Genomic DNA, 71,461 nt, shown 5'->3' with positions numbered 1-71,461 from the left:
GGTTCAAATCCCGGCAATGAAACCTTTTTTTATTCCTTTTTTTTCGTTGTCCTTGGTCTGATACAATGTTCTTTTGTTCACGGCCTTACTTCTGGGCCTAAAGAGCCCACGGCCCAAACTTGCTCCTTGGTCTCATAGTGTTCTTTTGTTAGCGGAGGCACTTGTGCGGTTGTGCCTACCATTCTTCCTAAAAAAAACTTGTGCTTACCATTTTTTGAGATGTTTTCTAGTCCATCCATTCCAAATTATAAGTCGTTTTAGTTTCTTTTCATATAGCAGAAAGTCTAAATTACTTCTCACAAGTTTAATCTATATTCAGATAACCAGGGACGAAGCTAGGAAAAAATTTAGGAGGGGCTAAACAACGGTAATTAGCAAGAAAAAAGGTTCAGCAAATCTTAGCCCCTCCTACCTATACATCTACAGCTGAAATTTCAGACGATGGCTCTACGAGGCTTCGCTTGCTCGCGAGCGGTAGGGGGACTGGAGCCCCCCTAGCCCCACCGCTGGCTACGTGCCTGCAGATAACCCCTAAACTAGGGAAAGAAATTTTAGGCGATGCCGTCGCACACCACCTCCCGTGTGACACGACTCAGCGCATGTTTGCAGGTCCCACCGAGCAGGTTGCACCCAGCATGCCGGGCCCGTGTTTCTACACCACTTGTCGGCTAGCCACAGGCTATCGCACGCCAGTGCTGTGCGACGGCGTCACATAAGATTTTTTTTTTCATAAACTAGCATTCGGTTCAATGTACTCTCTTCAACTATTTTCAGTTGGTCAAATTTATACCTTAAAAGATTTTTTTTTTGGAGGAAGTAAATTGAACCAATTGCTAGTTTAGGGGATTATTTGGATATAGGCTAAATTTAGATGGAGCAATTTGTATTTTTTAGATATACAGCTTTTACTATTTATAGAGTATAGATATAGCTTATATCTAAGTACGCAACAAAAGTTATATACATAGAAAAGTTAAAAACGACTTATGATTTAGAACAGAAAGAGTATCGACGTACAATTGCCCCCAAACTTGTTCTAGTGTAGCTCATGAGCTTACTTCTATTGGTTGTAAGTGCCTCCACATACCGTGCCTTGTGTGGATGGTACGCCCCAGCATGTAAAGGACCTAGTCATCGATGAGGTGATGACACCATTAGATGCTTCAGTTAATAGAACTCAGTATTCCGTTAAAGAAAACAGGTGTGGCGCTGCTAATATCGCGATGCGTTTGTGTGCTTGACGGTTCTAAATTTTAAAATGTTTCTACCACAAAAAAAGAGAATTACTCCCTCCATTCCAAATTATAAGATATTTTGGCTTTTCTATATACGTAGCGATGACATCATTGGATGCTTCGGTTAATAGATTCAGTAAAACAAGTGTGGGGCTGCTAGCATGGCGATGTGTTTGTGTGCTTAGCTATTCTAAATTTAAAAATATTTCTACCACAAAAAAGTGAATTACTCCCTCCATTCCAAGTTTATAAGATGTTTTGATTTTTCTAGATACGTAGTTTTTGCTATGCACTTAGATATATATTATGTCTAATTATATAGTAAAAATAATGTATCTAGAAAAACAAAACATCTTGTAATTTGGAACGGACCTTGAATGTTGTGCAGCGTTGTGGCCTATGGATGCATCACCGTGACATCGTAACGTCGTTGTGCATGTTTACTTTTCTTGTTTCTCTAGGATTGGGATTGTTAGATCCTTAGTTGCTTAAAAACAGAATCCCCAACAATCATTCTAAGAGATATTGTCAATGAAATATAAAAAGTTTTCGCAGCACTCATGATCTTCGAATTATCTACCAAATATATCCTTAGCCCATTGTTTGCACTGGAGGTAATAAATAGCGGATTAGTGTTTTGCATATTGGATTGTAAAAACCAGATGCTACTAGAGGGGGTAAACGCCTAAGTTTCAACAAGAAAATTAAAAATCCTAGAGAAACAAGAAAAGTAAACATGCACAACGATGTTACGATGTCACGGTGATGCATCCATAGGCCACAACGCTGCACAACATTCAATGTCCGTTCCAAATAGTCACTTTTAGTCATTAAAATGTGAAACACTATGGCAGAACCACCGAAATAACACACCTTCGGAGGCGCTCGTCTTCCACCAGACACTAAGCACCCCGAAAACAAGCTACATCAGGCGGATTCCGTCAAGCACACCCCAAGGGAGAACTCGAATAATCCACATTTTCCCTCCAGGATCCAATAATGAGAAAAAGTTTACAATACTTAGTCCATTTCGAACAACCAAAGTTCTTGGAAATACCTTATTATAGTACCAAGTTCAGAGTGCGGAATTTAAATAGCAGAGCTACAATAAATATCTAACGGTAGAATACAAGGATCCATCTGTGCCCACCAGAAGAATCCTCCACACAACAGCTACTCCTCAAACTGCACCTGCAACAGGGGTAAATAAACCCTGAGTACACGATGTACTCGTAAGATTTACCCAGCTAGTGGGAATAATTTCCTGACTCCAAATGATATGATAAGCTTTATGGGTTGCTGGGTTTACTTTTCGCAAAAAGCATTACTAGTAGTGGATCTTTATGTATGTTTCTTATTAGCAGTCATGATTAGTTCATTATCTAGCCATTCTATGTAAGCGCATGTTCTTCTTTCAAGCAAGAGTTGAGCAAATAGATCTATTTCACCATCTTTTATCTTCCAGTTCTTACTACGGTGCTAGACTATAGACAAGCCGTACCGGATTACCCGACGATTCACGAATCAATGTGCCTAGCTGGGTACCCCAAAACACACACCCCGCTTGTACCCTAGGCACAAGCAGGACCAACCCATCACTCTCATATCAAGGGGTCTAGGTCCCCGTTCAAACTTGGACTCCAAAACCCCTCACATGAGTCCCAGACTCAGTGCGATGCTTAGACCTCAACCATCCCCGCCTCTAATCAATCAGTCTGGAAAGAGCTAGGACCCATGACAAGAGAGCAACGAGCCTTTCCTGCTCCAATAAACAAGTATGTGCTCATGATAATAAGTCTTCGACTTGCCTAGAACCCAATGCAATGGTGGATACTTAACCGACACGGATAGAGAAAACAGTGTAACCAAGCTATGCCCTGTTGGTCGTGGGACACAATCTCTTACACCCACCAATACCTGTACCATATCCCTGTTCGGTCACTATTTTTCCTTTCACCATTTTATCATGAGAGTGATAATAATAATCACCTATTATGGGTAACGGCAGGTTACTCACGCTACCAAAAAACCTAAGCATAGCAGCTACTCGACCTAAGCTAGTAGGACTCATAGGTAGATATATCTATGCATGTAGTTTCAATATAACTCCTATAACTTAAATGCACATCATATATATATTTCCAGTGATTATTCAAAATAAGGGTTATGCACCGCGGCTTACCTTGGGCAGGCGCGGTGTCAGCTCGGTCAGTCAGTGGTGGCTCCGGGACGTCCTCCTACACATGGATCTCCTCCTTGTACTCTTCAATCACCTCCTCGTACTCCTGCTCGCCCACGGTCATGAACTCCACTAACTCGTTCTCTACATGGATGCAATGATGATGCAACACTCAATATTAAGGCAACAGTAGTTCTTAAAGTAAGAATGCATCTACTAAGTCACTAAGCTAGCTCTAATGACTAAGATACCGAGCTAATCATCATTTATATCTAACCAACAGGGTTTCACTTACAAGTGCTACTTAGCTACCATATTTCTCAACATATTCTAAGTCTACAAAAATGACAGTGAGTTCATAATAATACAATGAACCTACTATAAAAATTTCATGGTCAAAGCTATTACCAATTTGCCACAAAAATTCCTACAAATATTAATCTAAATAATGCTAAGCTTTCCTAAATGAATTAATGAGCCTAACATTCTCATATATAAATGTAAACTAACTATACCAACAGATAGATCACTTTTTTATGAACCTACCAAATTTTGTTTCACTATTTTTGGACACCTATAGAATTTACTATAATTTTTCCAAAGATCAGCTTAAAACTAAATTAGAAAAACATTTGCTAATTTGCTGGAAAAAGGAAAAACAATTCTCGCGCGGCCCATACACGAGCGCACGCACGGCCCGTAGGCGCGGCCCATGCGCGCAAACGGCCCGCGACAGGGGAGCCCGTGCACACCGACCAACCTGCAAAACGCCCTTGCGGTCTCCAATAATACTACTAACACTATGTGCGCTGTTTCAACAGGCTACGACTTTGCAATAACACCCTCGAAAACTCCCTCCTTTACACCAGCATGATCCTTGTCCACCCACGCGCGTGGCGGCAATGGCATTGGACGGCCACGTCTGCCAGCCGAGACCCACTCTGGCTCCACTAACGGGCCGACCCCCGTCTACAACCCTAGCGCCTACACTAGCCTAGGTTATAGGAGCGGCGGAGCTCATGGGAGTGGTGACCACGGCGCATGGCCATGCGCAACAGTGGCACGACCATGCCAGCCACCCTAAGCCACCGCGGGGTGAACTAGCTAGCGCTATAGCATCACTATCTTACCCTGGTTGTGGCTACGATGATGGTTAGGTCAGAGGTGGCCCGAGCGGTGCTGATCGCATGCAACCAAGCAATACGGTGGCGCCCCGACCATGGCACCTCGGCGTCAGCACGTTACCGGTAGTGCCTCTGGTGAACCTGGTGTGAGCATGGAAACAAGGGGGTCAAGGAAGGCCCAAAGGAGCAACTAATTGAATCTCTACTGAAAGATACCGGTTTACCCCTAGCGAAGTCAGGGGCGACAGCAGAGACGACCGGCGGTGAGTAAAACACCAAATTGGCGGTCGACAGTGCTCGACTGAGGCTTGGTAAGGGTGACACAGCAAGATAGTTTTATGGAGTTGCTATAGGTGCTATGAATCAGACCCTAGTGAACCGAGGCACGCGAATTGCGAAGCCGTGCGTGTGAGGGGACGTCGTCCTATTGTCCCTAACGGCAGTAATGGCGCACGAGGGGGGTGGGAGGAAGGACGGCTCATTGTGTCGCATAGCCATTCAATAGAGAGAGACAGGGCAAGATGGTGGATGGCTACATGTGCGGGCAGAGCAAGGCAGCAGTGGTAGCGGCATGGTGCAGAGAGGCGTTGTGCCGTCTTAGCAAGACACGGCTGAAGGCGGAGCAGGTGCACGTGGGGGGATCGTGACCCTATGCGTGCAGTACCAAGGCAGCCAGCGATGTAGCGTGGTGATGTGACGACAGCGGCAGCGGCGCCCGTGGCTCGCGGAGCAGTGCAGCGTAGCAGAGCGAATGTGGGCGTCCCTAGTGGCACCGGTAGTGGCGCTAGCGGTAGCGCGCAGCACACGACAGGACTACGACGGTAGCAGCGCGGTAGTGAGGTGGGGCAGCTACGTGCTAGGGTTGTCGGCCATAGTGGCCAGCCGAGCGTGGCCAGGCGTGCGAGCGTGCGGCTGGTGTGCCGACGTCGGCTCAGGGGTGCGGTGACCGCGTCTACACGAGGAAATCGACCAAGGACGTGCCATGCACGCTTTTTAAAGCATCTAAATCAACTAATCGATTGGCCAAACGCCCAAACCATCTTCACCTTACATTAGAGGGTACATAAGGCTACTAAAACAATCCGTAACACTACCCTACTTCTTAACCAGATTGTCGTACAAAAATTACCAAACATCGCAAGGTCTAGCTCACCAAAAGTTCATGAAATCTTCTAAATGTTGAATGACTTTCTATTTCTAGTTGCATTTCCAAACCGTTAGAAATATAAGCTAGCAACATTATTTATCAACATCAAGTATTTCATTGTCATCTACAAAGTTTGTACTTTATATATTCTATATTATTTTTGTTCGATAAAAATTGGTTTTAAACCCTTAGTGATATAACATAACTATCAAATCAACTTTTGTTTCCCATTTCTACCAATCATTTTGAGTTACAGGAATTGATTTACACACTTTATTACAAACATTAAAGCATAACATGATGCTCATGACATGTTTTAGTAAATAATTTACAGTGTAACACCGAAGGTGTTACAAATCTACCCCCCCTAAAATAAAATCTCATCCCGAGATTTTCTGTGCCTAGTGTGGGAAAAGAGAGAAGAAATACATTTCAATGTAAACAACTACCTCAGTGAACTAGAGACAAGGTGGGGATAATGCTTCAAGATATAACTTTCTTGCTCCCACGTCGCCTCGTCCTCCGAGTGGTTTTGCCACTGAACTTTATAGAAATTCACCATATTGTTTCTAGTCACTCTTTCTTTCTCATCTAAGATCTTGACAGGATGCTCAATATAAGACAAGTCGGGCTGGAGGGGAAGTCCTTCAATTTCCATAGCTTCATCAGGGACCCACAAACATGTCTTTAACTGGGAAACATGGAAGACATTATGCACTGCTGACAAAATATCCGAGAGTTGGAGACGATAAGCAACAGAACCACATCGCTCCAAAACCTTATAAGGCCCAACATAATGGGAGCTAACTTTCCACGGACACCAAATCGATGCACACCTCTCATAGGAGACACTTTGAGATACACATGGTCACCCACTTCAAATTGCAAGGACCTTCTTCTCTTGTCCACATAAGTTTTCTATCGGCTCTAAGCTGCCTTCAAATAACTCTGAATAATACTGACTTGCTCTTGAGCTTCTTTGATAAAATTAGGCCTAGAACATCCACGATGTCCCACTTCAACCCAGTTAAGTGGTGTCCTACATTTCTTTCCATACAGAGTTTCAAAGGGTGTCATATGAATGCTTTCTTGATAGCTATTGTTGTAAGAAAACTCAGCTAAGTTCAAGCATTCATCCCACTTCTCAGGAAAAGAAATGGCACAAGCTCTCAATATATCCTCAACTACCTAATTTACCCTTTCTGTTTGCCCATCAGTTTGTGGATGATAAGCTAAACTTCTGAGGAGACTAGTACTAAGACATTACTGAAGTTGGTCCCAAAAATGAGAGACAAAGACTGACCCTCTATCGGACACTAAGCACCCCAAAAGCAAGCTACATCGGGTAGATTCCATCGAGCACACCCCAAGGGAGAACTCGAATAATCCATGTTTTTCTCCAGGATCCAATAATGAGAACGAGTTTATAATGCTTAGTCCATTTCATACAACCAGAGTTCTTAGAAATACCTTATTATAGTACCAAGTTCAGAGTGCGGAATTTAAACAATAGAATTACAATAAACATCTAACGGTAGAATACAAGGATCCGTCTGTGCCCACTAGAAGAATCCTCTACACAACAGCTACTCCTCAAACTGCACCTGCAACAGGGGTAAATAAACCTTGAGTACATGATGTACTAGCAAGACTTACCCGACTAGTGGGAATAATTTCCTGACTCCAAAGGATATGATAAGCTTAATGGGTTGTTGGGTTTACTTTTCACAAAAAGCATTACTAGTAGTGGATCCTTATGTATGTTTCTTATTAGCAGTCATGATTAGTTCATTATCTATCCATTCTATGTAAGCGTCTGTTCTACTTTCAAGTAGGAGTTGAGCAAACAGATCCATTTCACCATCTTTCATCTTCCAGTCCTTACAATGGTGCTAGACTGTAGACAAGCCATACCTGATTACCCGGTGATTCATGAATCAATGTCCCCAGCTGGGTACCCTGAAACACACATCCTGCTTATACCTTAGGCATAAGCAGGACCAACCCACCACTCTCCTATCAAGGGTCTAGGTCTCCATCCAAACTTAGACTCCAAGCCCCCACACATGAGTCCCAGACTCAGTGCGGTGCTTAGACCTCCACCATCCCCGCCTCCAATCAGTCGGTCCAGAAAGAGCCAAAACCCATGACAAGAGAGCAACGAGCCTTCCCTGCTCCCATAGACAAGCATGTGCTCAGGATAATAAGTATGTGACTTGCCTAGAACCCAATGCAATGGCCGGTCCTTAACCGACACGGACAGGGAAAATAGTATAACCAAGTGAAAGGTCCTTATTTGGTTTTGGTAATTGAGTGACAACCTTAGGTGGACTAATTGTGTTTATGTGAGATACATAGGTGATTAGTCCATAGGTACATGTGTGTGAGCAACATATGCCATGAAGGTGGAAATGGCTCAAAGATGTTGCAAAGCTCACACATGTGATGATGAAGGAGCTTATTGCACATGAGACATGACATGGAGTCATGTGATCAAGATGGACAAGATCAAGACATGACTTGGCTTGATGGACCGGTTGTAAGAGTGAAGGGCAAGTCGGAGGCTTTAGAGCAATGAATAGCATGGCGGTGAAGCTTGAGCAAGACTTGGCGCCGCTGGACGAAGGCAACGGTGAAAAGCAAGTGAAGTCAAGATCGATGAACCAATATGATCACATGATGATATGAAGTGGATCATATCATTTGGTCATTGGTTGGTGCATGTGTTGCATCAACAATTGAGGAGATGGAATGGAATGCGCAAGGCAAAGGTATAACCTTGGGCATTTCATTTCACCGGTCATAGATGTGTAGAGAGGTTTATGACCGGGTTTAGGATAGATGACCGTACTATCAAGAGGGGCAAACTTATTTGCATATTAGTCATCTAGTGCCACTCGAGTGATCTAACTTTGCATCGTCGCTAGGATCGAGTGGTGTGGCAAGTTGAGTGGCTAATCCTTTGGAAAATGTTTGTGAAAAGCTAACACACATACACATGGTGGTGTTGGCACATTTGCAAAGGAGAAGAAATTGGAGTTGATGAGGATCAACTCGGTGAAGAAAAGGAGCCAAAAGGAGGTCACTGTGAGTGACCGAATGCTGGCCTCGGTAGGACCAGCGCATCTGGTCAGTGACAGTAGTTGGGTGCAGTCTCGGTCAAGTGATTGGACGCTGCACAGTAAAGGTGATCAGACGCATAGGTCCTACGTCCGGTCGCATGTGACGTATGGTGACGTAGATGATGCTAGAGTTGGCACGTGGGCGCAAGGCTGATCGGACATTGGTCGGTGTCTGGTTGTGCAGCACTGAACGCATCCAGTCGCAAAAAGAGGCTCGAGGAGCTCTCTGGAAATGATCGGACTCAGGCGTAGCAGCGTTCGGTCATCCCCGCGATGTGTCCAGTCTCAACTTAACCATTGAGATTGGGCACTTAGCATTTGAAGCCATGGATAATGTGGCAGCCATCCGTTGACTGGACACTGGCAAGGTGTGTCCGGTCGATCTGACCAGCGTGTCCGGTCGCCCCGAGCAGGGCCTAGTGAAGGGGTACAATGGCTCTATTTTTGTGGGGGCTATAAATAGAAGTGTGGGTCAGCTTTTGGCTGACATCTTAATAGAGCTGAGCACACTAGAGCCTTGGTGGCTTATGTGGTGGTGCTTGGGAGACCTCTAACTCACTCTAGCTTGATAGTGTTCATCCGATTGAGTGAGTAAGCGATTCTAGTGTGATTGCATCATGAGGTTGCATCGAGTGGTACTAGGTGGTCTTCTTGCATGCCGGTGGTGCTTTTTACTTTTGGAGGTTGCCACCTCCAAGATGGCTTGGTGGTGGTCTCCATCTAAGCCCACAAAAAGCTTGTGCGGTGCTCTGGAGAAGAGCTTTGTGAGGGGCATTGTGCTCGCCCCACAGGAGCCACAAAGAGCAACTCTAGTAGAGCGAGACACGAAGGGCGACAAGTGGTCCAAGCGGGTCAAGTGCTAGAGCTTGTGGTAACCACTCCACGTGGGAGAGTGTGACTTGTGGGTCACCACTAGCAAGAGGACCGACGGCAACCTTGGAGCTTGTCTCAACGGGGACGTAGCGTGTTGGCAAGCACATGAAGCTTAGAAGAAAAATCACCATGTCAACATTGTTCTTCCTGTTGGTTTGCAATCCCCTTACACAAGCTTATAATTACTTTCATATACATTGTGCTTGTGTAGTTGCTCTTGTAATTAGTTAGCTTGTGTAGCTCACTAGTTACCTTCTTGCTTGTGTAGCATAGAAGTAGCTCCCTTATGTGGCTAATTTGGTTTGTGTAACCTTGTTGTTCACATTGCTTAGTTTGTGTAACTAAGTATTTGCGGTCTCTAATTTGGCATTGGTCGCCTTGTCATCGAGCATTGCTAGTGAGTTTAGGTGGCTTTGTGCTTTTGCTTACTAGCATGTGTAGGAGCTCCCTCGTTGCTTGAAGTACTAGTGGCATAGGTTTATGTGACCTTGCTCCTAGAATTGGATAGGTGAGCTCTAGCTTGCTTGGCACCTTAGTTGCTTAATTAGGATCTTTGCAAGGTGCTAGAGAACATAGATAGAGGGGTATAGTCTTGACTAGACCGATTGTTTTAATTTCGCATTTATTTTGGTTAGCCGGCGCGGTTCAATTTAGAAAGGACTATTACCCCTCTCTAGTCCACCATCTCGACCTTTTAATTGGTATCGGAGCTAGGTCTCTCATATTTTGTCTTCACCGACCCGAGAGGATGGCGTCTAGTGGGCTAGATGTTTGTGAGACACATATTTTTGATGGCACAAACTTTGCACTTTGGAAAAATCATATGCTTGATCATTTTCATGCAAAAGGACCTAAGTTTTGGTGGATTATCACTAGTGGTCTCACTCATGTCTTGGACCATATAAATCTCACCAAAGCTCAAAGTGTTCTCTATGAACTTGATGCACACGCTTGTTGTTTTCTAATGGATGCATTGAGTTTTGATTTGATGAAACAAGTAAACTACATGGGAACCGCTCGTGAGATATGGGAGTCCATCAAGCGCACCTTCGGTGATTCCTCCATATGGGATGATGGCAAGTTCAAGGAGGATGAGCCCAAGAAAGTGGCGCATGAGGATGTTGAGCATCGCCACAATTTGGTATTTGTGGAAGATTGCTCCACCTCATGGTCAAGTGATGATGATTATCATACCATAAGATCACTTAACAAGATTGATGATGATGTCACAAGTGATGCAAATGATGATGCTACTCTATGCACACTTGATGGTGATAATGATGGATCATGCTCAGGCTATGAGAGTGATGTTTCTTCAAGCTCTCCAGCTACATCACATTGATTCATGTCATAAGGTGACACTAAGGTATCTAATGCAAATGTGATTGATCTTGATTCATATGAGGAGCTTCTAGATAGATATGGTTGCATGATCAAAGCTTTAGAAAAAGAGATGGCTAAAATCAAGAAATTAAAAAATGAAACTCTTTTCTAAAGAACATATGTGAACAACAAAAGCATCTACTTTATGTTACTACTTGTTCACATGAGGAGCTAAAATTGGCTCATGAGGAACTTAGTGTTGCTCATGATAACTCGGTGCAAGACCATGTTTTTCTCACTAAGGAGCTTTCCAATGGAAAAACTAAAACTAGTGAAAGCTCATCACATGGGTCAATTGATCAATCACATATTATTGCTAACCCTTGTGATATAGGGAAGAAGCATGTATCCACCTCTTGTGATAATTTATTAGAAATGCCATGTTCTTTACATATAGATGCTTGTTCTACTTCTACGTCTTATGAGACTAACCTTTTCAAGGAGAACAATGAGGTCAAAAATGAAGTGAAGAATTTGAGAAATAAGTTAGAGAGGTGCTACAACTCATAAGTCACCTTTGAGCATATGTTAAAGACTCAAAGAAACTATGGTGACAAGTGTGGCCTTAGCTTCAAGAAGAAGATGACAAAGGGCGAAAGAAAGAGAGAAAGAAAGATAAAAAAGCTACAATAAAGAAAGCTCTCTCATACTATGTGCTACCAGTGTCATGAAGTGGGACACCTTGCAAATGGTTGCCCTAACATTGAGAAGCTCAAGAAGATAAAAGAAGAAGAGAGGCTAAAGCATGTCAAGTGCTTCAAGTGCCGCACTTAGGGTCATCTTACCTCAATGTGCCCAACCAAGCAATTGGTGAAGCAACTAGAAAAGCCTCAACCAAAGCCTCAAGTTGAGCAAGAGAAGACACCCCAAACTCAAATCAAGATCAACCATGAAGATGGTGGTGATTTGATGATAAAGAAGAAGAAAACTAGAAGGGGTAGAAAAGCAAGAGAAAGAGCAATGCGTCCAATGATGAATCAAGATGCAAAGCAAGTGAGCAAGAACAAAGAAGATAAAATGAAGAAGATTGCTCACGTGAGGTGTTATAGTTGTGACATATTAGGTCACCTAGCTTCGGATTGCCTAAACAAGCTTGAGAAAAAGGCTCAAGCAAACAAGGAGAAGAAATGCAATGAGAAGCACAACATGAGCAAGGAAGAGAAGGCTCAATTAAAGAGAAAGTGCTACTCATACTGGGAAATGGGGCATATGGCACATTCATGTCCCCTAGGTAACACTTCTAAGCCTATTTCAACTGATGATGATTCTATGCTTAGGAAGGATGGTAATGGTACCTCTATGATTGCTATTGCAAAACATCCCGCTATTCATACTAAGGCTTTGCCTTAGTATATTGCTCCTAACTTGAGAGGACCCAAACTTGTTTGGGTACCATCAAAAGTGGATGATTGATTGTAGGTACCATCGGCATTGGAGGCTTGATTCAATGGGTTTCTCTTTGTTCATTATGTGTTGAATCAAGTTATGAAGCCTAGTGCACATCTAAACCCAATGCCATGATAATTGAGTGAAGTCCAAATGTGCTACATCATACAAGTGCTATAATTCAAGTTGTTTGTGATTTATTAGATATATATATTTGATGGCTTGCAAGAATTTGAGTTAAAGCTTGCAAATTGATTGATCATGAGCTAACCAAAGTATATCTCTTATTGATCATTTTATTTGTGTGCATATGAGTCGATTGAATTGGATAAATATGCAATGTTGCTTGATATAAGATGATTGAATGAATAATTGCTTAGTAATCAAGTTTGGATTGATTTGTGTTGGATAAATTCATGAGATGACTTTTAGTAAGTGGATTAAATGGATACATATCTTGTGAAAGTTTTCAAACAAGTTAATTTCAAGTTTGATTCAATTTGAAGAAGTATAGCTCATATGAAGAAATCTGTCCAATAATTGAAAATCTGAGCTAGCTGTGATCTTAGCCATGTATGAGTGATCAAAACATATTGTATTGGCATAAAAATTGGTGTACATGCTCTAGACTTATGGTATAAGATTTTGTATAAATTTCATGAGAATTGGATAAGAGATGCTTCAGTTTTGGAGTGGATTTTGTTAGCTATAGTGCAGCAGTTTTCAGCATGTAACAGTGGTGTAAGAATTGAAATCTGGTAGCAATCCAGAAGTCAAATAAAGCTCAAATTTTTACATCTACTAGATAACTTAGTAAAGCACATCTTCACAAAATTTCATGGTATTTGGATCTATACTTTGGAAGATATGCATTTTTCTTTGAAGAGTACAAAATCTGCCAGAAAAGTGACAATTATTCGATTTATTTGGAGTCACTTTGATTGAAAGGTCCTTAAGTTAGAAACATGTTTATAAGTGGTTGAGGTACCTAAGTTTGGTTTTGGAATGATCTAGAAGCATGACAAGCAAAGAGTATAAGGCAATTTGATTGTGGAGTGTACTTTGCACATATTTGGTACTCAAATTAGAAGATCAAGATCAAATTCAAGATGAAGATGAAGTTTAAGTTCTAGTAACTATTGAAAATCATTTGGTAGAAAGAAAATGACTTAAAAAAGGGATCAAGGTTACTCATCAAGTTAAGTCCATCACTTGGATCAATCAATCAAGTTATTTTAAGTGAGTGTCAAACATGGTTTTTTGAAGAGATGTCACTTCTCCCTAGTGTAGGGGCTTGCCGCCTATATGTAGGTAAACCAAGTGTGATACTTGAAAGGCTAATATGGAAGTGATGATCTGAGGGACATTTGAGATGCTTAGTTGAAGCAATCAAAAGGGTTGATCAAGAAAAACAAGCAACACCCAAAAGAGAGCTAGTCATGGCAATTCAAGTGGTATTCCAAATAGTTCTCTCATGCAAGCATTGATCAAAAGATGAAGCAAGCTAACCACAAACATAAAGTGCACTTGATCATATTAATGGTTCTCAAATCATATGGGTGAAGAATAGAATTTAAAATAGTATCTATTGGTCTTCACTAAGCTTATAATTGGACTTCACATTGTTATTGGAGTAATGAATTGGAATCTATGTGACTATCATCTACTCCAAGATAGCAAAGGTACCATTGTAATGTGCATGATCATTTCATCCCTTACTAAGTATGTGATTAGTGCATATAGTACATACTTCATATGATTATGCATAACAAGTGAAATGTTTAAATTCATTGCCTACCACTATTGCTTGAATGCTTAATTGATCTAGTGGTAGTATGTGAGTTTATTCATGAGTTAGTGAACCCAAGTACTTGATTTAATTTGGATTGCTAGCAAGTGACAAGTACAACATTGGCAAGATAACCCTTGTAAGAGGTGTGAAGAAGCTTGTCATTGGTTCAAACCGGAGTTGGAAGCTTAGGCAAATCAATTTAGTTCAAGTCAACCATAGAAGCTCATGATAGTGATAAGAGTACAAGCACAAGACAACAATGCAAATGGATATCTAGTTTGTTTGTTTCAAGTGGTATCTAGACTCAAATATTTCATCAAGAATTCACAAGTGATGTCTAGATCAACTCACAAGTGATATCCTATAAGTAGTACTCATGAAGATAGCAAAGGTTCAAGAAATGATTTTTATTGATAAATCCAACAACTGGTTACATACTACAAAATTCTTTTAAGTGGTATCACATCTATAGTGGTATCAATCATGCAAGACGATGGTTCCACAAGTGACCCTCAACTTTAAGTGATCATCAAATAAAGAATGCATCCCTCATCTACAACAGCTCAAGTTTAGCAAATGGATGACCCATGCAATAACTTAGGGGGAGGTGTCCCACCGATTTGTATCAAGGTCAAAGATCCTATGTGTGGTATCTTAAGAGCTATACAAGTGATGTCATTCCAATATTTGGTAGTGTCCATAAAAAATACAAACATTCAAGCCTTAATCATCTACCCCAATACAAGTCTTTGCATCAATGAAAAGCACACCTTTTATGAAAATCGATGACAAAGGGAGAGAGATTGTACAAAGATATGAAAGCTTTGGGAAATTGAGACAAAGAAGTAGAGGTTGGACATGGACATAGATAAAGAGGGAGCAACATTAAAGAAAAGAGATAGATCAAAATTCTTAGACAAGAGAAGCACATAAGTAGGGGGAGCAAGCTCATGAACTTTGATTGATTGCATTTGATATGTGCATATTCATGTGCTTGCTTGCATTGCATAAGCTTTTAAATTCAATATGCATGATTGTGTGGTGTATGCTAGTTGTAGAATTTGAATGATGATTTGATAACTAGCATATATAGGATGGTAGCTAGACTCATATTTTTACACGTGGTACTAGAACATTGCTTATAATGTTGATCTCACAGGGTTTCTAGTGTTTTTGTTGTCTAGCTACTCATGATGCTAAGGATGGTGTTAAAAGTGCAACTCTGATTGGTATCACGCTTAAAAGGTTATTCTATACACCTTAGCATCACTTAGTAGTGATAACACTCCCACAAATTTCGTATTTATGCATGTGTGAAAACTTAAAACCAAATCATTTGAGCACACATATAGGGGGAGCTATCACTACCAAGTTGCATTTTATGATGCTTGTCTAAATCTTAACATAGAGCTTAAATGTTGGATAAGTGGCATAAAATCCAAATCAAGTTGGCAATTTACACTTATGTGAAGTGCTAGCTTGAGCTTAATTTACATATCTTTGTAGAGTTATCATCAATTACCAAAAAGGGGGAGATTGAAAGGTCCTTGTTTGGTTTTGGTAATTGAGTGACAATCTTAGGTGGACTAATTATGTTTATGTGAGATACGTAGATGATTAGTCCATAGGTACATGTGTGTGAGCAAGATATTCCATGAAGGTGGAAATGGCTCAAAGATGTTGCAAAGCTCACACATGTGATGATGAAGGAGCTTATTGCACATGAGACATGACATGGAGTCATGTGATCAAGATGGAGAAGATCAAGACATAACTTGGCTTGATGGACCGGTTGCAAGAGTGAAGGGCAAGTCAGAGGCTTTGGAGCGATGGACCACGTGGTGGTGAAGTTTGAGCAAGACTTGGCGCCGATGGACGAAGGCAACTGTAAAAAGCAAGTGAAGTCAAGATCGATGAACCAATACGATCACATGATGATATGAAGTGGATCATATCATTTGATGATTGGTTGGTGCATGTGTTGCATCAACAATTAAGGAGATGGAATGGAATACTCAAGGCAAAGATATAACCTAGGGATTTCATTTCATTGGTCATAGGTGTGTAGAGAAGTTTATGACCGGGTTTAGGATAGATGATCGTACTATGAAGATAGGCAAACTTGTTTGTATATCGGTCATCTAGTGCCACTCAAGTGATCTAACTTTGCATCGTCGCTAGGATCGAGTGGCATGGCAAGTTGAGTGGCTAATCCTTTGGAAAATGTTTGTGAAAAGCTAACATACATACACATGGTGGTGTTGGCACATTTGCAAAGGAGAAGAAGTTAGAGTTGATGAGGATTAACTCGGTGAAGAAAAGGAAGCGAAAGGAGGTCGTTGTGAGTGATCGAACGCTGGCCTTGGTAGGACCAGCGTGTCTGATTAGTGACAGCAGTTGGGTGCGGTCTCGGTCAAGTGACCGGACATTGCACAGTAAAGGTGATCGGACATGCAGGGCCTGTGTCCGGTCACGTGTGATGTATGGTGACGTAGACGATGTTGGAGTTGGCACACGGGCGCAAGGCTGATCGGACGCTGGTCTGTGTCCGATTGTGCAGCACCGAACGCGTCTGGTCACAAAAAGAGGCTCGAGGAGCTCTCTAGAAACGACCGAACTCAGGCATAGCAGCGTTCGGTCATCCCCGTGGTGTGTCCAGTCTCAACTTAATTGTTGAGATTGGGCGCTTAGCATTTGAAGCCAAGGATGATGTGGTAGCAATCCATTGACTAGATGCTGGCAAGGTGTGTCCGGTCGATCTAACCAGCACGTCTGGTTGCCCCGAGCAGGGCCTAGTAAAGGGGTACAACGGATCTATTTTTGTGGAGGCTATAAATAGAAGTGTGGGTCAGCTTTTGGCCGACATCTTAGTAGAGCTGAGCACACTAGAGCCTTGGTGGCTTATGTGGTGGTGCTTGGGAGACCTCTAACTCACTCTAGCTTGATAGTGTTCATCCGATTGAGTGAGTGAATGATTCTAGTGTGATTGCATCATGAGGTTGCATCGAGTGGTACTAGGTGGTTTTCTTGCAAGCCGGTGGTGTTTTTTACTCTTGGAGGTTGCCACCTCCTTGATGGCTTGGTGGTGGTCTCTGTCGAAGCCCACAAGAAGCTTGTGCGGTGCTCTAGAGAAGAGCTTTGTGAGGGGCATTGTGCTTGCCCCGCGAGAACCGCAAAGAGCAACTCTAGTAGAGCGAGACACAAAGGGCGACAAGTGGTCCAGCCGGGTCAAGTGCTAGAGCTTGTGGTAAGCACTCCACGTGGGAGAGTGTGACTTGTGGGTCACCACTAGCAAGAGGACCGGCGGCAACCTTGGAGCTTGTCTCAACAGGGACATAGCATGTTGGCAAGCACGTGAACCTCGGAAGAAAAATCACCGTGTCAACATTGTTTTTTCTGTTGGTTTGCAATCCCCTTACACAAGCTTGTAATTACTTTCATATACATTGTGCTTGTGTAGTTGCTCTTATAATTAGTTAGCTTGTGTAGCCCACTAGTTACCTTCTTGCTTGTGTAGCATAGAAGTAGCTCCCTTGCGTGGCTAATTTGGTTTGTGTAACCTTGTTAGTCACATGGCTTAGTTTGTGTAGCTAAGTATTTGCGCTCTCTAATTTGGCATTGGTTGCCTTGTTATCAAGCATTGCTAGTGAGCTTAGGTGGCTTTGTGCTTTTGCTTACTGGCATGTGTAGGAGCTCCCTCGTTGCTTGAACTACTAGTGGCATAGGTTTATGTGATATTGCTCCTAGAATAAGATAGGTGAGCTCTAACTTGCTTGGCACCTTAGTTGCTTAATTAGGATCTTTGCAAGGTGCTAGAGAACATAGATAGTGGGGTGTAGTCTTGGCTAGACCGATTGTTTTAATTCCGTATTTGTTTTGGTTAGCCGGCGTGATTAAATTTAGAAAGGACTATTCACCCTCCCTCTAGTCCGTCATCTCGACCTTTCACCAAGCTATGCCCCGTTGGTCGTGGGACACAACCTCTTACACCCACCAATACGGCAGGTTACTCACACTACCGAAAAACCTAAGCACAGCAGCTACTTGATCTAAGCTAGTAGGACTCATAGGTAGATATATCTATGCATGTAGTTTCAATATAACTCCTATAACGTAAATGCACATCATATATATATTTCCAATTATTATTTAAAATAAGGGTTATGCACCGGGGCTTGCCTTGGGCAGGCGCGGTGTCAGCTCAGTCAGTCAGTGGCGGCTCCAGGGCCTCTTCCTGCATGTGGATCTTCTCCTCATGCTCTTCAATCACCTCCTCGTACTCCTGCTCACCCATGGTCATGAACTCCACCAACTCATTCTCTACATGGATGCAAAGATGATGCAACACTCAATATTAAGGCAATAATAGTTTTTAAAGTAAGAATACATCTACTAAGCCACTAAGCTAGCTCTAATGACTAAGATACCGAGCTAATCATCATTCCCATCAAACCAGTAGGGTTTCGCCTACAAGTGCTACTTAGCTACCATATTTCTCAACATATTCTAAGGCTACAAAAATTACAGTGAGTTCATAATAATACAATGAACGTACTATAAAAATTTTATGGTCAAAGCTATTACTAATTTTCCATAAAAATTCCTACAAATATTAATCTAAATAATGCTAAGCTTTCCTAAATGAATTAATGAACCCAACATCCTCATAGATAAATGTAAACTAACTACACCAACAGATAGATCATATTTTTATGAACCTAACAAATTTTGTTTCACTATTTTTGGACATATACAGAATTTACTATAATTTTTTCAAAGATCAGCTCAAAACTAAATTAGAAAAACATTTTTCTAATTTGCTAGAAAAAGAAAAACCAATTCTCGCGCGGTGCACGCACGGCCCACAGGCGCAGCCCCCGCGCGTAAACGGCCCGCGACGGGGGAGCCCCCGCGCGCGTCGACCAACTTGCAAAAATGCCCTCATGTTCTTCGATAATACTACTAACACTATGTGCACTATTTTAACAGACTATGACTTTGCAATAACACCCTCACAAACTCCCTCTTTTACAACAGCATGGTCCTCGGCCACCCGCGCGCGCGCTGGTGCGGCGGCAATGGCATTGGACGGACACGCCGACCAGCCGGGAACCACGCTGGCTCCACTAACGGGCCGACCCCCATCTACAACCCTAGCACCTACACTAGCCTAGGTTACAGGAACGACGGAGCTCGCGGGAGTGGTGACCATGGCGCGCTACCATGCGCAATAGTGGCACGACCATGCCAGCCACCCTAAGCCACCACGGGGTGAACTAGCTAGCGCTATAGCATCACTATCTTACCCTGGTTGTAACTACGGTGATGGTTAGGTCAGAGGTGGCCCGAGCGGTGCTGACCTCGTGCGACTGAGCGATGTGGCGGCGCCCCGAGCGTGCCACCTCAACGTCAGCACGTCACCGGCAGTGCCTCTAGTGAACCTGGCGTGAGCATGGAAACGAGGGGGTCAAGGAAGGCTCGAAGGAATAACTAATTGAATCTCTATCGAAGGATACCGGTTTACCCCCAGTGAAGTCAGGCACGGTGGCGAAGACGACCGGCGGTGAGTAAAATGCCAAAATGGTGGTCGGCGGTGCTTGGCTGAGGCTCGGTAAGGGTGACACAGCTAGATAGCTTTATGGAGTCGTTGTAGGTGCTATGAATCAGACCCTAGTGAACCAAGGTGCGTGAATTGCGAAGCCTTACACATGAGGAGACGTCGGCCCTGACGGTAGTAATGGCGCGTGAGGAGGGTGGAAGGAAGGACGGCTCGTTGCGTCGCGTAGCCATTCAATAGAGAGAGACAGGACGAGATGGTGGATGGCTACACATGCGGGTAGAGCAAGGCAACAGTGGCAGCGGCACGGTGTAGAGAGGCGTTGTGCCGCCTCAGTGGGACACGACTGAAGGCAGAGCCGGTGCACATGGGGGGTCATGACCCTATGCGTGCAGTACCAAGGTGGCCAGCGACGCAACGCGGTGATGTGATGACAGCGGCAGCGGCGCCCGTGGCTCACAGAACAGTGCAGCGTAGCAGAGCTAACACGGGCGGCCCCAGTGGCACTGGCAGTGGTAGCACGCAGCGCGCGATGGGACTACGGCGGTAGCAGCACGACAGTGAGGTGGGGCCGCTGCGCGCCAGGGTTGTCGGCCATAGCGGCCAGCTGAGCGTGGCCGGCGCGTCGACGTCGGCTCAGGGGCATGGTGACTGCGCCTACACGAGGAAACCGACCAAGGACGTGCCATGCATGCTTTTTAAAGTGTCTAAATCAACTAATCGGTTGGCCAAACAACCAAACCATCTTCACCATAAATTAGAGGGTACATAAGGCTACTAAAACAATCCATAACACTACCCTACTTCTTAACCAGATTGCCGTACAAAAATTACCAAACATTGCAAGGTCTAGCTCACCAAAAGTTCATGAAATCTTCTAAATGTTGAATGACTTTCTATTTCTAGTTGCATTTCCAAACCCTTAGAAATATAAGCTAGCAACATTATTTATCAACACCAAGTATTTCATTGTCATCTACAAAGTTTGTACTTTCAACTTTATTTAAGTGTTGCATATATGTTCTATATTATTTTTGTTCGATAAAAATGATTTTAAACCCTAAGTGATATAACATAACTATCAAATCAACTTTCATTTCCCATTTCTGCCGATCATTTTGAGTTACGGGAATTGATTTACACACTTTATTATAAGCATTAACACATAACATGATGCTCATGACATGTTTTAGTAAATGATTTACAGTATAACACCGAAGGTGTTACAAACACCCCCACTAAAGTTTAGGAGCCATTAAAGTTTAGTGACTTTTAGTTACCAAGGGGTAGCTAAAAGTGACTAAAGTGTACATAGGACAGCTGCTTTAATGATCTTTAGTCACTATAACCAAACAGGGGTCACAGGTCACTAAACTTTAGAGGGATCACTAAACTTTAGGAGACACTAAACTTTAGGGGGTGGAACCAAACAAGCCCTTAGTGCCACATAGAGAATACTCACTATTTAGTTACTCTATCTATCCTGTAATACAGTGCATTCTATTAATTTTAAGGGAAATTAAGAGAGAACATAAAAGAAGCATGTACCCTCTTTTTATTTTCTGTACCCTCATTTTATTTCCTAATCAGACACTATCATCAATATGATTGATGGTGATTGGTTGATAAATAGAAAGTATTTAATACAAAACTAATTTTTGTCCTTAGAATGCATTATGTTTGAGGACATTTTCTAAATGCTAGAATATACTATATTACAGGACGAAGGAAGTACTCTTTAAAATATATAATTATGGAGCATGTAATCAAGTTCCCTAAAAAAAGTTTTAGTTCATCATTAAGTGGAGATAGATAAGGTATAAAGAAGTCTCACAATAACAAATTAACATTAAATTCTTATTAATACCATTCATCATTCTATTATTGTACATGATCGCCTAAATCACCACTCTCAATATTTCTATTGCCATTTTTGTAGAAAATAGTGGTCGTTATACGGTAGTTTCTGCATTGTGAATGTCCTAAAACCCTCGCTTATTACCAACCGTTGTTGCTAGAGCTAATGATGTTTTTTTACAATGTTGCACCTGCCGATGTCTTTCAAGGGCTAAGGTTCTCTTTGAAATACAAGATTTTTACGCAGCTGTGCCGTGGGCACACAGCGAACTATTCTAAAATATGAGATTTTTTATATTTTCAATGTTTTTATAAAAGTGAATAGACTTCCCTATGCGATTACTAAGAATTGAGGCTCATAACAAAGGTTCGTGGCATGCAGTGGCGGACCCAAGATTTTTACATAGGGTATGCGCCGTAAAAAAAATTCTTATACAATTCGGTAAACCATTTACAATTCGATAAAACCATATTATAATTCGGTAAAACGACGTCAAATCTTAATATAAATTGTTCAAATGAAATACAAATACTTCGAAATATAACAATAGGAGACTTACAATATTACTTGTTTATCCGCCGCCTTCTCAATGACATGAATGTCTCCATTATATCATCTTCATTAACTTGGAAGAAAATATCCCGTTCAATAAATGTGACTAGACAATCATCCAAAACAGTATCACCTATCTTATTCATTGATTTTGTTTTCACTATAACCAATGCAGAAAATACCCTTTCAACACTCGCAGTTGCCACTGGTAAAAGCAATATCAATTTGAGAAGCAAGTACACCATATCATACACTTTGTGCCTCTTTGTTTCAACAAGCTTAACTGAGAGATCAACAATGTTGTCTAGACCTTGAAAGCTAGCATCTTGTCGCATGTCATCAATATAATTATCAAGTTGCAATTCAAGTTTTAACAAATCATTGTTGGAGAAGTCCTTAGGATAAAATTCAGTCAATCTACGTACCTTCCATGCATCAAAAGAAGCAAAGGAGTTGGAAGGACTGAAGGCTGACATACAAGAAAGTAGCTCCATATTGATCTCATCAAACCGATTATCAAGCTCTTGACTAATTTGATCAATGATACCAATGTATACTTCTCTTCGGAAATGGTCATCATTTGTTTGGTTTCGGGCACGAGCATATCGTGCTGATTTTCTATAAGGCACATAAGCACCATCCATAGCAGGAACTTCAACACCATGTTTAATACAAAAAGAAGTGACCTTCTGAAGAAAATTATCCCAACCATTAGACATCAACTCTTGCATTCTGCTCTTTGCCACATTAACAAGTGAGATTGCATTAAGAATATCTTGATCCCTTCTCTGCAAGCACTCGGATAACTCATTTGTATATCCAAGAATAACATACATTAAGTGCACAAAGAAAACAAACTCAAATGTTTCAAATGCTCCAAGCACAAAATGTATCTTTGTCCAATCTTCCTTATATGCATTATCAGCACAAGTTCAATGAGCACATCATGAATTGAAGAATATATAGTGATGATGCTACATATAGTTTTGTAATGAGAGCCCCACTGAATGTCACCAGGCCTAGGCAAACCCATCTCTTGATTTAATCCACTCCCTGATTCAAGTTCACCACACTCTAGTGCTTTCTTGACATTCTCAAGCCTAGCATTTCGAAGCATATCATGACGCTTGCAAGAAACCCCAACAATGTTCAACAAGATAGATACTTGATCAAAAAAAGTCTTACAGTCAGTATTTCCTTTGGCAACAGCAACAAGAACTAGTTGGAGTTGATGTGCAAAGCAATTAATATAATAAGTGGAAGGTGATTCTCGCATGATTAAAGTTTTGAGCCCTTTAATATCTCCTTTCATATTGCTAGCCCCATCATAACCTTGACCTCTAATCTGCTGCATACTCAATCCATTACTAACAAGTAAAACTTCAATTGCTTTCTTAAGTGACAAAGAGGTAGTATCATCTACATGAACAACTCCAATAAAGTGCTCACATGGCCTTCCAAGTTTATCAACATAACGCAAGCAAAGAGCTAGTTGTTCTTTATGTGATATATCACTAGACTCATCAGCTAAAATTGCATAGGGCTCATCACCAAGTTCCTCAATTATTTTCTTTCTAGTTTCTATGGCACAACAGTGAATAATTTGCTTTTGTATCTTTGGGCTAGCCAAAGTGCAATTACCTGGTGCATTGTTCAAGACATACTTGTTCACTTCTTCACTATTTCCTGCAAGAAACTTTAAAAGTTCAATGAAGTTGCCTCTTTTGCTAGACTCTTCACTTTCATCATGTCCACGGAATGCCAATCCTTGATGCAAAAGAAACTTGATACATCTAAGTGAATATGTCAATCTTTTCTTGTAAAGACGAAGCTCCTCCTCACTCCACTTGTCAATGTTATAATCAATTGCTACCTTGGGATTCATAAAACCAATGTACCTCTCTTGAGCTGCTTTATGTGCCCTAGAACCATAATGTTTGAGAAGTGTTGTGTTTCCTATATTCCAATTATTCCATCCATCAACAATAAAAGTTTTTGACCCACTGCCCTTCTTGAACAAGTAGCATATGAAGCAAAATGCAGAATCCTTCTTGACACTATATTCAAGCCACTCATAATTATACAAGCATTGTATACTGAATCGACGAGGTACGCCTCCAATGTTTCGGTATGGAAAATCATGTATATAAGGTTTGCAAGCACCTTTAGTAATATATGCTCTACGGATTGTATCTTGATCATTAATAGGATAATCTTCAATGGGCAGCCTTTCACCTGGATCATATGGTAGGCGATTGATGTCATATGCCGGCGGCTTTGATGCGGGCGGTGGCGGTGATGCTAGCGGGGGCGAGGGCAAATGATCTACAATTTCTTCAACTTGTACTCTATCTTCTTCTTGATTATGTTGTTCCACAATATTTTTATCCGGAGGTGGGTCAATAGCAGCCGCCTTCTTTGCTGCTTTCTGAAAAAGGGATCGAATGTCTCCGTTTCTTTTCATAATTCAAGACACAAGAGTTCTGGAAAAAAAAACACTCGCCAATTAGCAAAACTAACGATCGGAAGAAACCTGGAACTGAGGAAGGACGGGGATGGACGGGGAGTATCACCTGAGGAACTGAGGAAGGACTGGCGATCATTCCTGCAGGCGATGGCGGCAGTCCAGGGCTCTAGGCTAGGCGAAGCGACGGGCGATGCCGATTCGCCGATGGCGGCAGTCCAGACTCGATGGGGCGACGGGATCGGCGGTAGTCCAGGCGACGCGCTATCCATCCTGCCTTCGATCGATTTGGAGCTGGGCCGGCCCAGCTGCACCCGCACGGGAGGGAATCTGCTCCGCGTGACCACGTCAGTTGCGAATATGAAGGGCACCGGACGCCGGACGGCTTGTTTTTTTTTAATTTTTTATTTGTATTATGTATGGTTGACGGGTGGCCCATAGGGTGGTCGGTGGACCACCCTGACCACCCACTAGGTCCGCCAATGGTGGCATGTTTGATTCTGCTCCTTCTGTAGTGCTTCTTCAGAAGAGCGCTTGAGGGGAGTGTTTACACCTCCGGCTCCTCAACTAAAACGGCTCTTGCTTCTCTACTATTCATTACAAAAATAACTTCTCCTAGATCCGGTTCCTCCATAGAAAACTCCTACCCGAGACGAAGTCAGAGCCATACCACATAGGCTCTTAGGCAGAGCATCTAAAAGATACCAATGATCTACCATGAATTTGGATTAAATAAAACCCAAAATGTAATAGATTTCCCTAGTACTCCCTTTGTTTTTTTATTACATGTCGCATTAGATGGGTCCTAAGCCAAATATTTTATATCTTTGACAATTGATTTTAATATATAGGTTCATGTTATCAGATTATGTTTTTAGATTCATTACAAGAAATACTTTCATAATATATAATATATATTTATATGTTGTGAAACTATAAAAATGCTTTAAAATGGTTGGTCGGTAATAATGTTTAACTTAGAACAAAGCTAATGGCACGTGTCCTTGGAAACGAGAAGTTAAGATCCCATGCTAATCTCGACCCTTGGCTTCTGGTCCGACGGCAGAGACCCGCCCTGTGCTGCCACCTGCAGAGCGCAGCGTCAGCGTTAGCTTATGGGACTTTCCTTGTGTGCCACACTACGTGTCTCTGAAAAAATTCAGTAGTTTTCAGTGTTACTATTTTAATTTTTTTTGTGGTCTTCATGTCACTTCCGTCAGTTTAGACTCTAACGCCGTTAAACTACAGGTTTGAAAAGACGAAAATGCCCTTAAGTTCAAATATGTTATTAATTTTTTTTTAGCATCTTAACGACTTCAAATGAAAAAACTCAAAACTAGAAAGTTGTAGATCTCGTCGAGATCTATAATTTTCATATAAATTTTATTTTTATTTAATTCCGCAAAAAATATGATTTTTCTAAAATATATTAATCATATCAAATCATATTTTTTGCGGAATTAAATGAAAGTAATTTTTATATAAAAATTATAGATCTCGACGAGATTTACAACTTTCTAGTTTTTAGTTTTTTCATTTAAAGTCGTTAAGATGCTCTAAAAAATTAATAACATATTTGAATTTAAGGATATTTTCGTCTTTTTACACCTGTAATTTGACGATGTTAGAACCTAAACTGATGGAAGTGACATACAGGACATGAAAACCGCTAAATTTTTTCGAAGACACACGGATTACGATCTTTATAATGGCACACACCAAAAGTCTCTTAGCTTATCCCCTTCGCCACGACGCTCCCTATCCACAGCGCCCGCTCGCCCATCAGCGCACGCCGAAGCATGGCGCTCTCCGTCTCCTCCCTCGCCGCCGCCCTCTCCCACCTCTCCCTCCCATCGACCTCCACCTACAAGCTCCACCCGGCCCCGCTCCTGCGACTGCGCTCCACCTCCCGCCGCGCCGCCAGCCTCGCGCTCCGCGCCTCCGCGGCCGAGGCCGCGGAGCTGTCCGAGGCGGACCTGCCCGCGGAGGAGGTGGTGGCCATCGAGGAGGAGGCGGAGGAGGATGCGCTGTCGGGAATCGCGCTGCGGAAGTATGTGAAGCAGCGGCTGCCGGGCGGGTTCGCGGCGCAGCGGATCACCGCCACGGGCCGCCGCAAGACGGCCATCGCCCGCGTCGTGCTCCAGGAGGGCACCGGCAAGGTCTTCATCAACTTCCGCGACGCTAAGGTGCCTGTCAATCCGACAAATGCACGCACTGATTACACCAATGTCGCTCCATTGTGTCGTTTGGACCGCGTTGCAATCTGTAGTACTATCCCTGCAAATCTGCAATTGGAACACCTTAGAATTTCAGGAGACGAACTAAACCGTTGTGGTCAAAATCGTGCAGCACAAATCATTGTTACTGATATCTGCCAATGTGCTTATTACGTACATCTTATAGTAGAACAAAGACACTGAAGCTTCGATGCCTGGCGGTAAAGACGTCTGAAAGAAATGTGGAAGAAGTAAAATGGCGATAACATCAAATGGAAAGCTTCAAGTTAAAAATGAAGTAACTGGCAAGCTGAAGTAATAAACTTTTACAAACCAAAATTTTCGCGAGAATGACAAAGTGGTTAGCGTATATGTAGTTTTACTTCAAATTTTGGATCATTTTACAAGGTTAGTGTCAAAGTTTAGATATAAAATCTATCTTGGCAGCAGCTATGTGGCTCTTTGCATTATCTTTGTTGGTTTTGTCAACTTCAAAAGCAGGAGGCACTGAGGCAGCTGTCATTGGCCTGCTGGTCTGTGTGGTTGTTATTTCTAGTTTGCCTGCGAGGTGCAGGCATTGGTCTTTGCTGAAAGTGTTTGAATTCCATTTGTCAGTTGCTTGAGGAAGAAAATATTCGAGTCCATCGTGGTCTGAACTGTGGACACAAAATTTGTACAAATTCAGTGCTGTCTATCTGATCTGTGATCCTTTCCATGAAGGACCCATCACAGATCTTTTTCTGTTTCAGAAAGCAGTTGCATTGCAGTCATGATATTATCTGCAATTTGGATAGATAATGCAAACTATGGTGTCAGTTTATAAACTTCGTAAATGCCTGAAGGATTGCATACCACCGAGGCACCAACCTAGAGGTTCATTTCTAGCCACTTTCTCATCAGGCTTGTTTGCACAAGTATTAGTATACAACACAACACACCTATTAATTAATGTGAACTGAAAACACAACTTCAATCAAGACAACTGATCTAGTTGAAGGTGTTTATTTGATCAACTGTGCTTGCTGATTTTTTTCGAAACATGCAGGAGTATCTGCAGGGAAATCCAATGTGGATGGAGTACTGCAAGGTACCCTTGATGACTCTAGGGTTTGAGAACAACTATGATGTCTTTGTGAAAGTACATGGGGGTGGTCTCTCAGGCCAGGCCCAGGCAATTTGCCTTGGCGTTGCCCGTGCGTTGTTGAAGATCAGCAATGCTAACAGAGTTCCTCTGAAGTCAGAAGGTTTGCTGACAAGGGACACCCGTATTGTTGAAAGGAAGAAGGCTGGTCTCAAGAAGGCACGCAAGCGGCCCCAGTTCTCAAAGCGTTGAGGATGTTCACTCGTTGCAGTTTTTGTATTGCCACTTCCACAGAGGTCTTTCTTTTTTTTTTCTGTCAACTGCTGTGCAAATTCTTTAATGGATATATCTATAGTATTCTTTTCCTGAAGCAAATTTCTTGAGGTTGCTCACCAACTCTGTTGGTCAAGTATATTCTGCATTGGGCGAACTTGTAATCAGCAGACTAGTAAGAATAAAGTGCTCCTTAAAAAAAGGATGTTAACTCGATTTGCCCAAAACACCAGGTTAACATTCTTTACTTCTTTAGTATGAAAAAATAGTGTCCCAATACCTGTATAAACTTTCTCCCGTGAAAATGGCAGATTTTTTTAGATGAAGAATGGAAGCCGGTGAATCATGATCTGCTCGTTTTTAGCACTCCTGGTTTCACACAAGTAAAACACAGGGAAAAAAACTGCTCATGATGGGCATAAGAGTGCCAACACAGAAAAACACTGCGTGGGCCAAGGCATACCATCCGGAACGGCGCAGCCCAACCCAACTCAACCCAAAAGCATGCCATCCGGAATGCCGCAGCCCAACCCAACCCAAAGCACCTTGGAGACCAGTGAAGGCAACCGGCCCTCCCCCTCCATGCCCACTCCCCACAGCTCCGGGCTCCGGTCATGCCGTCGTCGTCGTCGCTGATCCAAGGCATCTCCATCTCCGTCTCCGACGACGACGAGGCCACCGGTAAGGTGCGCGTCCGCGTCCGCCGAAAGCGCTCCCGCGGCCCCGTCTCCGCTTCGGCGCGCCGCCGCCGCATCCTCTTCCGCGCCGCGCAGCTGGGCGTGCCGCTCCTCCTCGCCGCCCTCGCCGTATCCCTCCTCCTCTACGAGTCCTACCGCCTCACGCCTTCCCGCTCCTCCACACTGCCTCCGCCGTCCTTCGCGGACATCAGTCGCCTCTCCCGCAACGCCCTCGCCGCTGATGGCGCCAGGAAGTGTAAGCCCACACTCGATTCTTAAACCCTTATAATTCCTGTCGATAGGACCGCGTCTTAATATAATTATTGGTTTGGTACTTTTAATTCGGGAATGCGTAGTGTGACTATTATTTTTTTTAGAAGAAATAGTGTGACTGTATTATAATGCTGTGCTCAGTTCGTTCAGTTGTCTGTTTACAGTAAAGTGTTTTTTTATTAGAATAAGAATACAAATGTAGACCTGCTTAGTTCCATTGTTAGTTTTATATATGTTGAGGTATTCTCTTTATTCTTGGTGGTGTGCTTGATACTATCTGATTTATTGTTACTTCTAGTCGTTATCGCGTAATATGCACCTGTGATCTGTAAATGTAATATTGCTACATTGAAGGGTTGGGCACAAACAATCTCAGATTTGTTTCCTCTTCGGGTTATGTATAAAACCTAGAACAGCTGTGAATAATGCCGATTGGCTAAAGTAGTCTGGAGAGGGATTTACAATACTGTACTATTTCGACCTAGACTAGCAAAAACTGAAGCTAAACTGTTCTACTCATTCTGGTTTCTTATGGTTATAGCAAAGTTTCCTTTACTTTTCTCTTGTTTTCCTTCTTTGCACTTGTAGAATCTCACGATACAACAACTAAGACATGTATTGTACTCTGCTTATAATTAAAACATTGTTGCATTTACAGCATGCCTGAAGTTTCTTGATCCTGAGAAGCTTCAAAATCTGGAGCTTCCAGAAATTCCTGAAACAAATTTGTCAATCAAGGAAGTTGTGTACAGATCAAGTCTGCCTCATATCGACAATGATACACCATCACATACAGAGAATTCACGGTTGAACTCGTTCACAGGATACCAGACACTCACTGAACGAGAAGAAAGCTTCAAGGTTAACTTTTTTAGCATTTAAATTTCAGTGAGTTTTTGGATATCGCCTCAGATGTTCTAGTTACTCAGAAACTTCAAGCTGTTTTAGTTGCAATTAAACCCTGATATGCAATTGGTTCCATTTTACAACCTTTAGATATCAGGTGGTACATCTTCCTCCGTCCCAAATTTATAAGACGTTTTGGCATTTCTAGATTCATAGCTTTTACTATGTGTCTAGACATAACATGTATCTAGATACGTAGCAAAAGCTATGAATCTAGAAATGCCAAAACGTCTTATAATTTGGAAAGGATGGAGTATCTCCCTATTCCCATTTGGCAACTACTCACCAAGTAGATATCGCATTTTCTACCACTCACACCAAGTAGATATCGCATTGTCTACAATGGGCTCTGGTGTTCTGCAGGGGCTTCAAAGCTCCAGGAGCTCATGCCCAGGTTGCTGGCCATTGGTTTTTAGGCCTGTAGTCGCTGTCGTTTTTTTTCTAGTAGCCTGTGGTGCGCCTGTAGCATATTTTCTGGGGTGTTGGTGTGAGTAGTGTTCTTGTACTCGAGTTTGGGTCCTTCTGGACTCGTGTACATATTTTTCTACCTTAATGAAATGACGCACAACTCTCCTGCGTGGTTCGAGAAAAAAATATCTTAATTATAATGGTTTAATACATGCCACTCCTATGGTATTGTGACTGAATGTTACAGATGAAGAAAAGTGTGACAGTGCACTGTGGCTTCTATAATGAAAATGGAGGGTTCAGAGTTTCTGATGTTGACAAAGAATACATGAGATCCTGTGAAGTAGTTGTTGCAACTTGTGCATTTGGTGGAGGTGACGACCTTCACCAGCCTATAGGGATGACCGAAAACTCCATCAGAAAGGTCTCTTGTCAATCTTGTGTTGGAGGTTATTATCTTCAGCTTTTTTCCTGTTTGTTGACAGATGCTTGTGATTTTTTTCTAGGTTTGCTATGTAGCTTTCTGGGATGAAGTCACTCGTGCAGCTCAAGAGGAGGAAGGACACAAGATCGGTGAAGACCTCATGATTGGCCTATGGCGGATCATTCTTGTTAGCGATCTTCCTTTCTCAGATCAACGATTGAATGGGAAAATTCCCAAGGTATGGAAATTTTCATTGGCTTTTGGTGTAGAGAAAAATAATGCAGTGTACTAATGTTCTGTTTTTGGTCTTTGCCCTCTGGTATTCCTGAACAAGAGAATATCAGCACACATATTAGTATCAGTGTTTCTATACTGCTGCATACTATCGCAGTGTAGATTATCAATTTTTAATTACTGACTCTGTTTTTGGTGAATGTTCCTCTTCAGCTGATAAGCCATCGCCTTTTCCCCATGGCGCGGTACTCAATTTGGGTGGATTCAAAATGTCAGTTCCGGAGAGACCCATTGGGAGTCCTTGAAGCCCTTCTGTGGCGTTCAAACTCTTCTTTAGCGTTATCTGAACATGGAGCTCGGAGTAGCCTGTACGACGAGGCAAAAGCAATTGTTAAGAAACACAAAGCAACTTCAGAAGAAGTTGAAGCGCAGTTGGATCAGTACCGACAAGATGGCATCCCTGATGAGAAAAGATTCAATGGAAAGAAAGGTTCATTTCTAATCTCAACATGCATACCGTTGTTTGCATCTGAAACTTTTTTTTATGTCTCAACATGCATATTTTGGTTTACATGTCGACATTACTTCTTGTCTGTTTTTTTGTGAAGCATTACTCAGAACCTGATTTCATCATTTTTTCGCTTTATATAAGTAGCCCCTGTAAGAACCATGGTAGCATTAACAGTTTACACCTGTGGACAGGAACTTGGGATGCTGAATCTCAAAAGCACTTTAGTAATAAATAGAATAACATCCAATACTGTGGGCGACCATGCTTGGTGTTCATGAAACAAACGTGTAGTACAAGTGTACAACTGCTTAGCTGTAGTTGTGCAAAAGGCACAAGTAATAAAGTTGGGCCAGTTGCATGCGTTTAGCATAAAAGCAAAGGTCCTTTTCTGCCCCTGAACCAGTGATACAGAGCAAAGGGCCTCACACGCATTCCAGCCCCATCGCCCATTCGCCCGCCCTAGCCCCACTTGTGGGCTTGGTAGAACGGGAACCACTGCAAAAGTGAAACCAACATAATGTTTCGCTTCAGAATTGAGGATTTCAGTTCATGCATATGCATATCCTTTCCCAGTGGTGGTCCTCGACGACCTGTTCATAGCAATGACCAATCCAATTTATTTTTGCCTTTTATTACAGCTCTGGCAGAAGCTTCAGTGATCGTGAGGGATCACGCCCCGCTGACCAACCTCTTCATGTGCACCTGGTTCAACGAGGTGGTCAGGTTCACGTCCCGGGATCAGCTGAGCTTTCCCTACGTGCTGAGGCGCCTGAGGCCGCCCGGCGTGCACCTGTTCCCCGTCTGCGCGCGCAAGGACCTGGTGAACAGCTTCGGGCACAGGCGCAAGGTGAAGCCGCTCGTCAAGGAGGCAACGTGAGCCCCTTCTGGAGTTGGGCCCTTTTGGGTGTCGTCTGGTCTTTAGATCAGCCTGCCTGATTACTAGTAGCCTCTCTTCTTTCTTCCATCCAGTTCATAATAAGAAGGATCCTGACGTAGTGAAATTACAGTCAGACAGTAGTCACCGAAGGAGTGCAGCGTACTAGAGGGTAGGGTTAGCCTGGTAGGGAAGATGTACTAGCTGACGACGAGGTGTTGTCGACGTTGCTGCAGCCGAAGATGGCCTGTGCAGCTGTGGTGTACCGTTCCTCCTCGTGAAAATGGAAGAATTCGTTTCCCAGGTTAAGGCCGTTAATCCTGAATGCTTGCTCCCAGGTTAAGGCCGTTAATTAACCCAGATGCTTGCAGAGCATGGGAGCGTACTGTAATCATAAAGACCAGATAACTGAGCTGCCGGGGAATGTGATTGAGATTGATCGATTCTCTCGTTCTCAGGGCTCACTTAAATGTGCATTTGGGCCCTGTTTAATTCAGCTAAGCCCTTGTTTAGTTCTACCCCAACTTCCAAAAAGTTGCTACCGTACCTGTCACATCGAATGTCTGCGGCCCGTGCATGGAGGATTAAATGTAGACGAAAAGAAAAATTAATTGCACAGTTTGATGGGAAATTGCGAGACGAACGTTTTGAGCCTAATTAGTCCATGTTTGAACACTATTTGCCAAATAAAAACAAACGTGCTACGGTAGCCCTAAAATCCAAATTCCTGGAACTAAGGGTGTGTTTAGATCCAAAAATTTTTGGGTTTTGGGCACTGTAGCACTTTTCGTTTTTATTTGGTAATTAGTGTCTAATTATGGACTAATTAGGTTCAAAAGTTTCGTCTCGCGATTTCTCATCCAACTGTGCAATTAGTTTTTTTTCGTCTACATTTAGTACTCCATGCATGTGCCGCAAGATTTGATGTGACGGGTACTATGCAAAATTTTTTGGGAACTAAACGGGGCCTAAACAAGGGCTAAAATCCAAATTTCGGCACTATGCAAAAAGAAGATTTCCTGTCACATCAAACTTGCGGTACATGCATGGAGTACTAAATGTTGACCAAATCAAAAACTAATTGCACAGTTTGGTTGTACTTTACGAGACGAACGTTTTGAGCCTAATTAGTCAATGTTTAGACAATTATTATCAAATAAAAACGAAAATCTACTGTAGCCGACGCCGATCATCCTATGCCGACGCCGACGCCGTCAGCCCGTGAAATCAAACTTTCGTGTGCGTGTATTCCTGTCCTGTTCTCCCATTACTCCTATCATCCTATGCCGACGCCGACGCCGTCAGCCCGTGAAACCGAGGTCTGCCTCGCCTCGCCGTGCATTCACTCCGACTCCCGCTGGCATTAACCCGCGCTCGGCCTGGAGGGAGGCGCCGAGGACGACGGTTGGTAGCCATGAATGCCTGTGTGGCAAGGCTGAAACCACTGCAGGGATAGAGAGAGCTTCTTGCGGTGCCGACATTTTTGTTGTGTTGCGGAGCGGGGGCAACGAACGACACTTCTCGTCAGCTGCCGGCGCGCAGAAAGTGCCGGGAAATGTTGCTCGTCGTCATGCACAGGGAGGAAACTCGGGGAAAAGGATGGGGACGTGAGGTGTAGTCAGGGGGGGATCGCTATCGTCGCGAGCTCGGGGGACCAGGACGCACGTGAATGAATACACACTCCTCCATTCCATCACAAAACTGATTGCACGACAGTCGACAGCAGGAGCAGCAACAGTGGTTAGTGCGTTTGACATCATGACGATCTACTTTCTACTAGTAGCATGCACTAGTATCGCAAGGCAGCCGGCTCAAGGGAGGAGCTGCGCAGGCACACGCTCGTAGACGTAGCCCTTGTTTAGTTCCATGAATTTGGATGTTGGGGCTACCGTAGCATGTTCGTTTTTATTTGGTAAATAGTGTTTAAACATAGACTAATTAGGTTCAAAACGTTCGTCTCGTAATTTCCCACCAAACTGTGCAATTAGTTTTTCTTTTCGTCTACATTTAATGCTCCATACACGGGCCGCAAACATTCGATGTGACAGATACTGTAGCAACTTTTTGGAAGTTTAGGTGAAACTAAATAAGGGCGTAGTCGTGGTTGTACCCGTAACTGCAGCCGCCGAATCCAATGCCAAGAAAGTTCTCTCGAACCGTGCCGAGTGGCGAGTGTGGCAATGCCGCGAATCCAAGGCTTGTTTTTGAGGATCCGAAGTCCACGCGCACGCGTGCGAACACGTAGCAGCACCCAGCGCGCACGTACGTAGGAATCGAGCTAGATTTTGTCCACGGAACGCCCCGTCTCTCCGGCGCAAAGGCGGCTGGAACCCGGGGCCGTCGTACGTATCCCTCTTTCTTTTTTTTGAAACTACACGTATCCGCCTTTGGCTTTGCCCTCACTCATCTGCTAGCTTTAGACGCACTGCAGCAGTACGTGGAGTATATCTCGGTATCAGCAGTAGAATCTTGACGGGGAGGCCTTTCGTTTTACGCTTCCTTTTTGGCCTTTTCTCACCTGGACTTTTTCTTTCTCCCTTTCATCTCTTCCCTCAACGCTTCTCCTACTTTCATCGCTGACACCACCCCCGTGCTAAAGAACACCTAGCCGCACGTAGCAGTAGCACTGGACGGTTAGGCTGTCCGCACCGCGGCCGGTAACCAGGCCTGCAAACGGCGCGCAGCGCCTCTATCGCGCGCAGCGCGCGCCTGCATGCGGCACGCAACGGTAGCGGCCCGCCGCGCTGCCGGCCGCTATGCGTCTCCCGAGGTGCCTGCGCGAGAGAGAAAGAGAGCAGGGGAGAGAGAGAAAGGTGATAGAGAGAAATAAAATATGGAATAGTGGGTATAGAGTATGGGATAGAGGTAATACGAGTGCAGAAGAAATGAGTATAGAGTAGAGAATCTCGATGACTAAGATAGAATATTTCTTTTTAGAGATGGAAATAAAGATCGACGAGTGCGGATAGCCTTACCGGGTGGCGTCACTTGAACGTGATTCCCGGTCGGTGCGGGAGAGATGCTCTCGCAACAAAACAGACATATAGAGGTGTTAGTACTAGTATCACTGGTTGACTACAGCTGCTTTAGTGAAGAAGTGAAAGCTTTTGGTCGCTTTAAGATTATTAAAGCAAGCGGTGCTTGTGTTGTGTTGGTAATTGTGACGGGATTGGAGCTTTCCTGTCAACGCTGTGGTTTTCTGCGTCGGATGGATATTCTTCTCCTGCCTGGTGGCTGCCATGTCGTTTCTGTAGTTTTACCAGCTTCTCGTAATGTACTACTGGTAGCTTAGAGTTGAGGGCGCGTTTAGATGCAGCACTTTCGTTTGTATTTGGGAATTAGTGTCTAATTATGGACTAATTAGGTTTGAAAGTTTCGTCTCGTGATTTATCACTCAACTATGCAATTAGTTTTTTTTCGTCTACATTTAGTACTCCATGCATGTGCCGCAAGATTTGATATGATGGATACTGCACAAAAAAATTTGGGAACTAAACAGGCCCTCAATGTTGAGCACCAAATCCGGCGAACTCCGTGATAGTATGATGGTTTCGTTGACCTGAACCGATCCCTTGTAGCGCCTGCAAGGCTGCATGCATCTCAAGTCTGAGTGTCTGACAAGGCAATCATCAAAGAATGCAAGAATATTACAGTGGTAAGCAGGTGGATAATCCAGTAGTCAATACACTACTCCACTACGCTCACGCTACAGTGTTGGGTGTGGTGAATGGTGATCAATCATCATCGCTCGTGGACCTGTGGACTGTGGATGCTTTGCTAGTTTGCTTGCTATGCTGCGCAAGCACATCGGATTCGCTTTTCTTTTGATCTCGCAATAAAGAGCGCAAGCGCGGCAAGGGGCTCGCAGGCCCAGACGACGGGCAGCAAAGCAAAGCCACAGCGGCCGGGAACTTGGGGTTGCCGACTTGGCGAGGCACCAGGTTCGGTCCGACGACTGAGTCGAATCTTTGACTCTCTGACCGGGGACGCTCAGCTGTTCTCCGGGCTAATAGGCCCTCGTCGCGCAGCGTTATGAATAGAAGGTGAGGGTTGAGGCTCGAGATACGAGATTCACCGTAGCTGCCAGCGCCCCACCGACGTCCTAACCCTAGTCCGATCGAGAGGGCGCGCTGTGAGCGACGGGAAGCGCCACCGCTTTCGCTGCCGTCACTGGATCGCGCCTTCACTGCACAGCTACCTCTACTCCGACACTCGAGGCCACGTCGCTGCGGCACCATGGCCGCAACTACGCTTTGGGAGGTACATCGACAAGTTCTTTGTCTAAGTTAAGTTTCACCCACTAGATCTATACATATAGGTCCTATAAATTCTATCGATAGATGGCCGTGACTGCATTTTGGAAGAGCCAGGTTGGTGCGCGGATCTATTTTGGGATAGTCTAAGTTTTAGCATTTAGAAGAAGATGAATTGGAACGAACAAATCCAGTCAAGTTAAACCCTAACCCTAACCCTAATCCTAACCCTAGAAGACGGGCGGAGAGGACAGGGCTTACCTATCGCAGTTGTCACCGTCGGCCTTGCTCCGACATTGTGCGGGAAGAGCACCCGAATCGTCGACGCCGGTCGGTCAAGCCACCACGCGGCCTCCGCATCGGGCTCGGGAGTCAAGGGCGTCGCCACAAGGCCGCTTGGCGGCGGCGCGCTCAGCCTCGGGCGAGCGCGTGCGCCAGCGAGGGGCCCCGCGGCGCCGCCGCCACGCCTATCCGATCACCATGAGCAGTCGTATCTGTTCCCCTAGATCTACTCGCCATGGCTACGGGGCTAGAATAGAAGAGAAGGGGAGCGAGAAAGAAGAAAGAGGAAGGGTAGCCGAAACTGCTCCGACGGCGCTTTTCTTCACCGGCGCCGACGGCCAACGTGATCGCCGCCGCTGTCGCCTCTACGGCAAAGAGAGAGGAGGAAAGGGTGAAAATGAGTTTAGGGATCGGGGGAGGAGGTAGGCGCCGGGGTTTTGTTCCTCCGAGTCTGGCGCACGACCGTTGGATCATGATCGACGACTCGCAGAGCTCGGACCGAATATTGCCCAGGCGGGAGAGAAGAATTCCGGCCCAGGCCCAGGTTGCGGCCTGGGACGCGGAAACGCGCAGCGCGCGTATAGGCCATGGGCCGGTTTCCAGTATGGCAGCTGTAACACCCAAAAAATTCAGTCTTTTGAAATAAGAAAATTTGATTTAATTATGTTATTATGTGAGCATTGAAATATAGGAAAGAAATATTTTTTTTGTGAAAATAAAATCGAATATAAGGTTAGTAACATGTTGATACATTCATGCTGCTGCACATTGGTTTTTGTAATGATTAGATTTGACTAAAGTTTGAATTGAATTCAAATTCAACTTGAAAATGAAATTGGAAAATGTATTTGAAAAAAAAGAAAAGGAATTCCTTTCCCTCCCTTCCTCAGTTTCGGCCCGCAGGCCCTTTCTTCCCCGCGGCCCGCTCGCTCTTCCCCCTCTTACTTTCTTGGGCCGGCCCAGCCGAGCCGAGCTGTTTCTTCCGCTGCAGCCCAGCATCGCCAGCAACTGCCGCCCACGCCCTGGCTCATGCGGCCCAGCAACGCGCTGACCCAGCACTGCGCGCCTAACCGTTGCCGCGCGCCCTACGCTGCCCTCAGCCGCTGCCATCCCGGCCCCGCCCGTTAGAGCCGCCCCCAACCTCCCGCTCGCCCAGCGCCCGGTCCAACGGGTCAAGCCGCAACCGCCGCTCCACTTCGCGTCGTGGGCGCATCCTCCCGAGCCCCCGGCCTCTACAAAACAGCGTCGAGCCCTTCCCCGCTCCCTCTGCTGTCTCCTTTCTCCCTCTCGCGTTGCCCGTGCCCGAGGTAACCATCGCACCGCAGCGTCGGGTTTCGCCGTCCGCCTCACCGCGCGGACAGCCGTCCCCGAGCCGCGTTCATCCCCGATTGAAGTCACGGTGAGCTTCACCTTGTTCCCCCCTCTCTCTCTCTCGGTGTTTTCAATTTGATGAACCGTGGCCTCTAGGGCATTAGACAAGTACGCCATGGAGCTTCTTGCCGCCGGCTATGGCTGCCACCGCGCCTAACGCGTCCACCAGCCCCATTCTCGACCTGGCCGAGGTCTCCTTCACCCCCTCTATCCCCCGGTGTTCTCGGATGCGCAAACCGAGGCTTCTAGGCCTCGTTTCCCGTGCAGCAGCGAGGTTCTTGCCGTCGGCCATGGCAGCACCGCCGTCGAGCCACTGTTCCGACCGGCACCTCCCTCTCTCTCTCTTCCCTTCTCCAATCCAAGCCGTTCATCTCTAGATCTGCGGCCAGGATTAGAAGATACCCCTTCGCGGGTAGATTTACTAAAGAGCCCTCCTAGGTTCACCTAATTGAACCCGCCATCCCTAGCGCAGTTCCAGAGTACGCTTTCTCGTTTTGAAAACGTAAAGTACGCTATTTTAGTCCAAAATACGTTTTCAATATTTACATAAATGCCACTAGATTTCTTTTGCTCATAAAAATTTCGTTTTAGCTCCGAATTAACCCGTTCAAATTGCGTTAGCTTCGTAATTTCATAATCTATGTGTTAGTACCACTGTTAATCAATTTTGCAACTTTTAAATTTCATGGTTAGGTTTAATTAAATAAAGTGCTATAGGAAACCCCGTTTAATTCATAACTTTCGCGTTTTAGCTTCGATTTTCGTGAACTTCGCGTTGACGTGATTGTAGCGAGACGTAGATTATTTCTATAAACATTTTATCTTGTTTTCTATACTATTGGTGTACTATTCTAACTATAGGATTGTTTGCTTTGCATGAATGCCTATGGAATGTTGTATGTTGCCGTGTTGGTCGTGTTCAGACGGTGAGGAGAACGTTGGAGATCAAGAGTTCTTCGACGACCAGCAGGACCAGCAAGAGTTTGTGAACCAAGACAAGTATAGCATGGGCCTACCTTGATGTCCTATTCACTTTAATCATTTACTCATGTGGATGTGTCTAACTTTGATAACCATAAGGACATTCTAGTCATTTGATGACATGTTCCCTTGACTCATATGGGTTAATTGCATATGGGTAGATTGCTAGTGCTCTAACTAAACATGATCTATACGATGGTTAATGGTTCTATGGAACTAAAAGTATAACATGACTTATAACAACTGATCCATAGGGCGAAGGTGCAAATGACTTTTGATCATGTTGCTCCCGGCCCTCCATAAGGACTTATTTGTCGGCAAAAGCTGGGACTGACAGTGCAACCGTGAGAGTCATATGGCTCTAACTTTAGCTCAGTAATATGACCTTTCTAGCTGGTTAGAGGTTACCTTTATGGCACAAAAAGGGCTTGCCACGTTGGGTATAGGACTGCCTCTGTTCCTATGTGTATAGCCGCGATGGATATGTGCCATAGGAAAGGGGTGTTCCTACATCTGCCTGCCGAGGAAACCTAGCGGCCCTAACTTGTTAGAGAAACCTATGAAATGGCTTCATAGTGTACCCTACCTGCTCATCTTGGCAGTGACATGGGAGTAATTAACCCGGGCATATGGGAATCACGACTCGCGGTGAATGTGCACCACCTCTGTAGAGGGTTACAAACTGTTATAACAGCCGTGCTCACGGTCACGAGCGGCCCGAGAAACTCACAGAATAATTGGTTACTCATTGTGGTTCATTTATGATGGTATACGATGATAATATGATGCAAATGATTTTGATATCTGATTATGTGGGTATAAATGGGAGTGTCGGTGTTTTGGACCGGGGGTCCTCAACCAACTAGTAAATTTGTACTGTGTGTTCCTGATCCCGGATGGTGATGCAAAGAGACACAAGGCTTATACTGGTTCAGGCAATTGGTGCCCTACATCCAGTCTGAGAGATCGATCTTGTATTACTTGCACTGAAGTGCTTGTAGTAGGGGGTTACAAGCTGGGTGAGAGAGAGAGCTAGTCCCAGGTCTCGGTGTGGAGTGAAGCGGGCTGCTTGAGACGTTGCTCTCAGGCGGTGGGGGAGTATACGTGTTACAGGGTGTTGTTTTTGTGTGTGCTTGTGTTCTCCCTTTCAGAAATGGCCCAAGTCCTTTCCTTTTATAGTTGAAGGGAGGACAAGGGTAGTACGTGCGCTAACTATACGGCATCGTGGGAACGGAGGCGGCGTGTCCGAGCCCTATAGCCTATTCCTATGGCGGCGTGGTCGTCGGAGTGGTTCGTCCTTGAAGCGCTGGGGCGACGTGCTGGTCACATCCGATCCTGTGCGTCATGGGAGCTCCAGGGCTGCCTTGAAGCGGGCGCGGCGGTCAGCGTGCGGGTCGCTGTGGGTTGACTACGCGCGAGGTCAAGGCTCGGTTGGTGCCAAGGCTGAACCGTGGTGGGGGTCTCGATAGACGTGAATCTCGAGATGGCCAAGGCCCTGACGAAGAGTGCTGAGGCTCGGAGGGAGCGGTCGATCTAGTACGCTGGTTCGGAGGCGATGATGACCAGGGCCAGACTTCCCATGCCGCGTTGTCTTCGGGGCGGGTGTTACGGGGCATAGCGTAGCGCCGGTGCTGATCGTGGGCACAGCGCCAAAACACAGTGGTCGGTAATCCCCGCCGCGCCTTGTCTTAGCCGGTATGGTGTTGATGCGACTCCTTGTCCCGTCGGCCACTCCGTGGTGTCGAGCCGTCGTCCGGCTGAGATTGCGGGAGTGGTTGACACATTAATAGGACGTGACATGCTGTCGGGAAGACTGGTCGAGGCAAGAGTGATGGGTTATTGACAAGCCAGCCTCGAGCAATACGGAGAATAGCTGTCTCATTCGAGGCTGTACGCACGGGGACTTGGGCGAGACGGAGATTGGGCTCCTTGCCGAGGCCTCCTGCGAGAGGCCTCGCATGAGGCGGAGATTTCGTCAGGGCATCGAGACCTCTCGTGCGAGGCCTAAGGCGAGGCGGAGAGCTGGTGGGCTCAGACGGGGCTGGTGGTGAACCCATGGCTTACCTTCTGGCTTCGCTATTGATGGGATTTAAGTGACTCTTTTGGTGTACGCTCGGGGTACCCCATTTTATGGTACCCAACAGTAGCCCCCGAGCCTTAGGGGGAGTGGGAGCACTCTTCCTGAGGGTTTGTCGAGACTTGGCTTACAGCCGCTCCTGTAGGGATTGTGTTTTGTTTCTTGAGGTTTCGGTGGGTGCGCGCGAGCGCACCCACCGGGTGTAGCCCCCGAGGCCCTGGAGGAGTGGATTTACTCCTCTAGGGGATTTTTTCGTGTTTTGAGTGAGGAGTTTTTATCGTATTTGCCGAGCCCACAAGTGCGAGTTCGGGTCGCGGGGTTTCGGCAAGGTCGCAGGGATAGCCCCCGAGCCTCTGCACGAAGCAAGAGGGCGATCAGGGGTACCCCTGACTTTTTGTGCGACCCTCATGTTTCCTTTTTGCTCGGAAGGAGGGGTGGAATGTGCCAGGCTACCCTCGGTGGGCACGAGCGGTGGCGCTTCCTGTGAGCTGTTATCGGGTAAGTCCGAGTGGAGGCCCATGCCCCGTTCGCTAGAGGACGGCTAGTGGTCCAGAGACGCGCTCCAAGAGTACTGGAGGGTTTCTCTAGTGGGTGCCGAGGCCGTTTGCTAGGCCCCGGTGTCTCGGTTCCTCCCTACGGTGGGATCCCATTCGGAGACCTCCCTACCGGTCTCGGACACGACTTAGGACGTCCCGAGCGATCGTTTGCTCAGGCCTTGGCCATACGTGGGCTCGCCCATAGTCGTCCCTGACTCTGTTGCCCTAGGGCGGCTGTCGAAACCCTAGGGGGCCCAGCCTTCGAACCCCTAGACCGTAATAGGCTCAGCGCCCGGTTCCTTCATCTGAAAGGAATAGGGCGGGGGGGATATCTTCCCCATTGGCTCGGCAACGGTTGGCGCGCCTTTTGAGGTGGTTTTCTGGGGAGACGGAACGACACCTGCTGCCGCAGCGGTCGGGCGCGACGTGGTGTCAACGGATGGGATGTAACTGTTCCCGCAATTAATGAGGAAAAGGTGGGCACGTGGGTGGTAAAATCGGATTGTGGTTAACCGCGCTGGATCCGAGGGAAACTTCCCTGATTTCATCGCCCGTCCGTTTCGCCTTTACCCTGCATAAATACGCAACGAGCCTCGCCCCTCCCCACCTTACCTTGCCTGTGTTAGCTCTGCCCCCATTGAGCCGTCGCTAGAGCAGCGGGCACCGGGAAGAAGAAGGGAGAAGGGTGAGCCAGGGAGAGAGAGAGACAAACTCACCACCGCATTTGAACCCTCCACCGCACTCATGGCCGGCGACATCGTTGTCATCGAGGCGGACCCTTGGGATCCATCTGACGTCACCGTGGAGATGCTTCAGTCACACATCGACGGCGGACTCCTTCGTCCGGTGACGGACCCCAATAGGCTGGAGTGGATCGCTCCGTCGGGCGAGCCAGAGTCGAGGCCTCGCGACGGTTATGTCGTGAGCTTCGTCTCCTTTCACGAGCACGGCCTCGGTGTTCATGCGGGTGCTCCCGCACTACTATGGTGTGGAGCTCCACAACTTCAACCCCAACTCCATCGCGCAGGCGGCCATCTTCGTCGCTATCTGCGAGGGGTACTTGGGGATTGCTCCCTATTGGGAGTTGTGGCTCCATCTCTTCCGGGTGGGGCATACCACTACACCGACGGGCACATCGGGCACGAGGAAAGCGGTGAGGGCCGGCGGCTACACTCTCCAAGTGCATCAGGACCGCCAGCACCTCTACATCCCGGCCCAGCTCGTGTCATCCAATCATCGATGGTACACGAGTTGGTTCTATCTCCGCAATGACGACGGCGAACTTCCCCCCTACACTGGGCGGATTGTGGGGAGCTGCACGGAGAGGTGGAAGTACGGCGTCCCGAGGGAGGATCCACCCAAGCTGCAGCCGCTTCTGGAGGGGCTGGAGAGGCTACGGGGCCGTGGCCTTACTACGGCCATGGTCGTGGCTGCCTTCCACCGCCAGAGGGTGCTACCACTGATGGCTCGGCGGCGGCGCCTATTCGAGATGAGGTCGGGTGAGCCAAACGAGGGCATCCGGATGTCCTCCTCTGCCCTTTCCGACGAGGAAATTCTTCGCCGGGTGGGGGAGACGGTGGAGGCGAAGCTGAGGGGTGGCAACCTGACCCCCATCGTGATGCGCCTGTCGCGGGGGTTCCTCTCGCTGGTAAGTCGCGCGCTGCTGCAGCCCCCGAGCCTTCTCCATTTCTCCTTACTTCTCGTTCCCTTATGCGCGTTCACCGTTCCTGCAGGGGATGAGGGACGTGCGCGCCTCTCCGCCGCCCATTCCTGAGGATGCAAGGCGGCGGGTGAAGAAAAAGCGGAAGGACGCCAAGGCGGCGAAGCGCACGAAGAAGATCCTCGCGCGCGAGGAATTGGATAAGCGCCGCTGGCAGCAAAGGAAGGACGGCCTCCTGTTGGAGGAGTCGCCGTCGCTGTCGCTATCGATGGATGCCTCAGACGGGGATGACGAGGGCGAGATGGGGCGGGGTCCCCTGGACTATCTCCGTGACGTAGGGGAGACGGTGCCCGGGGCATCGGTAAGCAGCCCGGCGCTCCCAGGAGGAGGAGGAGCCGCCCCGGGGTCGGCGGTTGCCCGCCTCGGGGCTGAGGCCGACACACCCGAGGAGCGGGCGTTGGGCAAGCGTGCCGTCAGCCCGGTGGGCTCGACGGCAGCGGTGGAGCGGGTGGCGGTGGGGACGACGCAACTGTCCCCGCAGAGGACCGAGGGGCGTCGGGGTCCGTCGAGGACCAACCGGCGCCGATGAACACGGAGACCATGCCTCTGCCGCCGCCACCGCCTGCATAGACAAGGGTCGCCATGCCGAAGCGGTTGCAGCCCCGCTCAAGGTAGGTGTATTTTTGGTGGAGCCGCAGTGCTTTCCATTCATTCTTTTGTCTTGTGCTGACCTTATAAACATTTTGTCCTTAGCTGAAAGCGGCCTGCGGAGGTGCCTACCTTGGCGCCCCTAAAAGCACTCAAGGTTAACCCCGGCTCCACCACCCACTGGGTGGCGGAGGCGTAAGCCGCCCTGCAACATGGCACAGCGTCGGCGAGGGACGACCCGAAGTAGCCGACCACCCAAGGAGGGGCTGCCGAGGCGGCCCTGACACAGGTGGGGAAGGGAGCGCCTCCGCCCCGCGATGGCGATGCCCATGGGTCGGATGCGGCCGAGGTTCCCTTGGCCACCGAGACCACCGGGATCGAGGTCCCCGGGGTTTCACAGGCTGGGACGACGGAGGCCGTGGCCCCCAGGACCATCGAGGCCGCTGCGGTGGGCACCGGAGCCCTCGCGACCACCGAGGCCACGATGGCGGAGGCCGGAGCCCCCGGGACCACCGAGGCCACGATGGCGGAGGTCGAAGCCCCCGGGACCACCGAGGCCACGATGTCGGAGGCCGGAGCCCCGGGACCACTGAGGCTGACATGATCATGGCAAGGCTGTCGGCCTAGGAGGTGGAGATGAAGGTGGCGGAGGCCTCGGTGGCACCCTTGGTTCAAGGCCCGCCGTTGTTGCGGGAAAGCGCCCGGGAGGTGGAGGTCCTTCCGATCTCCTCCGACGATACTTCATAGGAACAGGAGATGGCCGGCGCCGAGGTGGCCGGTGTCGTGGAACAGCCGGTTCCAACCCTGGGCGAGGGAAGCTCGGCCCTCGCGCAAGTACGACCCGAGCCCCGCAGGTGGGATCACCCGCATGTCCTGTGGTAGAGCCGAACGACCCTAAAGCAGAGCCTCTATTTGCCCTCGAGGATGCGGCCGAGGGCGGTCGTTGGGACACGTTCGAGCAGTACCGCCAGCTGGTGGAGCGGTCACTACAGACGGCGCTGTCCGTGGTGGCCAATGATCTGCCCAGAGTCGCCCAGGTTCGTGCTTTCTTTTCTCATGCGGTGGTCTTTTTCCGAGTTTCCTTTGTAGGGATTGACGCCTGTTCTGTTTCCCCAGGAGCTCGAGACCCGGTCCCTTGGGAAATTGGTCTTTCTCTGGTGGGAGAGGGACGTCTGGGACCAGCTTCAGTGGTAGAAGGGCCTTCTTGTAGGTGCCAACGAGCTCCTATCGGCGCAGAGCGCAGAGGTGGAGGACCTCCACCTTCGTTGTGCCGACACGAAGGTCGAGGCGGCCACGGCTCAAGAGCTGCTCGCCCCTCTGGTGGCGCGGGTCAAGGAGTTGGAGGAGGAGCTCACCCACGTGGCCAGTGATCGGGATGCCTTCAGGTCTCGAGCCGAAGAAGCCACGGCCTCGGGCAAGGCTCTTGCTGAGCAGCTAGGAGCGGAACAGAGTGCGCACCAGCTGACGAAAGACGCTTTGGATGAGGCCCTTGCAGCGGCTGAGGCCTCGCGAACCAAGGCTGTGGTTTGGAGGGGAAAGGCCGAGGGTGAGTCCTAGTCCCCTCGTTTTATTCGCTTTTTCTTATGTTCACTCCCTAACTTCCTGGTGTGACGCAGAGCTGGGGAGTGAAGCTTCCAGGGATGCCGTGGCTTCTCGGGTCGAGGCCCAGCGCCTGAAGGAGAAAGCCAAGGCCTCTCGGGTTGAGGCCCGATGCTGGGAGCTGAAGGCCAAGGGTGAGTTTCGTAGGCTTCCGTCCCTATTTAGCTTGTTTTCCTTTACGCTCAACCCTGTTTCGTTTCCTATGGTGCAGAGTCAGAGGCGGAGGTTACCCGGGCAGCCGAGGCTTCCGTCGTGGTGCAGGCGGTGCTCGAGACCGAGATCGGGGAACACGAGGCGCTGAAGAGTGCCGCCCGCACCACCTGTGAGGCCTTAGAGGTCGAGGAGGGTTCAATCAGGTAGCTCCCTTGGGAGCCGTCTGATTGCATTGAGCGGTCAAGTACGCGAGCGGCTCCGAGGAGCGCTGCATACGGGCGTCAAGCGCGCACTGGCCGTCATGACCTCGCACTACATAGGCGTTGACCTCTAAGCCATCAGCAATGGCTATGTCCTACCCGATGATGATGAGGAGGCTGACGAGGCAGTTGCGAAGCTAATGGAGGCGGCGGAGGGTCCCGGTATGGCGTTGGCCAAGCTGTTCGAAGAGGAGGTGGTCGCTCCTCCGCCGTCTGCCGATGCTGGAGGCCCTAAGCCATGACCTAGGCCTAAGCGGCCATGTAAATAGAATAGGAATTAACTATGTATCATAACGCTTGTGGTCGTGGAGGCCTTTCTTTTTGAAGTACTCATGTTTCTTAATCGTTTGTCTTGTATTTCCGAGCCTCTGCCCTCTTGTTGTCTCTGATCAGATTTCTTCGCAAAAAACTTCCTTGGAGCCTAAGCCGTCCCCTGGGTGAAAGGTGGTGAGGGAGGGCCATAGCCCGGAGGCTTAGGCCGTCTCGCGACTCTACCGGCCTTCTGGCCCTGAGACGGGCTTTTGGTCCTTGGTTTTTTCGCAACCGATTCGTCAGAGCGTGCTAGAGGGTTTGGCGTAGGATTTTTTTTCAAAAAACGACTAAAAATGGTGCATGGGACTTAGGGGGAATCCCCCATCTAGCCCCCAAGGGAGATTCGGTTCTACGGAGGCAGAGCCGAGTCTCCCTTACAGTGTCATCGTATTGCCGAGACCCACAGTGGGCTCGGGGGGGTTTCTTGAAAAAATAGAACAACTAAAGAACGCTTTTCAATTGAATTCCGAGAAACAATATATACAGTGCTTGGGATTTTAAGGTTAAAAGCGACGTAGCTGTTCTATATTCCAAGCGTTGGTGAAGATTTCACCCTTCTCGTTGGCTAGCTTGTAGGTCCCAGGCTTCAGCACTTGGGCGATGATGTACGGTCCTTCCTATGACGGGGTCAGCTTGTGGCGACCCTTGTTGCTCTGCGCCAGCCTCAACACCAGGTCGCCTACCTTCAAGTCTCGGCTTCGGATGCGCCGGGCCTGATAGCGCCATAGGGTTTGCTGGTATTTAGCCGAGTGCTGCAGTGCGACGTCTTGGGCTTCCTCTAGTTGGTTGAGGGTGTCCTCTCGGGTGGTGTGGTTGCTTTCTTCGTTATAGGCATGTAGCCTCGGGGAACCATATTCCAAGTCAGTGGGGAGGATGGCCTCGGCTCCATAGACCAGGAAGAAAGGCGTGAACCCCGTGGCTCGGCTTGGAGTGTTCCTCAGGCTCCAGATGACCGATGGGAGTTCGGCGAGCCATTTCTTGCCAAACTTCTTCAACCGGTTGTAAATTCTTGGCTTGAGGCCTTGTAGGATCATGCCGTTGGCATGTTCTACTTGGCCATTGGTCCTTGGGTGTCCTACGGCCGACTAGGCCACACGGATGTGGTGGTCGTCGCAGAACGTCAATAATTTTTTGCCGGTGAACTGTGTCCCGTTGTCGGTGATGATGGTGTTAGGGATCCCAAACTTGTGGATAATGTCAGTGAAGAACAGCACTGCTTGCTCGGATTTGATTCGATTGATCGGACGAGCCTCGATCAATTTGGAGAACTTATCGATTGCAACCAGTAGATGGGTGTAGCCCCCGGGGGCCTTTTGCAGAGGCCCGACCATGTCGAGCCCCCACACGGCGAACGGCCACGTAATGGGGATGGTTTGGAGGGCCAGGGCTGGGAGGTGCGTCTGTCGAGCATAGTACTGGCATCCTTCGTAGGAGCGTACTAGCTTGGTGGCGTCGGCAACCGCCGTCGCCCAGTAGAACCCTTGGCGGAAAGCGTTTCCGACGAGCGTCTGAGGCGCCGCATGGTGCCCGCAGGCCCCTACGTGCAAGTCCCAAAGCAGGGTTTGGCCTGCCTCGGCGGTGATGCATCGTTGGAGGACACCGGAGGGACTTCGCCTGTACAATTCGCCATTGTAGAGGGCATAAGTCTTGGCTCGCCGCGCAAGCCGTCGGGCCTCGGTCCTGTCACTAGGAAGCTCTCCCCGAGCAAGCTAATCAAGGAATGGGATTCGCCAGTCCGCGTCCTGGTCAGCCTGGGGAGGCTCGGTGTTGACTTCCATGACCTCAGGCTTGGTCGAGAGAGTTTTGGCAGCAGAGGGGGCGTCGAGCCCCGTGGTGGTTTCGGCCGGTGGGCCCTCTTCCGCTGCCAAGGCGTAGTCGATGGAAGGCTTGTGGAGGTCCCTGGCAAAGACGTTCGGGGGGATTGGAGCCCGTGCCAAGGCCATCTTTGCCAGTTCATCCATGGCCTCCTTGTATTTCCGCGCGATGTGGTTGAGCTCGAGACCGTCGAACTTGTCTTCCAGGCGGCGTACCAGCTTGCAGTTGAAGGGTCGAGATGGCGGACTAGAGGGGGGGTGAATAGTCTTTTCTAAAATTAATCATGTCGGCTAACCGATATAAATACGGAATTAAAACAATCGGTCTAACCAAGACTACACCTCTCTATCTATGTTCAATAGCACCTTGCAATGATACTAATCAAGCAACAAAGGTGCCGGGCTAGCTAGAGCTCTCCTAAACAATTCTAGGAGCAAGGTCACACAAACCTATGCCACTAGTACTTTAAGCAACAAGAGAGCTCCTACATATGCTAGTAAGCAAAAGCACAAAGCTAATGATGCTCACTAGCAATGCTCAATAACAAGGCAACCAATGTCTAATTAGAGAGCACAAATACTTAGCTACACAAACTAAGCAATGTGACTAACAAGGTTACTAAAACCAAATTAGCCACGCAAGGGAGCTACTTCTATGCTACACAAGCAAGAAGGTAATTAGCAAGCTACACAAGCTATCTAATTACAAAAGCAACTACACAAGCTTAATATGTATATAAGTAATTGCAAGCTTGTGTAATGGGGATGCAAACCAACTTGAAGAACAAGGTTGACACGATGATTTTTCTCCCGAGGTTCACGTGTTTGCCAACACGCTAGTCCCCGTTGTGTCGACCGCTCACTTGGTAGTTCGGTGGCTAATTAGCATCACCCGCTAAGCCCACACGTCGGGCGCCGCAAGAACCTACCCCTTGAGTGAGGGTAGCTCAATGACACGCTTTACTAGAGTTGCTCTTCGTGGCTCCCGCGGGGTGAGCACAAGTACCCCTCACAAGCTCTTCTTCGGAGCCCCGCACAAGCTTCTTGCGGGCTTCGACGGAGACCACCACCAAGCCGTCTAGGAGGTGGCAACCTCCAAGAGTAACAAGCACCACCGGTTTGCAACTCGATCACCTAGTGCCACTCGATGCAACCTCACGATGCAATCGCACTAGAATCGCTCACTCACACAATCGGATGACCACTATCAAGTATATGTGTGATGGAGGGCTCCCAAGCACTCACAAGCATGGACACTAAGTCCCTTGAGGTGCTCAGCACCAGCCATGGCCGAAGGCCACTTCTATTTATAGCCCCAAGGGCTAAGCTAGCCGTTACCCCTTCACTGGGCAACGGTCGGGCTGACCGGACGCTCCGGTCGTGTTGACCGGACGCTGGACCTCAGCGTCCGGTCGCCCACAGACGGCCACGTGTCCCAATTCCAACGGTCACTTGACTTGACCGGACGCAGCAGCTTCAACTGACCGGACGCTGGACCCTCAGCGTCCGGTCGTTTCCAGTAAGGTACCAACCTCGACCGGACGCGTCCGGTCACACTTGATCGGACGCAGCCAGCGTCCGGTCACACTCTAGCTTCTGCGTCACCGTACGTCAGCCTGACCGGACGCAGCCTGCCAGCGTCCGGTGCATACAGATCTAGCGTCCGGTCAGTTGACCGACGCCAGCATCTTTACGACCAACTCGTTTTCACTTCTAACTTCTTCACCCTTGCTCCAAAGAGCCAACCACCAAGAATTTGCATCCGACGCAATAGAAAATAGGCATACCATTTTCTCGAAAGCGCCGAATCCCGCCTCGCAAGCTCGGCGAGAGGGAGAGAGGGACCCAAAACCCATCTCACCCCTGCAAACACCACCTTCTTTGTAAATGTGCCAACACCACCAAGTGTACACCATCATGTGTATGTGTGTTAGCATTTTCACAATCATTTCCCAAAGGATGTTAGCCACTCAACTTGCCACGCCACTCGATCCTAGCGACAATGCAAAGTTAGATCACTCGAGTGGCACTAGATGACCGATATGCAAACAAGTTTGCCCCTCTTGATAGTACGGCCATCTATCCTAAACCCGGTCATAAACTTCTCTACACACCTATGACCGGTGAAATGAAATGCCCTAGGTTATACCTTTGCCTTGCGCATTCCATTCCATTTCCTTTAATGTCGATGCAACACATGCACCAACACGATCAACAATGATATGATCCACTTCATATCATCACATGATCATATTGGTTCATCGATCTTGACTCTACTTGCTCTTCACCGTTGCTATCGTCTATCGGCGCTAAGTCTTGCTCAAGCTTCACCGCCACGCGGTCCATCACTCCAAAGCCTTTGACTTGCCCTTCATGCTTGCAACCGGTCCATCAAGCCAAGTCTTGTCTTGATCTTCTCCACCTTGATCACATGACTCAATGTCATGTCTCATGTGCAATAAGCTCCTTCATCATCACATGTGTGAGCTTTGCAACATCTCCAAGCCATTTTCACCTCCATGGCATATGTTGCTCATACACATGTACCTGTGGACTAATCACCTGTGTATCTCACATAAACACAATTAGTCCACCTAGGTTGTCACTCAATTACCAAAACCAACAAGGACCTTGCAGCAGTACGCCTCCATTTTGGGGTTGAGGCAGTTTGACTCCTTCATGACTTGATCGACGACGAGCTGCGAGTCACCCCGGATGTCGAGACGCCGTACTCCAAGTTTGATGGCGATCTGCAGGCCGTTGATGAGGGCCTCATATTCAGCTGCGTTGTTGGAGGCGGCAAAATGGAGCCGAACCATGTAGCGCATGTGTACTCCGAGGGGCGAGATGAAGAGCAGACCCACGCCTGCCCCAGTCTTCGTCAGAGACCCGTCGAAGTACATGGTCCAGCATTCTATCTGGACTTGAGCAGGTGGCAATTGGGTGTCGGTCCACTCAGCCACAAAATCGGCCAAGACCTAAGACTTTATTGCTTTCCGAGGCGCAAAGGTGAGGGCTTCCCCCATGAGTTCGACGGCCCACTTGGCTATCCTACCCGAAGGCTCCCGATTATGGATTATCTCTCCCAGGGGGAAAGATGACACCACGGTTACTAGGTGAGACTCGAAGTAGTGACGCAGCTTGCGCCGAGCCAAGAGTACAGCGTAGATCAACTTCTAGATGTGGGGGTATCGTGTTTTGGTCTCGAAGAGCACTTCGCTGATGAAGTAGACAGGTCATTGGATGGGTAGAACATGCCCCTCTTCCTGCCTCTCTACTACTACGGTAGCGCTGTCCACTTGGGTCATTGCAGCGACGTAGAGTAAGAGGGCCTCGTCTCTGGCTGGCAGCACCAGGACGAGAGGATTGGTGAGCAATGCTTTGAGCTTGGCGAGGGCTTCTTCGGCCTCAGGGGTCCAAGAAAAGCGTTCAGATTTTCTCAAGAGGCGGTACAGAGGCAAGCCTTTTTCGCCGAGGTGCGAGATGAAGCGGCTCAGGGCCGCAAGGCATCCCATGACCTTCTGCACTCCCTTGAGGTCTCTAATTGGTCACATGCTGGTTACGGCTGAGACCTTCTCTAGGTTGGCTTCGATGCCGCGTTCTGAGACTATGAATCCCAAGAGCATGCCTTAGGGGACCCCGAACACACACTTCTCGGGATTGAGCTTGATGCCCTTCTCTCTAAGGCATTTGAAGGCTATCTTCAAGTCATCGACGAGATCCTCGGCCTTTCTAGACTTGACCATGATGTCATCCACATAGGCCTTGATGGTTCACCCAATGTGGTCGCCAAAGACCTGGGTCATGCACCGCTGGTATGTGGCCCCTGTGTTTCTGAGGCCGAAAGGCATAGTCACGTAGCAGTACATGCCAAATGGGGTGATGAAAGAAGTCACAAGCTGGTCGGACTCTTTCATCTTGATTTGATGGTAACCAGAATACGCATCAAGGAAAGATAGGGTCTCGCACCCCGTAGTGGAGTCAACAATCTGATCGATTCGAGGTAATGGGAAGGGGACTTTTGGACAGGCTTTATTCAAACCGGTGTAGTCTACACATATCCTCCATTTCCCATTTTTCTTCTTAACTAACACGGGGTTAGCCAACCACTCTGGGTGGAACACTTCCTTGATGAACCTGGCCGCCAAGAGTTTCTGCACCTCCTCGCCGATGGCCCTACGCTTTTTCTCGTCGAATCGGCGTAGGCATTGCTTCACCGGTCTAGAGCCGGCCCGGATGTCCAAGGCGTGCTCGGCGACCTCCCTCGGTATGCCCGGCATGTCCGAGGGACTCCATGCGAACATGTCGGCATTCGCACGGAGGAAGTCGATGAGCACGGCCTCCTATTTGATGTCAAGGGTGGCGTTGATCCTCAACGCCCGGTCGTCGGGGCAGGCGGGGTTGACCGGGACGAGCTTGATGGCCTCCGTGGGCTCGAACGCCCCTGCATGATGCTTGGAGTCAGGTGCCTCGCCACTAAGCTGGTCGAGGTTGGCGATAAGGGTCTCGGCCTCCGCGAGAGCCTCGGTGTACTCGATGCATTCGATGTCACAGTCGTATGCATGTTCGTACATGGACTCAATCGTGATGACACCGTTGGGACCCGGCATCTTAAGCTTGAGGTAGGTGTAGTTGGGGACTGCCCTGAACTTGGCATAGCATGGCCGCCCCAGGATGGCATGGTAGGTTCCCCTGAACCCGACCACCTCAAAGGTAAGGACCTCCTTGCGGTAGTTGGAGGGGGTGCCGAAGCAAACGGGAAGGTCGATGCGCCCGAGGGGTCGCGTGCGTTTCCCTAGTACGATGCCGTGGAAAGGTGCGGCGTCGCCTCGGAGCCTCGACCGGTCAATCTCCAAGAGCTCTAGGGTGCTGGCGTAGAGGATGTTGAGGCCGCTGCCTCCGTCCATCAACACCTTAGTGAGCCGGGTGTTGCCCATGATCGGGTCGACGACAAGCGGGTACTGCCCGAGATTCAGGACATGGTTGGGGTGGTCATCTCGATCAAAGGTGATCGCCTCCTGAGACCAGTCGAGGTATCGGGGAGTGGCCACCTTGACCGAGAAGACCTCTCAGCGTTCCCTCTTTCGCTGTCGCACCGTAAGGCACGCCGAGGGTCCGCCAAAGATCATGAAGGCGTTGTGTACCTCGGGGAACCTGTCGTCCTTGTCATCGTCCCGGTCGCCGGCGCCTTTCTGCTTCGCGTCGTCGTCGGGGAGTCCGAGCCTGGTATAGTAATGCCGCAGCATGGAGCAATCCTCGAGGGCATGCTTTATCAGGGCCTAGTGGTAAGGGCAGGGTTTCTTAAGCATGTCGTCGAAGGGCCTAGGGCCCCTAGGGCCTCGGGGATTCTTGCGTTCTGCGGCCGTGACCAGATCGGCCTCGAGGACGGCCTGCTTCCCCTAGCGTCCCTTTTTCTTTCTTTTGGGGAGGTGGGGAACTGAGGCCTCAGGGGCCTCATCCCTTCGCTTCCCTTTGGCGTCATTCTCGGGGAAGATGGCCCCTACAGCCTCTTCGCCTGAGGCGAAGTTGGTGGCGATGTTGAGGAGCGCGGTAGCCGAGCGCGGCACGTTCCGGCCTAACCCTCGGACCAAGTCTCGGCAGGTGGTGCCAGAGAGGAAAGCCTAGACGATCTCTGAGTCACCGACGCTGGGCAACTCGGTGCACTGTTTAGAGAAGCACCGAATAAAGTCTCGGAGAGACTCGTTCGGTTTCTGGCGATAGCTCTTAAGGTCCCAGGAGTTTCTAGGGCACACGTATGTGCCCTAGAAATTCCTGATGAAGATCCTAACCAAGTTGCGCCAGTCGTGGATCTGAGAGGGAGGAAGGTGCTCAAGCCAGGCTCGTGCCGAGTCTGACAAGAGTAAGGGGAGGTTGCGGATGATGACCAGGTCATTGTCCGCACCACCAAGCTGACAAGCCAGGCGGTAATCGGCAAGCTAGAGTTCGGGATTGGTCTCACCGCTATACTTTGTGAGGTTGGCTAGTTGTTGGAACCGGGCTGGGAAATGTGCAGCGCGGATGGCTCTACTGAAGACCCGAGGACCAGGTGGTTCAGGAGAAGGACTGCGGTCCTCCTCACTGTCATAACGGCCACCCTAGTGTGGATGGTAGCCCTGGGCGAGCCCCTCGTTGTCGTGGCGTCGTCGCCTGCTGACCACCTCATGGTCTGCCTGCACCTCACGTTGGTTGCCGAGGCGGTCGAGCCGCAAGGGGACCCCGTGGGCTATTGGCGCCCGAGCGGGCTCGGGACGAACTAAGGCCTCCTTATCTTATCGATGCGGTGCCGAGGGGAGGTCTGAGGTGGCTCCGCGCCGTCGAGAGGCAAAACTCTCAGCCTGCTGCACCGCGACGGTCACGAGGAGATCTTGGAGCTCACCGTGAACCCGTCGCCCTTCCGTGGTAGAGGGCTCGGGCATCGTGCGCACTAGCATCGCTGTAGCCGCGACATTCTGGCTAGCACGATTGAATATTGGGGGACGATCGTCTCCTTCATCGTCGTTGATGCGGTGGTGCACATCGCGGGCCCACCGCCGGGATCCTCCACCATCACCATGGCCCTGCTGCTCCTGCTCAAGAGTGTTTCGGAGCTGTTGCAGAAGGAGTCGATCTTGCTCAACCTTGGCCTGAAGTTCACGAAGCTGCTCTAGGTCCGGGCGTCGAAATTATCCAAGGGCAAGGTTCTCGTTCCGTGCTGTCAGTGGGACAATGCGTGAGGGCGTGGCATCACCCATTCCCTGATGAAGCGGGGTACGGTTGCCCACCCCCTCGTCTTCATCGCCCGTGCTTGGCATCCCAAGTCTGACGTGGAAGCACTCACGAGAGGGATCGTAAGCGCCTTCATCGTCAGAATCAGAGTAGCCAAAGCAATAGTCACTCGTGGCCAAGAAGCGGCGCATGGTTTCACGGTCATGGAGGCCAGAGAAATCCACTCTAGCCCATGCCTCGTCCTCCTCTGAGGAGTCGGCGTGAGTGTGGGTCGGCACGGTAGTGTCAAAGTCGAGAGCGAAGCGTTGGTGGTGGCCTGAGGGCTCTGCGTGAATGGAAGCGTAGGCATAAGCATAGGAGGCGGCGGCATTTCTCAACCTGAAGGGGTATGGGGATGGTGCCGTCGTCGGGCTTTGCTCTGCTGGAGTTGGCTCCTCAAAGAGTGGTGGAGCGGAGCTTGATGTCAGGGCATCGCCGGGTGCCACCGGCGTTTTTCCCTTGTCTATGCTCAGGCTAGACAGGTCTCCAGCTAGGGACCTTGCGCCAACAGCGGGTCGTAGGATACCGGCGGAGAGCGGTGAGTCACCCTGGGTTCGCGTAGCGTCGGGGTGATCCTACTCGCGTCGTGCCTGGCGAGTGCAGCGAGAGCGGCCGCTCGGGCGCCGCCTGTGCCTGGGATGCCGGTGCGTGACGTCGTCGTCGGCAGGCGAGGCTCGGGGTGTGAGGAGTACCATGTCGTACTCGTGCCCTAGAGACATGAATTCTAGGCTCCCAAATTAGACCATCGTGCCGAGACGCAGTGGTCATACGGGGTCTGCCATCTGGAACTTGTTGGGATGACGAAACTGACACGCAGACGCCCCTACCTGGCGTGCACGGGGCCGAGGCCTAAGCAAGCGAAATGCTTGGGAGGCCCTAAGTCATGTCCGAGATCGGCAGGGAGGTCTCCGAATGGGATCCCACCGTAGGGAGGCGCCGGGCCACCAGGGCCCAGCGAACGGCCTCGGCACCCACTAGAGAAACCCTCCGGTACTCTTGGAGTGCGTCTCTAGACCACTAGCCGTCCCCTAGCAAACGGGGTACGGGCCTCCACTTGGACTTACCCGATAACAGCTCACCGGAAGTGCCACCGCTCGTGCCCACCGAGGGTAGCCTGGCACATTCCACCCCTCCTTCCGAGCGAAAAGGAAGCGTGAGGGTCGTACGAAAAGCCAGGGGAACCCCTAACGGACCTCTTGCTCCGTGCAAAGGCTAAGGGGCTCTTCCTGCAACCTTGCCGAGACCTAGCGACCCCAGCTCGCACTCGAGGGGGCTTGGCAAAACAACCCCTCCTTCCGAGCGAAAAGGAAGCACGAGGGTCGTACAAAAAGCCAGGGGAGCTCCTGACGGCCCTCTCGCTCCGTGCAGAGGCTAGGGAGCCCTTCCTGTGGATATGTCGGGACCCCGCGACCCAGGCTCGCACCCAAGGGGGCCTCGACAAACAAACCCTCACACGCGAGGGGCGTACAAAAAGCCAGGGGAACTCCCGACGGCCCTCTTGCTCCGTGTAGAGGCTAGGGGGCTCTTCCTGCAACCTTGCCGAGACCCAGCGGCCCAGGCTCGCACCCGAATGGGCTCGGCAAACAACCCCTCCGTCCAAACAAAAAGGATATGTGAGGGTCAAACAAAAAAGCCAGGGGGACCCCTGATCGCCCTCTTGCTCCGGGCGGAGGCTCGAGGGCTCCTCCTGCACCCAAGACAAAGACAAACAACCTAAGTCCGCGCTAGAAGTTTTGTTACAAACATGATAAAGGGCATCGAGCCTGTTATGGTCCAGGGGTTCGAAGGTTGGGCCCCCTAGGGTTTCGACAGCCGCCCTAGGGCAACAGAGTCAGGGACGACTATGGGTGAGCCCATGTATGGCCAAGGCCTGAGCAAACGATCGCTCGGGACGTCCTAAGTCATGTCTGAGACCGGCAGAGAGGTCTCCAAATGGGATCCCACCATAGGGAGGCACCGAGCCACTGGGGCCCAGCGAACGGCCTCGGCACCCACTAGAGAAACCCTCCGGTACTCTTGGAGCGCGTCTCTGGACCACTAGCCGTCCTCTAGCGAACGGGGCACGGGCCTCCACTCGGACTTACCCGATAACAGCTCACCGGAAGCGCCACCGCTCGTGCCCACCGAGGGTAGCCTGACACATTCCACCCCTCCTTCCGAGCGAAAAGGAAACATAAGGGTCGCACAAAAAGTCAGGGGTACCCCTGATCGCCCTCTTGCTTCGTGCAGAGGCTCGGGGGCTCTCCCTGTGACCTTGCCAAAACCCCGCGACTCGAACTCGCACTTGTGGGCTTGGCAAATACGATAAAAACTCCTCACTCAAAACACGAAAAAGCCCCTGGAGGAGTAAATCCACTCCTCCAGGGCCTCGGAGGCTACACCCGGTGGGTGCGCTCACGCGCACCCACCGAAACCTCAAGAAACAAAACACAATCCCTACAGGAGCGGCTGCAAGCCAAGTCTCAACAAACCCTCAGGAAGAGTGCTCCCACTCCCCCTAAGGCTCAGGGGCTACTGTCGGGTACCATAAAACGGGGTACCCCGAGCATACACCAAAAGAGTCACTTAAATCCCATCAACAGCGAAGCCAGAAGGTAAGCCATGGGTTCACCACCGGCCCCGTCCGAACCCACTGGCTCTCCGCCTCGCCTTAGGCCTCGCACGGGAGGTCTCGACGCCCTGATGAAATCTCCACCTCGCGCGAGGCCTCTCGCGGGAGGCCTCGACAAGGAGCCCAATCTCCGTCTCGCCCGAGGCTCCGTGCATACAGCCTCGAATGAGATAGCTATTCTCCGTATTGCTCGAGGCTAGCTTGTCAATAACCCGTCGCTCCCATCTCGACCAGTCTTCCCGACAGCATGTCACGTCCTATTAATGCGTCAACCACTCCCGCAATCTCAGCCGGACGATGGCTCGACACCATGGAGTGGCCGATGGGACAAGGAGTCGCATCAATACCATACCGGCTAAGACAAGGCGCAGCGGGGATTACCGGCCACTGTGTTCTGGTGTTGTGCCCACAATCAGCGCCAGCGCTACGCTATGCCCCGTAACACCCGCCTCGAAGACAACGTGGCATGGGAAGTCTAGCCCGGGTCATCATCGCCTCCGAACCAGCGCAGTCAACCCACAACAACCCGCACGCTGACCGCCACGCCCGCTTCGAGGTAGCCCTAGAGCTCCCATGACACATAGGATCAGATGTGACCAGCACGTCGCCCCAGCGCTTCAAGGACAGACCACTCCGACGACCACGCCGCCATAGGAACAGGCTATAGGGCTCGGACACGCCGCCTCCGTTCGCTCGACGCCGTATAGTTAGCGCACGTACTACCCTTGTCCTCCCTTCAACTATAAAAAGGAAAGGACTTGGGCCATTTCTGAAAGGGAGAACACACGCACACACAAAAACAACACCATGTAACACGTATACTCCCCCACCGCCTGAGAGCAACGTCTCAAGCAGCCCACTTCACTCCACGCCAAGACCTGGGACTAGCTCCCTCTCTCACCCAGCTTGTAACCCCCTACTACAAGCACTTCGGTGCAAGGAACACATGATCGATCTCTCAGACTGGATGTAGGGCACCAATTGCCTGAACCAGTATAAGCCTTGTGTCTCTTTGCATCACCATCCGGGATCGGGAACACGCAGTACAAATTTATTAGTTGGTTGAGGACCCCCCGGTCCAAAACACCGACAGGGAGCTTAAGCATAACTTGATAATACTTGGTAATAAAATCTTAACTTACTAAAAGTGCTAACTGCAGTAAACCAGTGTCATCTTTTTGAGCTGCATAACCCATGTTATCTTGTTAAGTACGGGAAATACTTATGCTTGTTTATTTCTATATTTGGATAAAAATCCTAGATGGGTAACAGATGACAACGTGTATGAGGAGTTTCCTGAGGATTATTAGGCTTGTGGTCAACCAATTGACCTTCCCTGTGATGGTGTTCCACGAGAGAGAGTTATCTTTTATTTTCCGCTGTGATGTCTAAGACTAAGTTATGTTATTATCGTGATGTAAGATACACTGTGATGATACTCTTTTATAATTTGTCAGCTTATGTGTGTGACTGATCCCTGGACACACATGAGTTTGTGCATTCAATTTTATCCTTAAAATTGGGTGTGACAAATTGGTATCAGAGCTGTGTTGACTGTAGGACGCAAGCCTAGTTAGAAACGGTCGTTTTAGCATCTTTGCTCCTCTGGTTTCATACTTACTGACTTATTCTTGTTATTTTATTAAAACATTTATGCTTTTCATACCTTAATCTATTATATAAAATTGTTGATTCTAATTCTATCCCACTTTAAATCTATAGATGTCTCATAACCCGAAGACTGCCCACCTCAGCACTGCTGGCTACCGTGCCTTATTCACCCCCCGTGCTCCACAGGCAGAGAAGGAGATCGTGATCATCTCTGACGATGAGGAGATGGCTACCCCGACACCTGCACCTGCTCCTACTCCAGCTGTCGCACCGGTCTATCCACTGTAGCTACCCTAGCGGAGTCATCAGCTACTTCACCTACACCTGTGCCATCCACAGCTGTCCCTGTGGTGGATGAGGAGATAGGCTGGAAGTGCACGTACTACTTCAAGCCAGCCCCAGAGATGGCCTACTACCACACCCTCCTCACCCATGTGCTGGATGACTACTACCCTGATCTGCACGCCTCCATCAGCTATCATTGTGTAGAGTACCAGCATCCTTTGGAGGCAATCTTTTGGAAGGTAGAGCTGGTTGTCACTGTTTGGAATGACATTAAGAATGGACATGAGGTGGAGACTGTCCACCGTGCCACTGCCAGGAGGGCCCATGCATTGGATGGCATGGAAGATGCAGCGCAGGATGCCTACATCTACTACCATGGTCGTCGTTTTGAGGCCATGAGGGAGGACCGTTTCATGTTCCTTCCTCGCAATGATCATGAGGGTGTTTGATAGGTCTTGGCACCACCAGAGAGTGACCCAACTCTGGAAGCAACAGTGCAGCATGTCCATGCCATGCAGGGGGTGGATGAAGAAATCAAGGGAGAGCTGTGTGCATCCCAGAGGGCCGAGAGACGCCTCCAGAAGCAAGTTGATGAACTACGTGCTCAACTTGGGCAGCCACCAATCTACAAGAAGAAGTGTCGATCGTTCACCATGATTGACACCGCCCCATAGGTGTTAGGTGCCTTGTTTAAGATTACAACGTTGTTAGTTCGTGAGTCTTGTCTCATCTTGTTTGGTCTTGTGAACTTCGATGATTAGATGTTTTTAATTGTGAACTTGGTTGATTTGGAGTTTGGTTGTTTGCTGGAAGTTTGTGGGCATGTCCACAAATTCCTTATGTTGAAACCTTAACTTTAGATGATGTTCTTAATGTAGATGAGTTTGCTTTATCTTATCTCTGTTGTGCTGTTTTCTGGAGCAGCCTGTGCTCTTTATCTTGTATCTCGAAATCTGATTATGTGGGTATAAATGGGAGCTTAAGCATAACTTGATAATACTTGGTAATAAAATCTTGACTTACTAAAAGTGCTAACTACAGTAAACTAGTGTCATCTTTTTGAGCTGCATAACCCCATGTTATCTTGTTAAGTACGGGAAGTACTTACGCTTGTTTATTTCTATATTTGGATAAAAATCCCAGATGGGTAACAGATGACAACGTGTATGAGGAGTTTCCTGAGGATTATTAGGCTTGTGGTCAACTAGTTGACCTTTCCTGTGATGGTGTTCCACGAGAGAGAGTTATCTTTTATATTCCGCTGTGATGTGTAAGACTAAGTTATGTTATTATCGTGATGTAAGATACACTATGATGATACTCTTTTATAATTTATCAGCTTGTGTGTGTGACTGATCCCTGGGCACACATGAGTTTGTGTATTCAATTTTATCCTTAAAATTGGGTGTGACAGCAGCGCACTAGACCGCGCTCGCGGGCGTGCGGGCAAGATGGGCCACGGGCCAGCTTTTTCTCGGTTGGGCCAAAATGAACAAAAGAGCCTGTTCAGGGTTTATTATTTTCAGAAGTAAATTTTGATGAATTTAGATTAGTTTTTCATCTCTATTCAATTTTGAACCAACGGGATAAATGGTTCAGAGAGTAGATGAGTACAGTGAAATGCTTCTGAAAAATAGATAAATTATATTTTTCATGTTTTTCGCTATAAAGTTGATGATTATTATATTCTTATTAAATTCGAACCAACAGGAGGATTTAATTTGAAGAGCGATTATATTTATTCAGTAAATTATGATTATGTTTATCCTCTAATTAAATTGGAACCAATGGAAAATTTTAAATTGGCAGAGTAGTCCTATTTGTTTATGTTTAATTATGATTTTATTATTTTTCTGTGCAACGTTGATGATAAAAATATTATAATGAGTTTAAGTTTGAACTTTAAATCTCTGATAAATTTTACAACAACTGGGTCAATTTTTTAGAGAGTAGATAAGAACTAAGAAATGCTACTGAACTAATAGAATGTATTTTATTATCATATTTCCGCTGTAATGATGTTGATTATCTCCTAATTAAATTCGAACCAACGAAAAAATTTAATTTTGAAGAGTAGTTATATGTCCTTCAAGTTAATTGATGAATTTTATGCATTAATTCTATTTTTGCCCAATGATGATATAAAATTGATGCAGAAGCACCTTGTATGTTTTAATTTTAATCGACGAGATCACTTGGCTGCAAGTCAACGAGCTGCAATGCTGAGCTATGTGAATGAAAAGGCTTGAGTTAAGTCAGTTTAGGACTATTTTTTGTTAGTTTGCTAATTTTCTGATTAAATTAGAACCAACGGAAAGATTTAATTGAAAAATGAAATATAAGTGAATGTTTTAGTCATCATGACTAAGTTTTCGTTACAGTGAATAGTATATATTTTTCCATCATTATGATAAGAGTTGCAATAAGAAATATGTATGTATAATTAGACCAACGTTGGATTAAGCATACGTGTTTGTATATAGATTTATCCCATATGGGGAGAAGTTTAGCATAGTACTTATGCTAGTCAATCCTGTATGGCGAGAGAAGTTTTTTGATGACTCATATGTTTTTATATCCCACGTAGCGAGAGAAGTATGGGTAGCTCTTATGCTATTCTAGTATTGACCATGTCATAATAGAAATGCACCGTCATGGTCAATACTAACCAAAAGATAAGAAAAAGATACAAGCGTGACTTGCAAAAGTACTACTAATAAAAGACCTCGTTGAGTTCTTGAAGCGGAATGAGGAAAGTGTACTCCTATACGGATCAAGAAATAACTTTGTTTGCATGACATAATCATGTGATAAAGTAAGTTATAAGTGTCTCCTCGTTCACAGGTTTTTTGAATAGTTCTCAAAATTATGGCAGTAAAGCTCATGTCATATTTCGAGGGAGGAGAATTGTGAGATTAATTAAGAATAAGAGCAAAGATATAATTAAGAAAGTTGAGATAAAGATGTTGATGAATGTGACTACTCTTCATTAAGAGTGAGATAAAGATGTTGATGAATGTGACCGTCAATCGTAATAACAATACCCCTAAGCAGAGAAATAACTAAATTCTTAGACTTTTTACAGTTTCGATAGGAAGATAGCGTAGTCAGCCAAAATTCATACTGGACCAGCCTTAAAGATGTTAAGGTGGTGCTTAAAGTGCCATATGAGATTTTAATAGATTAAACACAAATAAGAAATTTAAAGATACACTATCTTTATAGAAGATGGGATGATATGGGAGAGCATGGTATATAGAGACATATGACTTGAAGAGAAGTGGAACTGCGTGTCCACTTCAGTGATTCTAAAATAATAAATTTCTCAATACCTGTTAATATTGTATGACTTACACAACACCTGTTGTTAGCTCTTCGAAAAAGATGAATAATGTAAATAAGGATCTTGTAATATAGGAGCCTGTAGAATCAATTGTCATTTGCCAACGAAGAGCAACAACAGCCCCATATGAAAGTGTCAGTAGCCGAGGCCCTACAAGGTCTCAAAGAATTAGAAAACTAGTTTTTTCTGATGACTATGAAGTCTATGTTAGTGAAGAAATTCAAATAAAGGGTGATCCCACCTCATTTGAAGAAGCCATGAGAAGCGTTTACTCTTTTAAATGGCAAGAAACTATGGAAGCTGAAATGAATTCGATGAATACCAACGATGTTTGGGACTTAGAAAAAATTCCTAATAAAGCAAAAACAGTAGGCTATAAATGGGTCTACAAGACAAAATATGACTACAGGGGGAATGTGGAAAGATATAAAGCATGACTTGTAGCAAAAGACTTTACACAAAGAGAATGAATAGATTACAATGGGAGTTTTTTTCTCCAGTCTTATGCAAGGATTTTTTAGAATTATAATGGCGTTAGTTGCACATTACGATTTAGAGTTACATCAGGTGAATGTGAAGACGACAATCCTCAACGGAGATTTGTATGAAAACATTTATATGACATAACCCAAGGGTTTTATCGTGGAAACAAAAGAACGTATGAGATGTCGCCTGCAGAAATTTATTTATGGGTTAAAACAAGTCTCTAGACAATAGTATTTGAAGTTAATGAAACAATAATAAAGTTTGGGTTTAAAGAGAATGAGAAGGACAATAGCACTTATGCAAAAGTTCAAGAATAGAAAATTCATTTTCACATTCTTTGTATAGATCACATCCTACTTACCAGTAGTGATGTTAATCTGTCATTGGAGAAGAAGTTCTTGTCCTCAAGTTTCAATATAAATGATCTTGGTGAAGGGTCATTTGTTCTAGGAATTGAAATTCAACGAGATAGAAGAAAATGGGTATTAGGCCTATAGCATATGCATACCTAGAAAAGATTCTAAAGTAATAAAGTATGCATGTGAGTAAACCTACGCCTGATCCTATAGTCAAGGATAATAGATTTAGAAACTTTCAGTGTTATAGGAACCGATATAAGATCGATCAAATGAACATGGTTCCATATGCTCCTATAGTCAAGGGTAATGGAGTTAAAAATGTCTTGCAATTTTGCAAAGTATTATAGGTCTCATGCTAAGTAAGAAAAAACAAATACTCTTAAATAGTTGTGGGTACAAATGTTAAACCTTGGTGAGATGTGTAGTGAAATCCACGGTAGTTGCTAACACTCGTAGTTGAAGTATTATTGTGAAAAAAGCTCCAAATAAACAGTTGTGGCATCATCAATGATGCATACCATATTATAGCTTGGTATGAGGCTTCAGGAACAGGCAAAAGTGGTTTAGGAAATTTTGTACCCGGAATTAACAATGGCAGACAACAACAATAACCATTTAAAGCAAATCACTCCTATGACAACATTAAGTCACATGTTGTAAAGGAGAAAATACAGAATCATTTTGAAAGCATTGAGCATATAAGTACCGAGTAATTACTTGTGGATCAGCTTACCAAAGGCTTACCATCCAGTGCGTTCAGAGGATACACAGTCGACATGGCTTTACGAAAAAACTTATGATTTCTGGATAATAAGGACCTAGTTGAAAATCTGTTTCAAAACATAGAGGTGTACTATAGCTGTTAATCTAACATTAGTAACTGTTATGACGAGGCATGCTCTATGCACTAATCTGTGATAGAATGGGAAAAAAGACAAAGTGAACTAAGAGCGTGTTCGGCTGGTCAGCTTCGGTTGGCTGGCTGCCTTTTTCAGCCGGAACAGTGTTTTTCTCTCACCAAATTCCAGCATAAACAGTGTTTTTCAACTGGTACAGTAGCAATTTAATGCCAGCCGAACACTTTCTAAGTTTTAAGTCATAAGGTGAAATCAAGAGGAAGAATGTTAGATTGATCTCCACCCGGCTCGGTCCAACGACCGAGTCGGACCCTGACTCGCGTCCTGATCGAGGGCGCTCAATCGTTCTCCCGACGAGTGGACCCTCGTCGCGTAGCGCTATGAATAGAAGGTGGCGACTGGGGCTCGAGATACGAGGTACACCGCAATCGTCAGCGCCCCACCAACGTCCTAGCCTTAGTTCGATTGAGAGGGTACGCTGTGAACGACGAAAAGCGCCACCGCTTTTACCGCTGTTACTGGATCACGCCTCTACTGCACAGCTACCTCTACTCCGACACTCGATGCCACATCACTGTGGCACCGTGACCGTGACTGCGCTGTGAGAGATATATCGACAAGTTTTTTTTGTCCTGTTCGTTTAGCTGATAAGCCATGGCTGAAAGTATTATTGGCTGATTTATTATGAGAGAAAAATATTATTCATTGACTAAAAATATAGGGCTTCTAAACCAAGCGAACAGCGTGTTTGGCCGCGTTTAGATGGCGAAAATTTTTGGTTTTGGCTACTGTAGCACGTTCGTTTGTATTTGATAATTAGTGTCTAATTATGGACTAATTAGGTTCGAAAGTTTCGTCTCGTGATTTCTGCAATTAGTTTTTTTCGTCTACATTTAGTACTCTGTACATGTGCCGCAAGATTCGATTTGATATTTTAGGGTGAAATTTTTTGAAAACTAAACATGGCCTTTGTGTAAGTTATACGCTAGAGGTCGTGTAAATCCTATCTGATGGATAGATTTGATGCGAAGGATCGGACGGGACGCTGCGGCGATCTCTGGGCACAGCCGCACCAGGCACCCGCACGGCACATGCGTCTTTCCGGGTCTCGAGAACACCCATGCAGCGGCAGCGGCAGCGGCAGCGTTGCAGCCAGCGATGCGATGTAGGCCTCGTTTAGATGGCGAAAAAATTTCAACCCGATGAATAGTACCATTTTCGTCTTATTTGACAAATATTGTCCAATCGTGGACCAACTAGGCTCAAAAGATTCATCTCATGATTTCCAACTAAACTGTGTAATTAGTTATTTTTTTTACCTACATTTAATACTCCATGCAAGCGGCTAAAAATTGATGTGATGGAAAGAGAGTGAAAAAACTTGGAATTTGGGTATCTAAACAAGGCCGTAATGCAAAGCCAGCGTACGCACCGTCTAGTCTTCTCCATGTGACGTTTGACATCGGAAATCAAGATTCCAGCCTCTATCACAGACTATCAAGGAGCTAGCAGCATGTCTGTCAGTAAACACCTTCGTCTTTAAAAATATGTGACTTTTTTAGAGTTTTTAAAAAATGTGATTTTTTTAGTTTTGTCGTAGTTTGACTAAATTTATAAGGTACCATTTGGTTATAGGGGAATTTTAAGAATCTAGATAAAAAAAAATATTAGAATTCTAGAATCCCATCCAAACAGGCAGATTCTAATTGATTTTATCATATGTGCACGTAATCAGATAAAAATCAGTTTTTTATCCGAATTATTTAAAATCCAATGGGATCAAACGGGACATAAAAAGAGTGTTTCAATATCTATAACATAAAATAAGTATTATATAAAAATACATGGTAAATCTTATGACACCTATGTGCAAGTATCATAAATACTAATTTTTTTTAATCTAAATTTGGTTATTTTTAAAATAGTTTGACTGGCATTATTTTATGTTAAAATTAGATCGGAGCTAGTAGCATCTTGCATTCTTGCTGTGCAAAACGATATTTCCTTTTCCTGCCTCATCTTACGCGGTGTTTAGTTTTAGGAAGTTGGAATTTTGGGCAACTGTAGCACTTTTATTTTTATTCGGCAATTAGTGTTCAAATATGGACTAATTAGGCTCAAAACGTTCGTATCGCAATTTCCCACCAAACTGTACAATTAGTTTTTTTTCGTCTACATTTAATGTTCTATGCACGGGCCGTAAATATTCGATGTGATGGCTACTGTAGCATTTTTTAGGATTTTGGGTTGGAACTAAACATGGGCTTACTCTAATAGGACAACACTGCATGCTGTAATTTGAAAGTACTACTCGTATAACAAATTAACAACGTCCTCACGAGTCACCGATATGTGGTCCTTGGAGCAGCAGGAACGTGACTAGTTTGGCTGAACTCTGATGGTCAGCTGCCGGAGTTTTGGTGCGGTGCGACGTGTGCGATCAATCATGTGCCGCGCCGGCCGCCGGGGGTGATCAATCAATCAGCCTGTTCGCTTGTTGGTTTCAACCAGCCCAAACCAGCCAGTCAACAGTATTTTCCTCTCACAATAAACCAGCACCAGCCAGCCCAAACCAGTCCAGAAACCAACCAGCGAACAGGCCGAATCATGGATTGACGCCATGCGGTGGCCTGTGAAAAGATGGGGTCACAAACCTACTGCCCGCCGTCCGGAGAGGGCACACCGCCACCGGACACCGCATACTGCGAGTGTGAGGGCACTAGGGCAGGCTGCTGGTTAATATCGTGATGGTTCGTAAAGAAGTACTGCTGGCTAGTTTATGTGAGAAAAAAATACTATTTTAGCTAAAAATTTACGATCGTTTTCGATAAGCCACAGGCAAACGAAGAGGCTAACGGAGGCCAGCGTGCAGCACCACAGCGAGTGTGAGGGCACCATGGCAGTAGCAGTGATTAAAGGGGGAGACAAGCAGTCGGCACTCGGCAGACTGCTGAAATTTGTCACCATGTACATTAAGTTGGCTTTGTCTTTATTAGCTGGTAGCAGTACCAAGGTTGTTAGTGCAGATACAAACCGAGTCTGCGCATCCACAAGTATATCGTGACAAACATGTACTTTGCAGGAATCAATAAAATAAGTTAGTTATAACAAAAATGAACACATGAACTTTAGTCCCAAGACTTGGTGTGAGTATGCCAGTATCGCGTTTGAGCTAAGAACACATTAGTACAAGTGGTATGGAGTGGTGATGAGTTGGAATGCCGAGGACGTGGAGACTTCTTTCTTAATGGAGAAACTCTGTAGGGAAGACAACACCAATGTGCCAATGCGATGGGAACGGTGGAGTAACGATGGTTACAACACTTGTCTTGGTTAATGGGAGCTTTGGTGGCATGCCTAACACCGTGACTAAGGGAGACTGGGTGGCTGAGAGCATATCTTAGTTACAGTAGTGAATCTAGAAATCTACAAAAGAGGGGACTCAAATCATCTTGAAACTCTAAAGCTCATCAATTCTCTTTTTCATATTTAGAAAAAAATAGGAGGGACTCCACTGTCCCTCGGAGGTGTGTGTGGGTGTGGGTGTAGGTGTTAAGCCCCACTTACTCCACCATCATTGCTTGGTGGATCTCTAATGTGGATTATGAATTTGTTTTGACAACCGGTACTACATGATAAATCGTCGGGAATTTGTCGTCTCTAGCTCTTATTCTTTACTTACAACATTTTATTGCTTCTGTTTGTAATGTGCCTGTGTAACCTTTACTAGATTAACTTAGCCTAGTTGATATGATTGGCTCTAGGCTGCTGAACACTCCATGGTTAAAAGGTAAATCAGAGCACTGTAAAAACCTTTGGTGCACATAACGCTAGAACTAGTTTATAACCTTTTCAGTAGTAGGTTCTTTTGGTTCTTAGGTTTAAGGTTTTTAATTAGACACACAATTCACTCTGTTTTGAGTGCTAACCGTATCTTATACCATTGACTTTACTTGAGGAGTCAAGGCGGATATAGGCCCACGGCTGGCGGAGCTATCTACTCTTGATTATGAAATTGTTCATGTAAGCCCAACCACAAGCGTCCTGTTCACTTGGGCTTATTTGGCTGATAAGCCATGACTGAAAGTACTATTAACTGATTTTGTGTGAGAGAAAAATATTATTCTTTGGCTGAAAAAGTACGACTTATAAGCCTAACAAATCCAAACTATGTCACCGTGTGCTTTGTTCTACTAATCAAGAGGAATTTTCAGAGCATCTTTTTTTATTGTGTTTGTTTGCTATGGTGTGTTGGGTTCAGTGCATCTTCGAATAACCATGAAGCCATTTTAAGTGCATGTTTAGATGTATTTGGAATGGCAAAATTTTTGGCTCTAATCTTTTGCTGTAAATCTTCAGACATTCAAACTTTACATCTTGGTGTTTAGATGCATGGCAAAACTTTAGCACTGTACCAAACAAAGACTAATTTGCCCTCATTTAATGACTGATTTGCTTCATTAATTGTCAGCCATGCACAGCCATGCATGCTGCATGTTGGGCGCCTAGCTGCTGCTGGTCGGTGCTGCTGCTCACCGAGCTGTTGGGCGCCTAGCTGCAACAAATGAGGTTGAGCCATCAACAGCTACACCATAGAACATTTGGTCCAATTGATCCATGTACTCTGGCCACCCCTGCTTGCATTTCTTCTAGTCTGGGTGGCCCTGCAGAACTTATCAATGTGAGCAAGTGTACAGCTAACTAGATGTCAAACATCAAACAAGCAGTTTGACAAGTATCTTAGTGTTGTCTTCCCACCATTGATCAGTGGCATCAATAGTACCACCATCTCTACGACCTAAGCCAATGTCATTGTGCAGTCTTTATATGAATTTCCATAGCCCCTTCAGTTGTCTAATCCTATCAGCGATCTGTACTCTATCATGTATCAAATTAGTTGCTGCAAAATACCTTCCTATTACCTCCCTCACCCCTGTCTTGCTCATGGTTTCTTTCACGCAGTTACTCTTATTAATTTGGTCAACCCATAAGTCACACAGTGTCTCGGTATTTGGTTTTGACCAATTTTTCCTGTCCAGTCTAGCCTAATCCATGCATAACAAGAATACGTACATACATTACGAAAACAAAAAAATCCAACACCAAGCATATTTTTCTAGGTTTGAGAATATACCGGGTCTTGAGCGTTTGGAAAGATCTTTTGGATCTCGTCGTCTTCAGCATTATTCTGGTGATTGATGTCGAAGTTGTCTTCCGCAACAGCTGTCGTCGCGGGTCGTTGACGTCCACCGCGGCTCCTAGATCCGGTAGGCACACCGGATGTAGATCCACGCGAGCCGCGCACGCCGGCGGTCACAAGAGGCAAGGAAGGGCCACGGCCATCACCGGCAGATGACGACACGACGCGAGCGGCCATGGCGCCTCCTCCATCGCCACTGCGAGCCGCGCGCAAGCCGAGGGTACGACTGCCGCTGCGGACGCGAACGGGAGGGAAGCCCATGCTGCTGCCGATGCCTCCATCTTGTGGGTCGGAGCGAAGGAGGCCCTCATAGCCTGCCATTTCGGGGCACCCTTCGCCATGGGAGTTGAGGTCGAGTGCCGCCATGTCCATCCGGGGAGCATTGACGCTGCTCGAGCCCGGAAAGGGATATGCCGCGTCGGAGAAGATGTCGTAGCCGCCGGCGGGGGAATACAGATCAGGCTGCGACAGGAAGTCCTTGGTGCGGTCGCCGTTGCCGTAGCCGTAACCGTCCATCTGCAATGCGCGGATCTGGATCTGGCGGCGGGGATGACAAGCTGCAGCTACGCAACAGGGAGGAGGAGCTGGATCTAGGCGGCAGAGGGCGAGGGCGAGAGTGTAACGTCCAGTCCCGACATACATGGCCCAGGCCCACTCTTCCTAGGAATGGTCCCACCCGCGTAGCAACCCGCTTGAACTTTCGTCCTCGCTTCGTTCAAAACGGTTAACCGAAGGTTACTACGCGTTCCTGGCCCTGGTATTTAAGTCGATCCAGCGATTTCAGGATTTCCCGTATGTACTAAACCTGGTTGCACAGTGTTTCGCGATGCTACAGCACCGCGTGAACAGTACTCCGAATTTGGCCGGCACATTTTTCGGGTGAACAGTGTTTCGGTGAACAGTAGGCTGGAATCCAGCTGCTACAGTACCCGACACCCTCTGCTACAGCAGCGCCGGCCCATACCGAAATTGGATTGGGCCCACTTTGGTCCATTAGGATGTTACAATCATCCCCCTAAAGATTCGACGTCCCCGTCGAATGCCAGATCAGCTTACCCTTTCGGGACATTCAATCCAGGATCCTCCTCTCTTCAACACGTTTGTGTGGCCCCGTGCCGGCGCATGTGTATGCCATGCCGACATACCCGCGCAGTTGTCCCCACGTGCCCGTGAAACCTCAAGAGTCGGCTCTGATACCAAATGTAACGTCCAGTCCCGACATACATGGCCCAGGCCCACTCTTCCTAGGAGTGGTCCCACCCGCGTAGCAACCCGCTTGAACTTTCATCCTCGCTTCGTTCAAAACGATTAACCGAAGGTTACTCGCGCGTTCCTGGCCCTGGTATTTAAGTCGATCCAGCGATTTCAGGATTTCCAGTATGGTACTAAACCTGGTTGCACAGTGTTTCGCGACGCTACAGTACCGTGTGAACAGTACTCGGAATTTGGCCGGCCCATTTTTCGGATGAA

General features: G+C 47.2%; 3 protein-coding genes across 3 annotated transcripts; 2 read left to right on the top strand and 1 right to left on the bottom strand.

The window, feature by feature from the left end:
* Positions 1-22,219: 22,219 nt before the first annotated feature.
* On the bottom strand, positions 22,220-24,811 carry LOC136536136 (uncharacterized). Its single transcript, XM_066528530.1, has 5 exons — positions 24,782-24,811; positions 23,850-24,636; positions 23,541-23,627; positions 23,238-23,426; positions 22,220-23,112 (listed from the first exon to the last, which is right to left on the bottom strand). Exons 1-5 carry the CDS (start codon positions 24,809-24,811, stop codon positions 22,220-22,222), a joined length of 1,986 nt encoding a protein of 661 aa, XP_066384627.1.
* A 1,616-nt stretch (positions 24,812-26,427) lies between these two features.
* Positions 26,428-28,448, top strand: LOC136538022 (small ribosomal subunit protein uS9c-like). The gene is made up of 2 exons (XM_066530006.1): positions 26,428-26,858; positions 27,934-28,448. The coding sequence occupies exons 1-2, from the start codon at positions 26,472-26,474 to the stop codon at positions 28,219-28,221; spliced, it is 675 nt and encodes a 224-aa protein (XP_066386103.1). The 5' UTR covers positions 26,428-26,471; the 3' UTR covers positions 28,222-28,448.
* A 212-nt stretch (positions 28,449-28,660) lies between these two features.
* Positions 28,661-33,031, top strand: LOC136538021 (probable hexosyltransferase MUCI70). The gene is made up of 6 exons (XM_066530005.1): positions 28,661-29,175; positions 29,851-30,053; positions 30,754-30,930; positions 31,013-31,168; positions 31,378-31,654; positions 32,314-33,031. The coding sequence occupies exons 1-6, from the start codon at positions 28,857-28,859 to the stop codon at positions 32,550-32,552; spliced, it is 1,371 nt and encodes a 456-aa protein (XP_066386102.1). The 5' UTR covers positions 28,661-28,856; the 3' UTR covers positions 32,553-33,031.
* Positions 33,032-71,461: the final 38,430 nt, after the last annotated feature.

Source organism: Miscanthus floridulus, chromosome 2 (assembly GCF_019320115.1).
Source record: "Miscanthus floridulus cultivar M001 chromosome 2, ASM1932011v1, whole genome shotgun sequence".
In the NCBI taxonomy this organism is placed as follows: Eukaryota; Viridiplantae; Streptophyta; class Magnoliopsida; order Poales; family Poaceae; genus Miscanthus; species Miscanthus floridulus.
Note: the sequence above shows the minus strand (reverse complement) of the source record. Positions and strands in the feature narration are given on the sequence as shown.

Bases quoted from the DNA above. Each gene is read 5' to 3' on its own strand.
- LOC136536136 (XM_066528530.1), bottom strand. From the start codon at position 24,811: ATGATCGCCAGTCCTTCCTCAGTTCCTCAG. The intron at 23,427-23,540 runs GTTATGATGGGG...AACTCCAACTAG, and splicing joins GCAGCAGATTAGAGGTCAAG to TTCTTGTTGCTGTTGCCAAA. The intron at 23,113-23,237 runs GTTTGCCTAGGC...CATATAAGGAAG, and splicing joins TGGATTAAATCAAGAGATGG to ATTGGACAAAGATACATTTT.
- LOC136538021 (XM_066530005.1), top strand. From the start codon at position 28,857: ATGCCGTCGTCGTCGTCGCTGATCCAAGGCATCTCCATCTCCGTCTCC. The intron at 29,176-29,850 runs GTAAGCCCACAC...TTGCATTTACAG, and splicing joins CGCTGATGGCGCCAGGAAGT to CATGCCTGAAGTTTCTTGAT. The intron at 30,931-31,012 runs GTCTCTTGTCAA...ATTTTTTTCTAG, and splicing joins CCGAAAACTCCATCAGAAAG to GTTTGCTATGTAGCTTTCTG.
- LOC136538022 (XM_066530006.1), top strand. From the start codon at position 26,472: ATGGCGCTCTCCGTCTCCTCCCTCGCCGCCGCCCTCTCCCACCTCTCC. The intron at 26,859-27,933 runs GTGCCTGTCAAT...CGAAACATGCAG, and splicing joins TCAACTTCCGCGACGCTAAG to GAGTATCTGCAGGGAAATCC.